Source organism: Thalia democratica, chromosome 2, assembly GCF_965202585.1.
Source record: "Thalia democratica chromosome 2, ktThaDemo2.hap1.1, whole genome shotgun sequence".
Classification (NCBI taxonomy): domain Eukaryota; kingdom Metazoa; phylum Chordata; class Thaliacea; order Salpida; family Salpidae; genus Thalia; species Thalia democratica.
The window spans coordinates 27,705,096-27,766,043 of NC_139166.1; the positions used below are offsets into that span (position 1 = coordinate 27,705,096).

A 60,948-nucleotide genomic window follows, 5' to 3' on the forward strand; every position below is an offset into this window, starting at 1 on the left:
AAGTTTTTGAGTTCGCATTGAATTCAAAAATATTTAAATGGACTTAAAGTGCAATTTATTTTAAAATGTAAAGTATAAATAACCAAAATAACTAATATAAATATTATTCCAAGGTGGTCTTAAAAAACTAAATGAGTTGATATTAGGCGACATTAGAACACATAATAAGTTGCATATTGAAGCCCTGCTTAAACAAAATTTACTTAGCATAAAGTATTGCTTTTTTTCACCCGGTCTTTGCAATTGCGTACTTGACAGCAGTTATAAAACGTTTTCACCTTTCTATCTCATAATAACTTATTTTTCTTGATACTTAGCAACTGCAATCTTGTATTATTTACTTTCTTCATCTCAGCTGTTTTTAACATAGTTTTCGAAATTAGCTAAAATGTTGTCGATTTGCTCTAAGTCAAGGGTTCCCAAAATTAAAGAGGTACGTCGATACATTTATTGAGAAATTTAAAACTTATACTGGATATTTTGAGATTAATATGTCCTTAAAAAGACATTAAAAGGTATCTGTGGTAAGCGAATCGATAACCGAAAGGTCCTCCTAGAACCAAATATTTTGAGCGTCTTTTGTTGTTTTTTGGTTTTCAACAGTTTTAAAATTAAGTCATGCTTTAAGCACATATAGATAAGTATGTATTGTTTATTTAACAATAAAAAGAAAAGCGTAGGTAACTAAACTAATATATAATTAAAATAGAAACAAAACTAAGTAAAATTTAAATTAAGTTATAGCTAAATCTAAATAAACTTTGTTGCATCTAAAAATAAAGGTTTCAAAAACATCATAAAACTTTTCTTTTATATATGACATTTTTTTCACTATTATTTATCTTTGTTTTTTGTTTGATGTCTATTATTTTTTTAATAATAGGTTCCGATTTCTGCACTGTATCATTAGCAGTAAATCACAATGTCAGTTCTACAAGATATGATATTTTAACTTTTCAAGACAATTTTACTGCTGACATCGAAACTTATAGAAATATTGTGTAATTAACTAGTCTTGAAAATCAAAAACATACTTTAATGTTAAAAGCATTTTCAACTTTAAGAAATATTACTCATCTAAAATCTTAATAAAATTGAAACATACAAATAAGTATGACTTTTTTTTAAATTCTTTAATAAAGTTAGTCTTTTTTATAATTTCAATGGAAATATGTTTAACATATACTTTTAATTAATTTTAAGAGTAAAAACCGAATATTTCAACTTGCATCCAAGGAGAAAAATTATAAGTTTAAAGTAAATATATTAAATATTTATCACTTCTATTTTATAAGTTATTTATTTTAATTTATAATCTCATTAGTATCTTTTATTTACTAATGAAACATTGTTTGATGAATGAAGTTGCTAATCACTGAATTTGTAAATCTATTTAAAGATAACACTGATATACATTGAAAATGAAAAGTTAAGTACAAAAATCTACTAAAACGCGATTCGGGGTACACACTCTATTGTAAAATCAAAAAAATGTAAGAATGACTCAAAATATATTTTTCAAAGCTTACTAATTATTCAAAAAAAATTAATCGGTACAAAAGTTTGATTTTTAATTTGCGTTTTTTCGTACGTTGTCTAAAACTGTTACGTTTCTGGTGAGAATATTCATCTTAAATTTTTTTTTTGTTCTTTTTTCGTGTTTGAAAAACTCTCTTAAAACTAAAAAACAGCTATTTACGGTCCTAGTAAAATCAAAACATATATACCTAAAACTTTTTAAGTTTAAGCCTTTAGTTTAAGCTAAATCAAAAAAGCAATATATTATACAATTTCTACTTTTCGTTTTTTTTTTACCAAAATTTTGTTCTAGTTTCATTCAACTGTTATTCCATCATTAACTGTATCTCGTTTTAATTAAGTAATGATTAAACTTTAACACACTTGCTTTGTGGTAATGAAAAAAAACTATAACAAAGCTTCTTAGCATAAAAAAAAAATTTAACATGATGTGTTTGTATATTTAGTTTAGTACTTGGTTAAATACATACATCAGTAGTCATTATTCTCGAATAATTGAACATAAAAGAGGTACATAATAATCTTGGTTAAACTCATGCTCAATAATTTAAATTTTTTTAAGTGTGAAAACTAACACTAGTTACAGATATAAAATAATTTTCAAAAGTTCTATTAGTAGTACATAGTTTTTAGCAACTAAACAACTATTTTGAAAATTTAGTTTCAAGTTGTTCAACGATACACAACTGTGTTTATATAATTTTTTACATAAGCACTCAAAAAATTTGGTCTAAGGTGTAAAAGAAAACCTTTTTGTTATCGAGTCGTACACCACATGCTTTTACAACCTCTAACGAGCTAATAAATTTTTTTATTATTATTATTATAAGTTTTAAACCTTAGAAATAAAACAATCAATAAAATGAAAGAAACGAAAATTTAAATAAAATAATTAAGTACTGTATTAACTAAGAAAAGTTTTATTCATAATGAACTCAAAAATTTGCCTAATATCATAAAAATTAATATAGAGCAGGGTTTTCCAAATTGGGCGATTTTAGTAAGTCTGGTGGCGAATTTTAGTAAAGGGGCAAAAGGGGGGCGATAACTAGAAAGGGGGGCAGTTTTATAATTTTAGACAGTCATAAAATTTTTACTTTTTATCTAGATGTTTTACTAATTTTAGCTTGCCATTAAATATTTAACCCTGAGGTAAAATTTTAACAAATAAAGTTTACGTAAAGTATAGATTTCATTCCGAACATGCAAATAAGAATGTAGAGTCTTTCAAAAAACGTCGAGATGAGAAAACAAAACAGTTTAAAATCACAAACAAGTTCAAAAATTCTACACAAAGTATTGAAGATGGACAATTAGCTTCTTACTATGTGTCTCTTATAGTTGCTACACAAGGACTGCCTCACACCATTGGGAAAAAAACGTTTATTCCTGTCTTAAAATCAGTTCTGGAAAAAGTCATTCATTATAAAAACACCAGTAATGTTTTACGTTCTATTCCTTTAAGCAACAACACTGTGAAAAGATGTATAGATGAAATGTCAGATTGAACAAAAGTTAGTTCGAATGATGTGCAATATTTTTTTTCGATGCAGGTTGACGAGTCCACTTTGCCGGAAAATAAATATCTTTTTCTTGTTTGCGTGCGTTTAATAGTTGGTGATACAACATACGAAGAACTAGCGTTCTCCCAACTAATGGAAACGCATAGCACAGGAAGGTTTGTATTTGAAAAATTAAAAAATATTTTGAAGTAAATGAAACACCTTCAAAACATCTTATAGGAATTGCAATAGATGGTGCTCTGTCTATGATAGGAAAGTATCGTGAATTAATCAGATATTACAAAGAGTTAAACCCTGATATATTTACTATTCATTGCGATATAAATCACCAATATTTAGTTACAAAAAAATTGAGCGTCCGTTTAAATGACCCATTAAACTTGTGATAAAAGCTGTCAACAAAATAAAATGGCATGCTTTACAGAGTCGTCTGTTTAAACAGCTGTGCAATGACAATGATGAGGTTTTTGATAAGTTGATAATGTATACTGAAGTGAAATGGTTATCAAAAGGAAACTATTTAGAAAGTTTTTGGCTGTTTTTAATTCAGTTTTTGATTTTTTTTCTGAAAAGGATAAGGTATTGGCAGACAATTTTGTTAAAAGAAAAATTGACATTGCTTACATGTCAGACTTATATGGTAAGATCAACAATTTGAACAAAACTTTACAAGGTAAAAACTTGAATTTTGTAAAAGTCAAAAGTAAGATAAACAGTTTCAGAAACCAACTTGAACTTTATGGAAAAAGTTTCAAAAATAATCAGTTTTCACAGTTTGAAAGTTTGGAAAACTTAAAATTTCAAATAAGTGAAGGCGAAGTAGAAGTATTTTCATCTCATCTGAAACAGCTTAAATATGATATTGATAAACGGTTTACTGACGTTTTTCAATTAAACGTCCCGAAGTGGATTATGGATCCCTTCGAAGCAGATCTTTTTGAAGTAAACGTTGACTTACAGGAAACTTCCTCAGACTTACAAACTGACCTTGAACTTAAAGTAAATGTTTACAAAGAACCATATGAAAGCTTTTTGACTCAACAAAGACTAAAGCAAAAGTATTTAATCAAATTGAGAGGAAGTTATATTTATAGCTTTTTTTCTAGCTATGTTGTTGAGAAAGCTTTCAGTTCAGTTATCAACATCTTGAGCAAAATATATAATCTAAATATTTTTAAAGGAGGTGACTTGAGGCTTTATTTGACTGATTTAGAACCAGATGTAGAAAAACTTGCAAGCAGTCATGAAGCTCATACTTAACATTAGATTAGACTTCAGTTGCAGACATTACTTTCATTTATAATAGAATTTTAAACTATAAGCACAACTGTTTTTTGTTTTATCTTAATTCAAAATATTTTGACAATTGAAATATGTTGTTTATTTTAATATTTCAACCCTAGCTTTTAATTTTTACTATTTTCCTCTGTTAAATTATTATAGGTTGATAGCTAGCAAACAAATTCATTTTTGAACAGAACTGAATAAGCCATCGAAAAGACTGCTACAGTTACAAAACACAATCTAAATCTAATTAAAAAAAATTAATTGATTACTTTCTGTTCACAAAATTAACTGTAAAACCTTTAATTTTTTTTTTTTTAATTCAAATAAAGAAAATAAAATATTGTTACGATTAAGGTTTAGTTTTTTAAAGGTTATTCCAAGTCAAATACTGTTTCATGGTATTCTACTACGAAGCATATAGTTGGAAAAGTTAAAAATTGTTTTTTTAACTTTACAACTAACTTGCTTATAATATCTTTTGGCATTGAAATTAATAATTTTTCTGCATTAACAGAAGCTATTGAAAAAACCACTTTTCAAGTGAGATAATCGACCAGTCGGTCAAACTTCCTAAAACTAGATCAGCAATGATGTTTTAATATTTATTTCATTATGTGTAAAATAAGCTGTTCATTCTTTTGTAGGTTTTTAATCTATGGTAAAATAATTTTAGAATATGTCTATTTATTTTGCGACTTAAATAAGTTACTTAGCATTCACTTTTAAAAGTCCAAAACTCGTTATATATAAGAGATTATTATAATGTCCAGTTTCAGTTAAGATTTTAGGTTGGTAACGTACGGTCCAGATCTAGTCAAATTTCGGCCCGCTAAGTAACTTAAAAACTACTTATGCAAAACAAATAAAATTTAGCTTTTTGATACTTATTACTTTGAAATACGCTATCAATTTAGTTTTCGGTTCACAATAGTACTTCCTAGATCACAATAATAGTAAATCAATTTATTTCAATTTTGATCGAGTTTTTTAATTTTCTTATATGTTAGTTTTTTAAATTATGCAGCCCGCAAGTATATTTTTTTAACAAGTCGACACTAGAAAGGATTTTTTAGTAAAAATGACTTGCTGACTACAAAAGTTGTCCACAACTAACCTAAAGGTTTCATAAGTATCAAAACAAATCATATTTAAACAGAATTGATTACAGATTACAAAAGGCTTTTTAATTTTTAATTATTTTAATACACTTTACTAACTGTAAATTATTTTTTCAAGCCCTGTAAATTACTTTGAACACAGCCCAAAAGTGCGTGCATAAGTAGTTCCAGACTAAATTACATTTCGAATACAACTTTTTTGGCTAAAAAGTGCGTACTCAAGAAGAAAAAAATACTTTATAAAATCATGGGGGGGGGTGATTTTTGTTCAAAATTCTGAAAAGGGGGCAACTTAGTAAATGAGTTTGGGAAACCCTGATATAGAGTCTAGGCCTAAAACTTTGAAAAAATAAAATGTAGAAGTAGAAAGCATTTTTGGAGCTAAGAAATTATTTAGACTTAACTTTTTAACGAAATAAACAATCCTAATAGCAAACATCAAAAAACTTGAAAGATAGGTTTCAACTTTTTTAAAGAAGGTAACATTTAAATAAGCAGGAATATTTTTACGTTAAATTATATCTGTATTTTATGCTGGTAAACAAACAATTTTTTTTTTTCAATTTTGTTTAAACAGTTAAATAAAGTTAAATTTGAATGATTAAAAAATAAATTATTTTTTTTATTGCTTTTTAAATACGAGAGTTCAACCATAAAATAAACTTATCTTTTTTAAATAAAACAAGTACTGTAATATTTAATCAGTATGCGCTTAATAAGAAAAAATAATAAAATAGAATAAAAATGATAGAAACAAGAAATTTCCTTATCTAAAAAAATACTTTGCATCTTTCAAATACTTTTCTAAGGCTAAAAATGTAAACATAAAAACGCAAACAATATTAGCAAACACAAAAAAAAAACTTTTAGGTTTCCTAAAAAAGCTAGATTAAGCTATCATAATTTTACTTGAAACAGTAATCTCAGCTTACCATTATATACTTAAATCTCTGTAAAAATAAATACATCTATCATTAAATTTTTACATTGCCGTGGTAAAAAAAAAAAGTTTGTAAATATTCTGAAGTTATTTCAAAAATAATAATCTTAATAAATAATTTAAAGAATATAAAAAACGAAATGCTGTAATTTAGACTGAACTACTGTTATTGTATCCAAATAAACCTACTTTTGAACCAAAATTGATGGGTATAAAATAAAAAACTATTATTAACTTCTTAAACAAAAGTGAATAAACGAGTAGGAATACTCACTTATGACCTTGATAATCACTATTTAATGAATAATTTTAAAGCTCATCCGGTAACCTTCAAAAATGATCTAGAATTTTTAAACATAATCCAGCTCAGTCCACAATTTACTTCCTTGGTAGGCTAGCGATTTGTGACCACTTTTGTTGTTAAATCTAGGAAAAAAATTTTGTTTCTGATGACCTCGTATGATACTAATAGATATTTTTTACACTTTTAAAGAAGTTATTAAGTTAGCTTATATCAACTTATTGATAAATTTTAACATAAAAAGACCTAATTCGTATAGATACAGATTTTTTTTTTCTGGTTTTTATTTCCTTACATTAAATATTGGTATCTACTCTTATTTTTTAACTAAGTCTTAGAACTATCCGTGTTTACTTTAGATTTTTTTTTTAAATCTTAGATTGTATTTAAATACTTAAAATAAAAAATGTGTAACAAAAATATTTTTAATTATAAAAGTTATGTTTTACTAAATGCTTAACACGGTGTAGTAATTTGATATAAAATTTAAACTGTTTAATTTCTAAGAAATTTATACGACGTTACAGTATTTTATATAATTCATTTTTCTAATATTGTTCTAAACTAGGTTAAACTTTATAACCCTCAGCTGTTACAGTGTTATCTGAATGCACACTGTGCTGGTCAAAGACTGTATTAAGCTCAGGATTACTTTGTTGGGTGCGTCTACTAGAGCTTGCTGCCTTATCAGCCGAATGTGCACGCTTAGCGTGCTTCGTAACCAGCTTAGTGAGGCTAGTGGCTGAAAGGGTTTTAGGTTTCTTACTGGTAGTACTCATCGCTTACCGAGGTTAAGATCTCGGTTACGGTGTCAACTAAACCGGAGTTAACTTAAAATGTATCCTGACGTAAGCTGAAAGGTAGTTAATTAATCTAGTTCTTAATGATTTTACTATTTATTTGAAATGTGTATTAATGATGACTAGAAGGTAAATAAGTAGCTTAGTTAAACTAATCGTAAAAAACCTTACTATAAGGGTTAAACTACAATATACTAGTACTAATAATCTAATATTTACTTGACTACGTTCTATCGTTTTTAAAACAACTATTTAGCACTCAAAATTTAATCTACAATTAAAACACAAATCGATACTAAAAAGAAACACTCACACACACGTGCAGGTCAGAGCTCGATGGTTTGTTTCTCGGTACTTTTTGCTAGATGTGTTAGTGTCTGACTTTCTTTAAAACTTATAAAAAAACCGGACAACGAAAACGGAAAGCTGTATTGAAAATACGCTTGTCTACGTTTCTTAGCGGCTCTTGAATGCAACACTACAGAAACAGTTCGGTGAACAACGAAAGCTGATCAACAGTCAAAGACTGGATATACCTTTGCTTTGGTTTAACTTGTTTTTAGAGCTTAAATGAAGGTTCAGTGTTTTTTAATTTAGCTTAGATAAAGTTTGTACTTGTTATTCAAATTAGAAGTAAAACTAAAAATTAAATAAATTTATACGACTTTTAAACTTTTTAAAAACACCATTAAGTCCTGAAAAGACCTTTTAAAGTTGCTGTATCCAAATGGTATTCGACTCGATAACCGAAAGTTTCTTCGTGCACCAAATATTTTGAGCGTTAAATTTTTGTCGTTCAATAACCAAATAGTACTAATTAAGTACTACTGGTCTTGCTTAACTTTTTTATAGCTACAACTAGATAAATAAATCAATGTTAAAATGAAAGCACGATGTAAACTTGTTAGTTTGTTTAGTAATTTTTTGGACTAAAATTAAGTTGTGCATATTTTAGTATACATAGGTTAAAATTTTAATTTGTCTCAAATTACTTAAAAAAAAACATGAGTTTGTTTAATGTAGGTGTTTTAGTACCTTAAGTAAAAATTGAAAAGCTAGAATTATATTTCTTTTTAGTTCTAGACAAGACATTAAACTGTATCCGAGGTGCATGACTTGATTTTTTTTAATACACAATGTTCTTTGACCGAACTTTTTGAGCGTTTTTTTTGTCCTTGAATAAGCAATCGTATTTAAAAAAGTCATCTTGTCATAACAGAATGATAAAAAGCTGAAGATTATTTGTATCATTTAAAAAAAGTGTATTAGCTAAAAAATATTTATATCAAACTTAACTACTAATGTTATTTTCAAATCAATCAAACTAGATTAAGTTGTAGAAATATTGGTTTGACACTGTACTACTTTGTAAACTTTACTACTACTACTATGCTTTACTGTATTTAGTACTATGTTCATGTTTACCTATGGCCAACCACTTATCTAAAAAACCATAAGTAATTTAATAAAAGATATAAAAAAAACAACTTATAAGTTTTGAAAAAACTATTAAATTAATCATAAGTCAAAACTTATTTTTCAGCTATCACTGTGATTACTGCTTAAAAATACTATAAGTTATCAAACTCTATCATTATTCTATAGCAATTTATCCAGTTTTGTTGATTCTACGTTAAAGTCAACAACAATTTTTTAATTGGGTTATTTGAATTTTAAATAAAGTTATCAGTTGGTCTATCAAAACTTTAGTATGAATATGTCATTTAAAAAAAGTTCTATAATTTTATAATAGCTTTATATAACATAATTAGTTAGACTATTTTGTTGTACGGGCATTTGCGTATTTATTGTAATTTTTTCAAATTAGAATCCGGCCGGAACCGGACTTTTTTTTCAAATTAGAATCCGGCCGGAACCGGACTTTTTTTTCAAATTAGAATCCGGCCGGATCCGATATCAGACAAAAATGGCAATCTCCGGCCGGACCCAGACAGTGAGTCCGGTACATCACTAATTATAATACAAAGGCTTGAATCTATTAATAATTTTCTAGCCAAGGCAGTTTTTATTTTCTTTACAAGTCAAAATAAACATGCATCTAGGGTAGGGCCCGCTATAAATTTTTTTTTTCAAAAAAAATTTGTAAGTTTCATGTCTTATCTTTAAGTACAATCTATGGTTTAATTTTTATGTCCAAAAAAAGTAGTTAAAAAATGTATGAGCACATTAAAATCGTTCCTTTTTCGACCTGCCGACTTCTGAACAAGGATATAAACCTCGTATTTATATTATGCATAGTAGAGCCAATCTAAAAGTCAGGCTTTGTGGTGGACAAATATTGTAGGAGTTGCTTGATAATTTTGCTAGGATATTAATAGTTTATAGCAAAAAATAACTTATTCTACTTAAATAAAATACAACTATGTACTTCAATTTAGTTTATAAAATTAATAAAATTTAATCCCAGCTAAATATTTAAAAAATAGATTTACTCAAAAATACATATATCAAATGGCTTTATATAATTTTGTTACAACTAGACTAGATAATAGATCTAGAGCTTCAACAAAGACAAATTTATTAAACAGAAAAAAATAACAGTACAAAAAGGTTTGAAAAACGCAGTGTATTCTTTCGGGAGATCTTTTGATTTTACAACTTCTAATTAATTAGAATCGACCAGTTTTATTTTTCATTTTATTGCTATAAGTAAAGATAAATAATGTTTTGAAAAATAATAATTCAACAATTAAGCAATGGATGCCAGATAATCGGCTACTTCAGATGGTTCCAGCCTCTTGAACCCGTCCTTGTTCGCAATACCGATTTCAATATTCTTTGAGTCCATTACACCTTCAAATGATTCCTGTTGAAAAATAGTTTGCCATTAACAAATGCAACCACATGATTTTCGGTACCCAAAATATAAACTTAACACTGATTTAGGTATTACAAAAATCGTAAAAAATTGGCAATTTAACAAGTTTTTTGTAATTGTAATTAAGCTGATTATAACTCATTTGGATTTTCGGCATAAAATTTTGATTAACACATCCCAAATTTGAAGTAATCATAATAAAACACTCTAATTTCTAATAATTTTACTCAGTCATTAAAAAAGTGTTCAATATAATAACAAATCTTACTTTAAGAGTAATTATAGCTGTGTGGACTGCATCTTCTAGTTCTAATTCTTCCGAGTATCTGTGTAAAAAATAAGTTCTACAATTAGAAACAAAGCAACTTTTTAAAACGTTGTATTTTAATTAAAACCCACTAATATAATACAGAATTAGTACTACTGAGACTTTTTATTATTAAGGTCTAAGTTCTAAAACTTAAGTGTTTTAATTTTTTAACTTAGCTTTCATTTATTCAAAACCTATGCACAAGGCTAAACTTTTTTTTCTCTACTATTGACCAAAACAAATACCAATATATAACGAATTTAGCTGTATAAGGATACTTGAAAAAATTATGCAACTGATTAAATTTAGTTTTATTTATTTCTAAATAACTAAATCTCTATAGCACTTTATATGCTTTAAGTTTGCTTGAGTGAAATGATATTTAATAAAAACGTATATATTGAAGTTATTTTACTAAAAAAATACTAAGTTAGGCTAAACGAAAGTTTTAAACAAAAAACGGCATACCGGAAATTTATTTTAGATCTTAGTTTAATTTTAGAAACTTTCTATAAAATCCCTAATATTTTTTGGTCGAAGTGCAGTTTTCGATTACCAATCAGTACAAATAACAAAAAAAATACAAGTTATGTATAAATTTTAAAAATAATTTATAAAATATGTCCATTGTGCTGTTTATAAACATTCTTTCAAATGAAGAAGTTTTCAATCGCACAACCGGTAGACTGATTTAACACATTTTGACTCGTTTTAATGAAACTGTTTCGTCAAGTAAGACGATTCATAAAAACTTGAAGAATGTGTAATTTTTTGAAATGAATCAATATTTAAGTCAAGTTTATATTGCACTATGTTTTTATAAATTATCTAACTTTTATTTACGTTTAACAAAGAAGCTGATGATAACTTAGTTACAACAAAAAATGCAATTTTGTGTACTTAAAAAATTTGATGCAGTTTTAAAAGCGGGAAAATAGTATTTATATTTAAATTACATCGCAATTTAATAATAATACGCGTATAGACAAACAAACAGCATAAATCTTGCAAAACAAACCTTTTTTCAAGGAAAGTTTTTCCATTAAGATGATTTTTACCAAGAGCAGTTGCTTTCCATGCGAAGTAGGCTCCCTGTTTTCATAAATACACGTTTATTTCCATAAGTTAAAAAATTTAATTCACGCTAATCACTAACACAAAATACTAAACACTTCAATAATTTAAAACATTTCAATACTAATTTAAAATATTTCAAATCAATAAAATGTTGGTACTTGTCATAATTACAAAAACATTTAACTAACAGACGGATCGCATTGAAACAAATAGGGCTTTCCATCATCAAATCCACAAATTAACAAGGAAACTCCAAACGGGCGCACTCCTCTAAAATATTGTATTGGAAACTTAAAAAAATTTAATTTCATTAAATATTTAATAACCAAAAATATTTAAGTTGTTGACAACCAACTTGTGGAAGTCCGATTTTTATTTAAAGATGACAAGAGTAATGTCCATTGTGCTGTTTATAAACATTCTTTCAAATGAAGAAGTTTTCAATCGCACAACCGGTAGACTGATTTAACACATTTTGACTCGTTTTAATGAAACTGTTCCGTCAACAAAGACGATTCATAAAAACTTGAAGAATGTGTAAATTTTCAAATACATTCATTGGGAGAAACCATTATAGACAGTTAGCAATAAGTAAAATATACTATTTTAATTATAATTATTAATTATTATTACTAAATTATTTAATTTTTTAATTATATAATATTAAGCAGATAAGTATTCGCATAACAGATAGGATTGATGATATGAATTCTTATTATTTTACAAAAATAATTCAAAAATTCCAAAAAAAAACTTTTAAAATCAATTTTAGCCCAACGAGTTATATCCGGTCTAAAGACTAAATAAATAAAAGTTTAACCCTCAATTTATTTTAAGCCTAGGAAAGCTATTTATTCATTAGTTAGTTAGATAATAGAATAGTAAAAAAATTATAAAAACACACCCTCATTTAATTACAATGTGCAAAAAGTATTTTGTAGTTCCTTTTAAGTTATTTTATTTGATCAAGTTAATGTTTGACTTTATCAAATTCAAGTTGTGTTTAAAGTAAAAAACATTTAGACTTGTAGACAGTGTAACTAAAATTTTTAAAGTCTTCAAGTTTTTTTGTTTGGTTTTGTATTAATAATATAAAAAAATTGTTGCTTAAAAAATATCATTCTAGCACCAGTTGTTATAATATTGTTTTTTAATTTCAAAAGGAAGGTCAAATTTTTAGTCAAAACAAAGACTCATTTAATTTTTGTCTTGAAGTAAACCAGTGTAATGATTCAGAAAGTTTCAAACCCGCTCTGTGTGTATTCCTGCATAACGTTAGCGACCTTTTGAACTAATTGAATGGTGGGAATGCTTTCACCAAACTTTTTTGTGTAAACCTGTGCTATCTTTCTTGCTCTTGTGAGTAGAACTCTGAAAATTGTTTTCTGTGTGTTACAGATAAATATTTAGTTTAATTAAATATAAATTAAAAAATCACAATAAATTTTGAAATTCTTTATAATTATTAAAAATAGCACTAATATAAAATTTGTGTATTTTAATTAGGTACTTGGAGTTAGTAATAAATTTCAAAAATAATTTATAAAATATGTCCATTGTGCTGTTTATAAACATTCCTTCAAATGAAGAAGTTTTCAATCGCACAACCGGTAGACTGATTTAACACATTTTGACTCGTTTTAATGAAACTGTTCCGTCAACAAAGACGATTCATAAAAACTTGAAGAATGTGTTCTAAACTTTTTAGATAATCAATTGTTACAATAAGATGAAGATTTCAAAAATTTATGTTTTAACATGTTAAAATGATACAAAACTAATATAATAAGTAGTTAAAATATCTCATTTTTATTGCAGATGGAACATTCAAATATAAAAACAAAATATATACACACCATTTATAATATTTTAACTATTATACATCATTCTTTTTAAGCACCTTAGTGTACTAAATTAAATTTCTAGTTCCAAAAACTTTATACCTAGAATGTAAATCTTAAACTTGGAACTTATTTCAAACATTTGTTAGACTAAAAATTAGCTGACTTGGTTATAAATACACAGAAAATAGTCAGGGTTGCAAAATGTATTTGGAAAATTTTTTTCCAGGTTTTCAAAATTTCCTCCAGGTTTTTAAAAGTACACATTTTTGGGTCAATTTTTAGTAATAAGTTACGTTTAAGGTAAGAAACTGTGTTAAATAGTATAAAAACATTAAAAAGATACTATTAAGCTACTTTAAATGTGTATTTAACTAAAAAAATTGTTGATGATGACAAAAATATTTCATCTATATGATAGATTTTTTGAGTCAAATAAAAATTTTACTACTCAAGTTGTTAAAAATTCCAGGATTTTTTAGTAATTTCGTTCAAAATTTCATGTTTTTTAGCCTAAATTGTCAAATTCAAGGTTTCCAGGTTTTTTGACAACCCTAAATAGTGAATAGCCAAGAGAAATTAAAACACAAAACAAGTTCTAAAACATTTTACCTATAATCAGGTCCCATTCCACTGTATATCATGCCAATGTTGTCAGTAATCATTTCAACTTTGTGAATGGAGTCTTCATCGTACAGTACAGATTTTTGCTTTTTCTCTGCCGCAATGACAACTCCATTGGTGGCTTTGATACCCACTGAAGGAGCTCCTGACGTGACAGCATTCAATGCATACTCAATCTGCACCAATTTACCACTTGGACTGTTTAATTGAACTAAAACTTATTATTCATACAGTAGTTTTTATTTATTATTTTTATTACGAAAGAGAACTGATACAATGGTATTTAACTTATTTTTACAAATAAACAGAAATGGTGCGTTTTTTATCCATAATCAAAATTTCTTATCATTAATTATATTTCAAAAGCTGTCTAAAATATTATTTATTCAGATGTATTTTCAAGTTAAAAAAAATTTTGAATAATTTGTTTTTGTTTGTTATAACCACAAAAAAGTTCTTTTATAAATATAGTTTTATATACAATTTTAGATGTAAGAATTTTTCCTTTAAACTTTTTTTAAAACACAAACAAAGATGTATAGATACAAAGGTGTTCATTTTTTACTTAATGAACACCAGGGATATATTCTATCAAATTAAAATATCTATCATAACTTTGACTTAAAATAACTTTCGTAATTTTGTCAATCTTATTTATACTCCTAACATTAATAGTAATTCGTAGAGCAGGGGTCGGCAGGTCAAAAAGGAACGTTTTTCTTTGTGATTTAAAGAACATATTTAAAGACAATTTTTTTGAACAAAAAAAAATTAGGCGATAGAATATCCTTTAAATATAACACTAAAATTTTATTTTTGTGTTTTCGAAAATATTACTATATTAAACTAGCTGAACAAAATTTTTAATGTGGCCCGTGGGCCACAGTTGGCCGATCCCTGTCGTTGAGTATTTATACTTAAGCAAAACTAAAATATATTAAAAACAATTTGAATAGAAAGTTACTATGTCATTAACGCATTTCTATTTAGTATATAGACAGAATCATACAACATAATATTTGGCATACATTTATCTTTTCATTGAAAAATCATTAATGATATAAAAGATAAAATAAACTGGATAAAGTATTCAATACATAACTGGGATATGAATCTAATCTTATGTGGATGTTAACTATATTTGATGCATAAATTTTAAGCAATACATTAACGACTACACTCACTTATATAAAAATATTTTTTTTTTTTTTTTGCAACTTAAATCTTTTAATTCAGACTTAAATTTTGTTTAGGTTTATCATAATACTAAATTTAAAATATAGTTACCTATAACAGTTGAACTAACCTAAAGGTTGTAAGAGAAAAGCTATACCTTTCACTCATTATTTAAATCTGTTGAAAACTATTATTTACTAAACACTAATGGGCGTTTATATATAAACTTCATCAAATTTCCTATACAATTTTAATTTATTCTATGAAATTGCGCAAACATCATTGTATTACACAAAATAAACCTAATTAAAGTTACAGGGTCTTCAAAACTTTATCACTTCTTAAAAAGTTTAACATTTATTAAGATCAAAAATATCATACCAAAAACTCAAAATTTAAGCAATTTAAATCTTAAACAAAGAGAATTAAAAGACCCTAGTATTTAACAACTATAATTGAGTGTTAGTATGTAGCAGCAGTTCTTAAATGAGAAGCTTTTCAATGGAACCAACGATCTGCTCAAGTTGTCCGTCCAATCCGCTTCCATCCTTCTGGAGAATGGAACAAGCAACAACTTGCCTTGAAACTTGGCAGGCACGTCCAAGAGCTTCCTTTGAAGACACAAAGATGTAAGGTACATTCTTGTCTTCACACAACAAAGGAAGATGCAACAAAATCTCAAGTGGGTTAGCATCAGCTGCCATGATGATGAGCTTTGACTGTCCTCTGTTTAAGGTCTTGGTAGCTTCATTAGCTCCCTTCCTCAATTGTTTAGCATTGCTGGCAGATTCAACAATATCAAATATTTTCTTGGTGAGACTGTTGTCTGCAAGTGGGTAGGCACGGGGATCAGCTGACATTTTGATTTTGTTTATTAATAATCCTATAAAATATTATTAAAATTAAACATAATCAGAAAAAATTTAACATTTTTGTTACAATAAATGTAGAAAACAAAGTTTAATAAATATTTAAAAAATTTAACTAAACATCTCAGAAATCCCCCCTTGGTTTTATGAAAAATTTTGTTAGACAGGGCCATAGCTTTAATTTTTATAATGGGCCTATGAAAAAAAAATTTGGGAAATCCTGCTCTAAATTATAAAATTAATTTTCTTTTGAAACCTATTTACTTTCATCTACTTTAAGAAAAAAATATTGTTTTCTTTTGTTGCCCAGTGTTGCATGCTTGTGGTTAGCATTTAACCTATGCATTAAATAGACCAGTGGTTTTTTCAGTGTGCACAAAATTTACTTTTGTATACATGAATGTTTAAGGTGCACAAACTTCATGCTTAAACCTACACTAAACATCCTGCAATTTTTATGGAGCAAATAAAAGATGTTATGCATATTATTGGGAAGTATTGACCATGGGTGCATAGTATTTTTATTCAAGTTTAGTGTGCACAAAAGCAGAGGAGATTTAAAATACAATTTTGTATACAAACTAAACATCATTAAATTTTAACTAATACAAATAGATTAAATACTGAACATTTATTTACTATACAACCTTTTCAAATTCATCTAAATTAGCAGTTGAACAGAATACCCTAAAAACTAACCCTTAAATTAAATGACTTTTATTCATACTATTTTTTCTTAAGGCCAATGGGGTTTTTTTACCTATTAAAGTAATTTTTAAAACCTTTTACCTAGCTAGCAGTTGTTTTTAGTGTTATCTAAAACTCAAACTAGTTTTTGGGATATAAGGGTAAAAATTCAGGAGAGTTCAATAGGTTCCTTAAAGAAGGTCAAATTAAACAGTAAAAAGAAAAACTTGTGCCTTAAAGATATACCTTTGCTTACCAAGCATTTATACTCAAACATTTAGAGTTTAATATTAACTTAATAATAAACAATGTTATTAACTATATCTCAAGTTATTTAGAGTTTCAAAAATCTGTAAACAAAGTATGTAACACTAAGTACTTTTAAGTGGTTAATGTTAGAACTTTTTTCAAGAGTTATATTTTTAATACACTTTGGTAATACATACTTTGAGTATAAAATTAACGGCATAGGGGGGTAATTGATTTTTTCACAATTTAGTCTTAATTTATTAAGTTTACTCAGATACAAGTTGCTTTTTACAGATTTTTGAAACTAAATAATTTTTGAGATATAGCTGGTCAAAGTTGGAGACTACAATAAGCTCCTTATGGGATGCAAGCTAAAAAGGCAAAACTTTCTCTATAAGTCTATCTCATGCGCTTTTAGAGATAATTATCCCAAACTTCCAGGATGTTTTCTTGCAATATTTAGAAAATTTTGTTAGATGAAAAATTAAAGTTTAAAAATAAAATTTATACCACTAAAAAACAAAAAAAAAATTTTTAAACTTTCTTTATTTTTTTTGTGTTAATCATTTATAAGAAAACTTTAACAAAACAACATGCTTAATTAATTAACAAGTGCACACTTATAAAAACAGCTTTTTTTTTATCCACATTTTGCAGAATATCTTACCTAAGTGATCATAAAACTAAACCTAATTTTGAGAAAATAGTATTTAATTTCAGTAATTCTAAATCTAGGTTAAGAGTATATTAGTATTTAAACATCAGCGTTAATGAACATATCTTTTAAATAAGAAAAAACAAAGTTAAAAATTTTGCCAAAAAACTGGTGTTATTTTAAAGTCTTTTAAAATTTTAATTCAGTAACTTAGTGGCCTGCTTAAACCAAGGGAGTGATAACCTTATTTTTTATACTGTTGACTTAAATAAAAAAATTATTACAATAAACTTTATTTGATTTTTTAGTAATTTTTGTTTAAAATTCCAGATTTCTTTAAAATTTCTCAATCTTTTTTGAGTCTAATTTGTCATATTCCAAGTTTTGTGGCAACCCTGCATATTGTATGCTAAAATAAATTTGACTTCTTTCTGTTTCAGTATATGATAAAACAATTTACTCTTTACTAGAATTGTTTCAGGTAGTTAAGTAAACATTTATTTATTTGAGTTTGTAAATGATAATGGATTGCTATTCTTTTGGAGTTGAAGAATTTTTTTCATTATCAAATAATTCATCTAACTTATGGTTAAAATTTTCTTTAAATTTTAACTGAAGAAAAATTTTAAAATAATTCAATGGCACCAATGACTCAAGTTTAATTTAAGGTCCTACATAGTTCAGTCAACTATTTTAATATTAACTCATAATTTGTAGATTTCAATATTTTCAAGACTTTATCAAAATAGACAAATCTTTTTTTTGCAAAATATAAGGGATCAAACTAAGGTTTGATAAAAACTATAAAAAACAGCTTTTATAAATATGTGGCTTTCAGGATTTTAATTATCTATTTTGCTTAGATTTTCAGTTTATTTTCAGAATAGTTATCAACCATTTAAATTTGTTTGTCAAAATGAAAACTTCTTTTTATACCTAGGGGTAACTAGCTATTTATATCAGGAAGTTAAATTTGTCAGGTATTAATATATTTTTTAAATTTACCGAAGTTGAGAGTGTAGAGGTCCTTCAACTTTTACAATTTTTACTATTCAAACAAGTTTTAAGTAATTTTTGAGATATATAAACAACTAAAGTTAGTAAGTTCAATATTCTTTATGGAAGGCACAAACTTTATAAGTGAATAAAAGACTGTTTCATTCCTATATTATTTATTCATTTCCATCTAAAGTGCTACATTTTGTCTTATCTATTTATTAATTTTCATTACAACTTTGCTTTGACCTCCATAGTTTTACTTTTTGTTTAATATTTTTTAACTTCTTTTTTTAATTACTTAAGGCATATGGGAAGTCTACCTTGATTTTTACAAGTTCATCTTATTTTATAGTTTTATCTGAGCTATTAGACATTTTTAACCCCTTAAAAAAACTAAGTAGATTTAGAGATATGAGCAGTCTAAGTTGGTGACCTCAATAAGTTTCTTATGGAAGGCACAAACCAAAAACGTCAAAAAAGTTTATTTCATTACTAATTTATCTTCTCCTTTATTTTTTAATCTATCTTCTTTAAGTTTTCACAGAAAGTCCATTATTAAATTTAAAAAAGATTGGGTGCAGGATTTTTTTTATTTTTAAAAATAAAATTTTAATTAAAAACAGGGTTGCCACTTGTTTTTTCAAAAAAAAATTTCAGGTTTTCAGAATTACCTCCAGGTTTTTTAAATTATTCATTTTAGGGTCTATTTTTAGTCTTAATGTGAGTTTTAGGTAAAAGCTGTGTTAAATAGTATAAAAACATTTAAAAGATACTGTTAAGTTACATTAAATATGTTTTTTAATAAAAATGATGATGACAAAAATGTTCATCTATATGGTAGATTTTTTGAGTCAAATCAAAATTTTTCTACTTAACATGTAAAAATTGTTTAAAACTCCAGGTTTTACCAGGTTTTTTTATTGATTTTTCTTCAAAACTTTTTCCTGGTTTTTTTTTTCGTCTAAATTGTCAAATTCCAGGTTTTTTCCAGGTCAAGTGGCAACCCTGTATGAAGTTCATCACATTTTCAAAAACAATTAACATTATTAGGAATTTATACCTCAATAATAATATAAGTTATAAGAAAAATATTAATTTAATTCATAAAACATAAGAGTTGGCCCAACTGTGAGGCAACCCCATCAGCTTTCACACAAAAAATTATTAGCTAGAGTTAAGTCTAAAACTTTTTCCATATTTGGCTTGAGTCAGACTAAAACAGGTAGTGTTTTACTAATATATCATAACTATCTCAAGTTAATTATTAGTATTAAGTGGCATAAACAGAACTTTTATTAAACAAGCTAATATTAATTGAAGTTTTTGGCTGTATTAAAGCAAATGCCTACAAACATATAATTTTGATCTTTAAAAAATATTTTTTTTAATTAAACTTACTCTTAAATGTTCACTAAGAACATGATAATGTCATTATAACATTAATTACTAAATTAGTTAATTATCAAATATTTAAGAAAATTGGTGTTTGTTAGACTCATCATAAAGGTTGCCACTGGATTTTAGGAAATTTGTGTTAAGGGCATAGGGGGGGTAAACACCCTTTTTTGGTTTTTTATCTTATTTTATATAGTTTTTACTAAGCTACAAGATGCTTTTTACAGATTTTACAAATTCAAAATAATTTTTGAGATATAGCCTGTCAAAGTCAGAGGCAGCAATAGGAACCTTATGGGAGGGGCAAACTAAAACGTCAAAAATAGACTATTTTACTAAAAATCTATCTTCTCCTATGTTTTTTGAGATAACTACCTCAAATTTTCAGGAAATGTTCCTTGATATATTTAGAAAATTCTGTCGGAAGGAATTTTTTAAAAATTAAAAAATAAAAAAATTATATAAAAAATAAACAAAAAAAAACATTTTTTTTTAGTTTTTTTGTTATAAAATTTTTGTTTTTTATTTTTTTTTAATTCTGTTCCGACAGAATTTTCTAAATATTGCAAGGAACATTTCCTGAAAGTTTGAGGTAGTTATCTCAAAAAACGTAGGAGGAGATAGATTTTTAGTGATTTCTAGTTATTTGCCATTTTAGTTTGCGCCTCCCATAAGGTTCCTATTGTTGCCTCCGACTTTGACCGGCTATATCTCATAAGTTATTTTGAATTTGTAAAATCTGTAAAAAGCATCTTGTAGCTTAGCAAAAACTATACAAAATAAAGTAAAAAACCAAAAAAGGGTGTTTACCCCCCCCTATGCCCTTAAATAGTATAACAACATTGAAAAGATACTGTAAAGCTACTAGAAATGTGTTTTTAATGTTGAGTAATTTTATTTATTATAAAAAAAAATTCTATATGATAGATTCTTTGTCAAAACAAAATTTTACTACTTATGTAAAAATTGTTTAAAACTTCAGGTTTTTTTATGGGTTTCCTGGTGATTTTGTTCAAAATTCCAGGTCTTTACAAGTTTTTTAGCCTAAATTGTCTAATTCTAGGTTTTTTCAGTTTTCCAGGCAACCCTATTATATGAGAAAATTCTTACAAAAATGACTCATCAAAAAATTAATTTATCTATTAAAACTAACTCATAGTTCTGACTATGTAATAAGGTTTCATTTTAAACTATGATTAATTTTCAAATTCAAAAAATTTTAGACTTCCTTTTTGGACTTAACATGGCCAGTTTTTAGTGAACATTTAAGATTGACAACTAGCATTTATCTTGTTGAAATATACAAGATGATATGTAGTATGATATATACATGGTTGCCACTGATCAAGCTGAGAAAAATTTCCCGACTTTTCCTGACTTTTTACCAAAATTTTCCTGACTTTTCTAAATCATACTCTTAAATTAAACTTATTCTAAAATACATAATCTTACACTTGAAACTATATTAAGCTTTCAATCTAATTTTGATACAGGTTAAAAACAACAGTTTTTTGCTACTTCTATCATCAAACTTCCAGTACATCACTTAAACCATCTGTGTATGATTGATGTTTGTAATAAACAGCTCTATCAGCAAAATACTTGTATTATCACCTTATAAACACAGCTTTTCTGAAAAAAGACACAATTTTTTTAGGATTTCCTAGTATAAATGTATTTAGATAAACAAATGACATATAAGGAACTTTTACAATTTTTGTGTATATATCACAGTTTCACTATGAAAGTGTCCTTTCTACAGATCATCAATACTAAAAAGCTTACAAAATATGCTTGTTCAAGTAGGGAACTTGTTCAATATGTAATAAAAAAATTTTGCACTTTTATAAAGGATATTTTACTAATTTATACCAGGTGAAGGCATTGGATATAAAATTAAATATTTTTGTAAATTTTCAGGAAAATTTTGGAATTTTTTACTGACTTTAAAGGACTTTTAATCAATTTTTACCATTTGAAGGCTTTGAAAAACAAGGAATTTTGTAAATTTAAACTGATAAAATCTGTTTTTTTTTTTTTTTATAAAATTTCCTGACTTTTACTGACTTTATTTCAAAACCCCCCATTTTTTCCTGACTTTTCCTGACTTTTGTCATTTTTTTAAATATTTCCTGACTTTTCCTGATTTCCTGACCGAGTGGCAACCCTGTATATAGAAATAGATGATATGTAGAAATAAGTATGTAGGAATATGTCTTATTTTCACAAAGGCATTACTGGTTTTTAATAATAATAATGATGGTGTGTTCAAATCAAGCTCTGCTTCAAAAATCATTAAAATCATAGTTGCTGCTAAAACTTTAGCAATATATATATTGCAAAACATATAATAGTAAAACTTCTATTAAATTTAGATTATTTGGTTAGGTAGAAAAAATCTAAAACTTTTGACTAATTAAATTTGAGTACATAAGAAGAATTATAAATGGTCATTTAGAAAAGAATATTCAAAAATAAAAATGTAATAATTGTTATTTAATTTCTAGGCTAAAAAAGGCCTTAATAAAATTAATCTTAAATGTACACTGATAAAAAAAAAATTTAACATCTTGAATTTAATTGACTTTTTAACTTTTTTAGAAACTAATATTAAATACTGATGTGAAAAACTTCTATCTACTAATTAAATATTAGAATATATAAAATTTAACAATGTACACATAAGTTAGACATGATTCAAATGTTTGTATTTTCATGGTAAAAACTAAAAAGTTTAAAATAAAGTACTAGATATATTACCAGAAATAATTATCATTTAATGACGCACAAAAAATTTACAGTGCAAATAATAATATAGTTTTAAATATTTCTTCAATAACAATTAATACAACAACAATATAACCTCACATTTGAAATAGAAACTTAATTCACAGGTACATGCTCCAGCTAATTAATCATTAAAAATTGCATTGCTATACTGATTAAATTTTCAAGCTATGAGAAGGCAATTTGAACACTGGGCTGTTAATCCTAAATTGGCTTTCTGATATATTTTTCTGAATATAGCATTAAAGACATTTTAGTAAAAATAAAACAACTCAGGGACTAACAAAGTTAAACTAGTTGCCAGATTTCTATGAGCAGTAGGCCACCTAATTATTCGAGCATGGAATTTTTACTTAAAATAAACAAAACTTTATCCAGTATCTAGAACTTTTTAATTTTTTTTTTTTTTAACTTTTAACAACAATTATCAAAAAAAGATTGAATTATAAAAGTTACAACTAAAATTTGTTTACAATAATGTAATATTAACAAAAATTTGCATAGATCTTTTCTCTATTCAACTATCATATGGTTCTCTGTGTTAGATAACTTAACACAGTTCCAAGAAGTATTAAATGTTGAAGTGTGTTTAAAATAGAGAATCGTTTCTTAGTTGAAAGTACTGTGCTAACTGTTTTTATTATGATTTATTCCAACGAACTTGTTTCGGTAGGAGCTTTTTTAAAAGACTTTTAGCTAATAAAACTTTAATGCTCTAAAAACTCTTTAAATTCAACTTTTAATGCTAATTAATAAAAGTAAAAAGACTTTTTATTAGTTTGAATCTTGTGTATAAAAAGTAAAAGTAAAATAGTTGTAATAGTTATTATAAACTATATGTGTAATAAGGTAAAACCATCCCTACCTAAGAAGGTTATAAAATTTATAAACTTATGTGTAAATGTTGCCGTGCAAAAACTTCGCTGTGCAAATGTATCAATGTAATGCCGTGCATAAGTGTTGCCGTGCAAAAGTAACACCGTGCACAAGTGACTCTGCGTGCAAAAGTGTCCCTTTGTACAATAGTGACGCCGTGCAAAATTATCCACTCATGCAAAAGTGACCCTGCGTGCAAAAGTGATGCCGTAAAAAAGTGTCCTCTAGTGCTAAAGTGACGCTCGTTCAAAAAAGACGCCGTGCAAAAATGTCCACTCGTGCGAAAGGAACCCTTTGTGCTAGAGTGTCCTCGTGCACAAGTGACCTGTTCCCTGTTTAAAAAATTCTATAAAGCTTTTACAAAGTTTTCAATTTAATGATGACTATAAAAATTGTAAACAAAATATTGAATAATTTTTAAAGATATATTGTTTAGTTCTAATTGCCTAAAAATAAAATTTTTCATTGCTTATCTTTTTGTATATCAAACTTCAAAGATTTCATTTTTTATTAATACTTTTTTAGATTTTATCATTTAGTATAAATATAATAATAAACATACTCCATAAAAAGTAAAAAATGCAACAACTATTTTTAAGATGAAGTTTAAATATTTTTGGTATACTAGAAATTTTTTAAGAGTTTTTCGATATCGGTACTCTGTTACTAACATGATTAGTGTTGTAGCGGCGAGTGTATCACTATAAATTACTCGAGCATGAAATTTTAAGTTAAAGCAAACAAACTTTTATTAAGGTTTTAAAATTCTTTGTCTCTGTCATTTTGGTAACCTTTTTTTAAATTTTACTTAAAAAAAATGTTTATACTTAAATTAACATTTTAAATTGTTTAACTGTATAAGAAAATTTTAACTAACATCATGTTATGTTTTTAAGTACTATAAGTAGCTAGAATTTTTTTTCTACCTTGACAGTTAAATTATTAACTTAATTTGGTTCAAGAGTTATACCATATAAAACTGAAAGTACAGTAACCTCTCGCATCTTTACGCACTCGTGACATTACGTACTCTCGTTTAGTTACACATTTTTAAATTCTAAAAAATTCAAAAAATAAAAATTTTAATTTTTTCTAAATATTGCACAAATTAGGTTTAATGTATATTTTAAATTTAAAATATTTTTTAAATACTAATTCACCTCTCAATATTTTTAGACTTTGTAAACTTATGTTCAGTGACTAATTGATAAACATTTAGTTATACCTCAGTATATCAGAAATTTGTTATCAATAAGAGATAATATTAAGATTCTGAAAGATACATGACTGTGTTAAATAATAAAAGTATAATGAAATAATGAAATTTTAAAACAACTTTTATTAAACATTTTTCTTATATTTCATATATTTTTGTTCAAAAGAAGAAATCCATTACATCACCAAATGCACATTTTTGTAAAAGGCTATAGAAACAAATTTTAATATAGACACCACACCATTTCTTAATTGTAAAGAAATGCTTAGTTATAAATTGAATTTGCTAAGTAGTTCAGAATATAAATATTAAGTATTAAATAAGTCACATATAAATAAAGATAAAGATAAAAACTTCTTATTATTAAAATTTTAAATTTTTATTACAAGTACAGTAACCTCTCGCTTATTTACGCACATTGTGTCAACAGAAAAAGTGCGTAAATATATGAGAGATCGTAAAGAAACGAGAGGTACCAAATATACTCACTAAAATGGCTGTTTTTTAATATTGCTTCTAGTTGAAATCAGACTGGGCACTTTCCCACTTTTAATTATTTGTTTACTTTATTTATGAATATGAAAACAACAGATAAAACTATACATATATTAAAAAAAAGGATTTAAATTTCTATAAAATAATAATACGAGTAGAAATAATTTTACTAATTTAATAATAAGTAGAAATTATCTTTATCTTTATATATATGTGACATTTATATTCAATTTATAATTAAGCATTTCTTTACAATTATAAAATGGTGTTTATTAATATATAATGCAAGACTGCTGTATTATTTCTTTGTGTTTTAAACTCTCATTACTCATTATACTTTCATTATTAAAAACAGTCATGTTTATTTCAGAATTTCGAATTAATCTCTTATTGTTTACAAAATTTCTGATGTACTGAGGTATAACTAAATGTTTATCAATTAGTCAAGGAACATAAATTTACAAAGTCTAAAGATATAGAGAGGTGTGTTAGCATTCAAAAACATATTTTAATTTAAAAATATACATTAAACCTAATTTGTGCAATATTAAAAAAAAAATTATTTTTATTTTCTGAATTTTATAGAATTCTGAAATGCGTAACTAAACGAGAGTGCGTAACGTCACGAGTGCGTAAAGATCCGAGAGGTTACTGTATTATTATTTTATATAAATTTGAATCCTTTTTTTTAATATATGTTTATCTTTATGTTTGTAAATAAATTAAACAAATTGTTAAAAGTGGGAAAGTCCTCAGTCTGCTTTTAACTAGAAGCAATATCAAAAAACAGCCATTATAGTAAGTATATTTGGTACCTCTCGTATCTTTACGATCTCTCGTGTCTTTACGCAGTTTTTCTGGGGACACAATGTGCGTAAAAAACGTTAAACTTTCCTACAAACAGTCAGCTACTTAAAAACTCTAACCAAAAGAATAAACAACAGAAAAGGGTTGTCCAGAAAAGAGAGAAAAACTGTACCAGGTTTGAGGTGGCAAGTATAAGCCTTAGTTCGGGTAAATAGTGACATATGCATGTGTTATTTTCAGTTAAATTTGGGATTTTTATTTCTATGCAGTACTTTCACTTTCAAGCCTATAACAACACAGTGTCTAAGGTTTATAATTAGTACTGCTTTAGTTTAATTCTATAAAAAGTAGTTTGAAATTCTTGCGTATTACGTTTTTCGGGTAGCGAAAAACGTAGTAGGAGTACCTTTTGTTTTACATTTTAGTCCGTATAAACTAAACACTGTTGTTGAAACCCGTAAAATCAAAATAAAGATCAAACAACATTAAAAAATATAAACTGGTAAAAAGGCAGAACTCGATCAATGTTTTTATTTTACAACTATCTACAGAGGAAATTATTTGTTAAGATTTTAATAAAGAATAAGAACTGTTTTTAAATCTTATACTTTAACTTATAATGATTAAATATGAGCAAATTTTTAAGTTTTAAAACATTTTTTTTTGTAAAGAAAAAAAAACTTAAAAGGTAATTATATATACATTAATAAAAAAAAGTTTAAGTCTAAAAATATTAAGCACCCTTTTTAACCCATTACTGCCAATATTGACCATGGAAACCATAGTCTACCACTGGCTCCACACCGTCTCTTCCCCAAGTTTTCAATTTTTATGATCAATTACCTTCACATTTCTGTGTTGCCCTTTCTACAAGAGCAATCACAAAAAAATGCAATAATCATCTCAAAACTTAACAAGAGGGAAGAATTGTTAATGTCACAAAAAATATTTAGTATAATCATAATACTGTAAGAGCACTATGTATTTTTAAATGGTTTCTATAAATTTTATAGTATATGTGCTTGTATGTAGGTAAAAATTTGAAACTATTAAATATTTTTTAACTGTATTATTGATTTGTAAACAATTCAGTTTTAATCAACTAAATCTAGCATTTGATAAAATTTGTTTCAACTATATAAAGTAAAATCACTCCTAATACTGAACAGCTAAAATTAGAAAATAATAAAAAATAAAATAATAAAACTTAACAAATATTCTAAAAAAAAAAATAAAAAATATAATTTTAAGTGAGTTATTTAAACTGTACGTAAACATAAAACTAAATTAAAAGAAAAAAATTAAACGACCGAAATAGCTAAAACACATTAAGTTTATACACCTAAATTTAGAATCTCTATCTTCTGAAATAGATATAACACTTAAAGTCTAGTAAAATAAAACATAATAAATAATACACATGCTTGCTTAATAACACTGTCAAAGAGGATGAAACAACTCCATTAAATTTTAGATACAAGAAACAGAAAAATACTAAAAAACAAATAAAATCAACTTATACCAATCCAGCTCTAGTTACCCTCAGTTTATGAGACCAACAGCAATCAGCCCAAAAAAAGAAAGTACAAACACCAATAACAGAAGTATAAATTTAACTAATGGTATGTAAAGATTAAGCTTGATATTTTTCTGATTGTCTTTTAAGTAAACTATCTTTCAGTCCAAATTGAAATGCTTCAAGATAGCTCTAATCTTTTAAGTTTCTAGGCAATTCTTCCCATAGTTTACAACCAAGATAGGATAATGACTTAAGACCATAAAGACTATTTACTCTGGGAGAAAAGTAGTTAGTTTCTGAAAGTCTTGTTAGATGATTATGTTTTTTATTAACGTTTGTTTAGTAAGGCTTAAACTAACTGGCAATATATCTCTTTTGAACTTGTGAATAAAAATTCCTAAGTCATATTTGAACATATTTTCATTATCTAATACTTTCTTTGTTATTTTTATTTTTCTAACATTTTCTTTCCAATTTTTAAAATAGATGTACCTTTTTGCTCTGTTTATAAGTCTGTTAATATCATTAATTTTACCTTTATTGGTCTTACCCCAGCATAGCAAACCATAAATTACGTTGCTTATTAAAAGTGAATTGAAGATATAATACAAAGCGTTTTTATCTAAACAATATCTTGTTTTATACAGAATAGCTATTGATTTCGGGTGAGTGTTGCTTTTGCACGGCATCACTTTTGCACAAGGCGACTATTTTGAACAAGCGTCACTTTAGCACGAGGGGACACTTTTGCACGGCGTTATCTTTGCATAGAGGGTTACTTTCACGAAGACACTTTTGCACAGGTTGAAAAATATTTAAATTTTTTGTTATTAACTTAATTTTTTTTTTGCTATCACTATTACCTTAAACCTTAGCCTCCGTCGGAAAATTAACTATTTAATTATGTTTGTTTTAAAAATTAAATTCTTATAATTGTTTATATTTTCCTTTTTTTTAGTAATAATTTTCATTAGGTAAATTTATTTTTTTATAGCAGTGTTACCTAAAACCTTTACCCTCGGTCGGTAATTTTTTATTTTTTCTATTGATTAATGTTTATAATTTTTAATCTTTTTTTTTTACAATTTTTTTCATTTTATTTTATATACTTTTATTACTCTCGTGCAAAAATGACCCTTTGTGAAAAAGTGATGCCGTGCAAAAAGTCCCCTCGTGCTAAAGTGATGCTCGTGCAAAAGAGTCATCGTGCAAAAGAGTCACCGTGCAAAATTGTCCTTTCTTGCAAAGGTGACTCTGCGTGCAAAAGGCCTTGCTCAGATCTAATAAAATAGCATAAACTGCATTTCCCTTATCAAAGGAGGACAATGTACTTTCGACAAACTCTGACAGAGCTAAGGTAGTAGAGTGTCCCTCCCTGAATCGAAACTGAGAAGAATTCAAGATATTAAACTTAGTCAAAAAATTGTATAAACGACTATGTATGGCTCTTTCTATAATTTTGTTAATTTTTGACAAAATTTGACATAAGCGTTTTGTTTTTACGGAAAATATGCAAATTTAATTCCTGCTTATCATAGAACAAAAAAAATACCCAAGCTCAACTAACTGAAACTTCAATAAAGTTAATACATCAAGATTACTTAAAAAATCATTAAATATCAAATACTACAAAAAATAAGTTTGTATTAATTCAAGAAATGTTAGTGCTCGACGATTAAAATTCTGAAGTTTTATTATTCAGATTTTTTATGAAAAGTTTGAGATAATAACAGAATAATCGAAATATATAAAAAATACTCAGATGCTATTGTTATACGTTTTAATATATTTTCACTGCATATCTTTAGAAACATTACTGCAGAATAACAATACTATTATGAAAAAAAGTTTTATAAAATTGATGAAAATAGCTACAAGCAATGTCCAATTTAGCTTTAGCAATGTAATTTACAGTCTAATAGACGGGGTAGCCATCTTTGGCGAATACATTCATTGGATATCTGAAATTTAAAGTTGGTGAGAATTTGTCTTCACAAGTTCTTAACATTAGGTATATGAATGATTGTCTGGTTTTTTTATCAAACAGAGGAGAAAAACGAAACTTTATTTTGCAAGCTAAACTCCTTGCATGAAAAAAATACTTTCACCACGGAAAAAGAACAAGATAATCAAATTTCTTTTTTGGATATACTAATCACCAGGGGTACAGAAAAATATCTCACTACTGTCTACGGAAAACCATCATTCTCGGGGAAATAATTGCATTATCAGTCATTTTGTATTAAAAAACGAAAAGTTAACTTAATTAAAACGTTAAACCATCGAGCTTTCATGATTTGTTCTCCTGAGTTACTTCATTCTGTAATAGAGAAAATTAAAGATATTTTGGTGAAAAATGGTTATCCATTGGAATTGATCAAGAGAGTTATTAAGTTATATAATGAAAACTGTTGGAAAGCTATGTTGTTTGGACCAGATAAATTTCCTGCGGTTCTTAAATTACCATATTTGGGTAAAATATCACATTTACTTAAAAAAAATTACAACATCTCAGACAATTAGCTTACAATCAGACAAACCCAGAGTAGTATTTGTTTCAAACCCAGTTTTAAGATTGGAGCTCAAGGACCCAATACGTAGTCTAGATAAAGTTGTGTCGTATATAGATTTAACTGCTTCTGTGAAAAAAGTTATATTGGTCAGACTTCCAGGCATCTTAAAACAAGAGTTAAAGAACAATTTCCTAAATGCGTATTGAATTTCATGAAATAAAAGACTAAAATAAAGACAAAAACAGTTACCAGTGCTGCAAAATGATCATTGATAGCGGAACATTTAATTGATAACACATATTGTGCAAATAATATATGTTATCAAAATTTAGAGTTGTTAGCCATTGCAATAATGTAACTTAACTAGTGAGATTAGAGGCTATATCAACATTTTTAAACAAACCGGAAAAAGTAAAGAAAAAGATTTAAAGAACATGTACAGAAAAATATTTTGATTATAAAGCGTCTTTGTTTGTTTAAACTACTGACCATTTTGTTTTGTATGTATCATAGTTAGTTCAATAATTGTTTTTGCGTTAATAATTTTTCTACTTTTGTTAATCACATTAATGGCTAGATAGCATAAAGATATTCTTTGTTGTTTTTAGTTAAAAACTGTGTAATAAACCTTGTTATTCTGCAGTAACGTTTCTGAAGATATGCAGTGAAAGTATATTAAAACGTTTAACAATAGCATCTGAATATTTTAAAAATATCTTGACCAATTACAATAGACTGATGTTTGTGTTATCAAAGAATAATGATAATATTTTTTTTACCTTCATAGTTTTATTAATTAAACCTTTTAGTAGGTTTTAAAATTTTCAAATTTAAATTGTTTGTTGAGATATAAATAAAAGCAATTTCTAAAACAAATTTTAACATAGTTATTTTAAATACTTTCTTCTTTAAATATATACTTTTGTTACGCTTGGTTTTACCACAAACATACTTATTAATAAGATGTTTAGTTTTTTAAAAGTTATCTTTTGTATAATCTTCAAAAGTTTGAGTTGTTTTATTTTGAAATGTAATGTAACTAAGAAACGTATACAAAAATGTTACCGGCTAGTTTAGTGTTTAGTTAAAAATCTTCGTATGATGTGTTTTGTTAGTTAAGAATTTTTACTAAGTTTAAAATTATCGTTTCCAAAAATAAAGCAAACTTTTGATAATGTTTAAAAAATTATACTATGCACATAAAGCACATAAAATTACATTTTTTGCAAGGAATAAAGACTTTGATTGAATCTGTTAAACCTTCTATCATCTTTAAATATTTCCAAATAAAAAGTTTACAAAAGAAGTAGCATGTATTTTAAAAATATATAAACTATAGAACACTTTTAACCAAGTAAAAATCAAAACAACATATCATTTTAATACATACGTATTTTCAAATATAGTCATATATGTTTCATTAGCATATTAGTGCGTATTTTGCAAATCTTGTGTTTGTTTCTAAAAGCAGAACAATACTTATTGACAACTCTTTGTGTATGCGCAATTATCTAATGTTGTGAAAAGTCTTAGGGACTTTTTCTAAAGTGAATAGTACAACTGACGAATGTTTTTGGGTCAACAAACGAACCTAAGCACTTCTCACGCATGCGTTTTGTAGTTTTGTCAATATCGCTTCTCTGGGGATTATGTATGCGGGTTAAGAAACTTATATTATTTTATATAGTGTAAAAATTCCTTTTTCAAATTACTCCAAATAAATTTTGAAAACTCTAAATTCTTTAGAAAGGGTAAACATGTCGAGTTATGGGTGATATAACTTATACATGCAGAATTAAAGTTTAAAAAAATTTTCAGTAAAAACTAGACATGTAAAATGTTTTGGTTAAAGTTCTAACTTTTTAGTTGACAATTTTTGTAGAAATTTAGTTCCTAAACGTAGAGAAGTTAATGTAAGCGATGTTTTACTTGCTCTGACAGCCATAAAACTTTTAAGCGTTTTAAATGGTGTATTGCCAGCTTGATTCGTTGTAGTTTTTAAAAGTGTATAATAAGCATATAAATTATTTTTTATAAGTTTATTATCAGTTTATACTAAATACAATGTATACTTTAAATACTTGTAAAACACTAAAGGATGCACTTTATTTGTAATTACTTTTAAATTCGTATTCAATACTGACTGTAGTTTACTAAAGCAAAAAAAAAAGTTTTAAGTTTTATCTTGGTTAAGACTAAGTAAGATTTCAGGCTAATACTTTTAGCTTAATTTTTTTTTCTGTCTTTGATAATTTTATACCTTATGTTTTAACTTTTTCTCTTATATTAGGACTCCTTTATATTGTACGACATGTAAATATATATTGTTTATTGAACGATAAAAAAAGCGCTTAAAAAGTTTGGTCTAAGGATCTGGTGTAAGAATAAACCTTTCGGTTATCGAAATTGGCAAACGTGTATACAGTTGTACGAAGTTTAAATCGGCAAATAACATCTATTGCAACTTAAATATTTTACATTATGGAAATTTAGCAAGGAAAGGAAATATTAAATTTACAGTCCTTACTTTAAGTCTTTAATACGAATCTCGTAAAGTATCAAATTGTTAATTATTTTTAGTAAGTTTTTATTCAAAATGTGTTTTTGTAACGAAACAAAACCAATTTAAATTTATTTTATGAAACAACGCTAAAATTAAAAAAAAGTACCACAATAATATAGTTATAAAAAAAGCTTTATGATACCGCATATTAAGAAAAATTTATCGGTGCAACAATATAGTTTATTGAACAACAAAAAAAGCGCTCAAAGTATTTGGTCCTAGGACCCGGTGTACGAAAAAACTTTTCGGTTATCGAGTCGTACACCATTTTAACCTTTTAAAAAATAAGTTTTAACCTTTATTCTAACGGCGTAATAACAGTTTAATACTTAGAATTTTTTATCTTAGTTTTACTATTTTTTTAAATCGGAATATCTTTCTGAATTAATTTTATCATTTTTCAATTCGTATAAGTTGATTGTGTAAATAAACCTTTTATTTTTTACAAAATATACTATTTTATTTTAATAAAAAAAAATATCAAGGAAAACCAAGCACTCTAGTTAACTTAAAAAGTTTCATTAGTCAGTCTTTGAAAGTCTCAAAGCAAGTTGTGACTAGCCACTAAATCTCGTCGGAAAATATTTACGAAATTTGTTTTAAAAGTTATTTTAAGCTATTTTATAAAACTAGTAAAACATTTTAAGCAAAACTATAGTAATCAAAGAAATAAGGCTAAACCTTTAAAATTTTTATAGGTTTATTAAAATTTAGACGCCTTACATAGAAACAGTCTGAATTTATTTCATTTTAAACCGTTGAACCAAAAACTTAAAATTACCTTTTAACTATTGTGAAAGCTATTTATAGAAAAAAAGCTGCTAACTTTCAAATAATTTTTATAATACTGACCAAGTAAGTAAAATATACTATGAAAAAAGGTTTAAAAAACATTAAAAAATATTTTAAGTTGTCATCGCATTCATATAAAACCTTTAAAGTATCTTTCGAAAACTTTTTTTTAAAGGTAATTAGAGTATATAATAGTTGTTAGCTTAAACTAAATAGTATTAACTTTCTTCAGCATATGTATCTTTCTAAAATATACTTTTTCGATTAATTTTTTTCAATTATAATGGTAACTCAGAGAAACTCTGAATAAATTATTTTACGCATTTTTTAGCTATGTGATTTTTTTCTATAATCAATGTAAAAGTAAAAAAATACAGTGTTTGTACTTTTACAAGTTAATTACCCAAAGTGTTAATTAAAAGTTTTTTGTGCCTTTATATTAATATTAATATACTACAACTTACAAAATTAGAAAATTAAAATATTTCACAAAACAAGAATTGTTAATTAAGATATAAAGCGTTTTAAGTCTGTTAGCCAAGTATAACATTTGTAATTAGTATTTCTATCTATCACAAAAGTTAATTTAGATATACTGAACTAAAAAACAAAGTACTTTAAGGAGTGGCAACTATCAGTCAAATGAACGAGCTAATCTACTCGTTTTTATTACAATTAAGATATTCGTGAAATGGTTTTTAATGCAAAACCATTTACTTACATGTTTTTTATTTTACAGGCTGTTATTACAGTAGCGAAATATTTGGGCGTGGCAGTAAAATTGTGCTGTTAACAAACGCAGCGTATTGTAAGTTATTTTGTTTTTAACCACATCAAAACTTCAACGATTTAAAACACTAAAAGTTAAAAATGCACGTTTCGTAATTAATACAGACAAAATTTAATTAAAGTTTTTAGTTTTTTTCTCTTTTTTACAGTAAAGTAGTATGTAATAGTTTTCTCTTCTTAAGTCAAATGATAAAGTTTATTTTAAATTAATAAATCAAAACTTAGTGTTTTTTAACTAGAACTACTATTACCATAAAATAAACCAGAAATAACTCTAAAAAATTTGTAGTTTTTATAAACTTTTAAATTTTCATAAAGCTTATAATTTTTTTAATAATAATTTTGTTACAAACTTTTTCAACATTCACTTGGTTTAGCTGTTTTTAATTATGATTTGATATGAAATAACTCCAAGTATTTGGATCAAAAGCTATTTATTAATCTCATTTTAATAGTAGTTCTTTGAAACAATATACCTATAACTTAGTGTATGGCTTCAATATAAAGTTTTATACTGCAAATTTTATATCGAACTATTTTAAATGTCTTTAATTTAAACTACCAAAAACTTTTCGTATGAAAATTTTCAGAATTTTTTTTCTTTATTAAACAGCTTTTATACTGTTTTAATTTTATAACTTAGTTACAGTAAAATACTTTTGTTTCAAAATTTATTGTAAACAATCTAATCACAAGCAAAGTTTAAATGAAGTAAAACTGGTACAACAATACTATTTTTGTAGTTTTTATATGTAATTTTTAAAAGCAGAAGTTTCAAAATTAAAACTAGAATCCACAATTTTTTTTTGCTCTATGCGACCTAATTAATTCCTACATCAAAGTGGTAAAACAAAACGATAACAAAAAACACTCACACTTAATAGGGAATTATAAAAATGCAAAAAGGCCTTTATGCTTAATCATAAAAACAAAGAACATAAAACGGGGCCCCTTGGAAAGGAAAAAAAAAGCACAAGTTCTTTAAAAAAAGTAATTTTTAAACCTGAGAAAGAGCAGTAAAAACTATGATGAACAAAAGCAAAACATATACCATAATTTTGCTAAAAGGCCCTTTGTGTTGTAAGCTACACTTTGGTAAATAAATATGTAGTTGAATTTATTAATATTTTAGACTTTTTTAGTAATATTTAGCAAGATATTTTGAGGTTTTGTGTTGAAATGATGTCTATCCTCCCTAATAAACGCACATAAAAACGGAAGAAAATAAAACTGAATGTTCGTTCATACTAGCACCATCTCTTCAGATGGGGGAAATAACCTTGCCGTGTCGTCATCATTATTTCATGCCTAATCATCCCTTACGTAGATGTCCACGAGCAGGTCGAAGTCTTGTCTGATTGCCTCTTCTATCTTATCACTGTTGAATGAGCTCTTTTTGATGCTTTCGTCGCTCAAAGTGTTTCTACCTTTCAGTTTCATCTTGTAGACTCCCGCGGGAACGTCACCGTTTTCTTCAATGTGCCTCTGTGAAGAGTGAAGAGAACTGAACCTGCTTCTTCTGTGGAGTTTGAACCATTTGTCTTGGTTTCCGTCGACGATGAAGTACTTGAAGTTGTTCCTCAGCTGCTTCAACGACGGTCTGAGCTCCAACAAGTTCAGAGATCCGTCTTTAAGATCTTTGCTGTTGATGTGCACTTCAACTGGAACACTCATGTTGATGTAGCCCATTTTTTGGTCGTTAACGTACAAGAATCTACCTCCTTCTTCTGCTGCCCTCTTCTGTCTTCTGTTGGTGTCGCCACCTGGCATGCACTTGTAGCAGACAGTGTCAGTCTGTGGTGGGTATCCACCGAAACCTCCGTATCCGCCTCCGTATCCACCAAAGCTGGGAATTCTCTGCTGGAATCCGAATCTTCCTCCGACGCAATGGCTGGTTGTAAAACTTTGTGTTAGGTATTGTTTTTATAATAAAAAACAAAGTGTTTTGGTTGCACAAAAAGTTTCTAACTTTATTTTGTGCTATAAAAAATAAGTACTTTTTAATGTATACACTTACCCATTTCCGGCTCTGAAAGCACCGTTGGGACAACCGCAAGCGAAACCTCCATATTGATTTTGACATCCAAAGCTACAGCTACCTCTTCCCAAAGAGCACTCATCGACATCTCCGCATCCTCCTCGGGTCTTCATCAAACCACTGTTATGATATATAAAACAAAATAAAGGACATTGTCTGACTTTTTTTTTTGGTTTATAAAAGCCTAGATAATATAGTTTTTGAAAAGTAATTTGTAATTTTATTAAATCTTTTTTAACAAACCTTGAACAACCGCACTCGTAAGCACCGGCAGTGTTTGAGCAGCTCTGTCCCATGGAGCAAGGGCTTCTTACGCACTCATTAACATCTTGACAACCTCTTCCATACAAGTTAGGTCTGTACCCTTGTCCGCAAGTACACCTGAACGATCCTGGTACGTTCTGGCAGCCTCCTGTGCAGCTGCTGAGTCTGCCACCGCATTCATCGATGTCTGAGCATCCTCTTCCTTCGTCCATTCTGTATCCACGAGGACATTCGCAGTGGTAACCACCTGGATCGTTTTTGCAAATTCCACGTCCTCCGCAGATTCCGGGTGTGTCCATGCATTCATTCCTGTCCACGCACTGTTGACCCTGTAGTTGTAGATTATGTTTAAATATTTTATAACAAATATTTTTATGAAATGTGCGTTTTTACATTCGTTCTAATATGTATAATTTTTCAAAACTAGATTAGTTGTGTATTTTACGTAGTTAAATTAAAATCATTAATCAACTTATTTTTTTTTAAACAAGTATATATAAAACTTACTTCTTGAACAAATCCGTGTGGGCACTCACACTTGAATGAACCAACAGTGTTGATACACAAGTATTGACAGTTATGTTGCTTGGTGGCGCACTCGTCAAGATCTTAAAGATTAAGGTGTACTTTTATGAAAATTACTAGAATTTTTTTATTTTCTGTTAAAGCTTAAATTAAAATATTTTGTTAGAGACTAATTTCTGATATTAAAACATTAAGCTTTAAAGTGCACTACCTACAAAGTATATACTTACGTAGTTTAAAAATATAATACTCTATAGAAATTACAACTAAAAAAAGGTGAAAACAGTACTGACCAACGCAAGCGCTGCCATCTCTGTCGAGCTGATATCCTGCGGGACAGACGCATTGGTATCCTCCCATTGTGTTCCTACAGTCGAAGCTGCAAGGGCTTGGTGTCCTTACGCACTCGTTGACATCTAAGCAAGCTTGTTTTGACCTGCTCGGCTCATATCCGTGGTCGCAAGCACATCTGAAGCTTCCCAAAGTGTTGATGCAGGTTCCGTGAGAGCACAAGCCTGGAATGACCTTGCAATCGTCGACATCTTCACCAACGGGGTCGAAACCAGGTCCGTGAGGGCACAGCTCCATAAAGTCGGCTGTAATAAAATTTTAAAATCAAGTAAAAAACCATCTCAACATATAAGTTAACTTGTCTTAAGCGTATTGTCTTTTGTTATAATTTAAAACAAAAAACTGTTGTTATATGTTTTAATTATCATTTAACGAAAGAAAAAAATAACGGGTGTCTATTTAATTTTTTTCACTAAATGTTAAAAAAAAGTTTTGATCGAAAATAAAACTTTTGTTCCTAACCGGTTCCTGGATGTGGACATTCTTCGCACTGCTCTCCCCAGCCTTTTCCTCTGTTACAACAACATTCAGCCTTAGTGAACATTAGTCCAGTAGTTGAGGTGACCTCGCAGTGCCTCTGGTGAACCGCTGCGTAGCACAAGCCTTGTCTGGTGTCTAAAAAAGAAATTCAAAATAGATTTAAAGTTATTTGAAAGTATATTTTGAACTTTTTTTATCAGTTTTTTGAAAATTATTCAAAAAATATTTAAAAAAAATAACCTTTAGTGACTTGAAAAACAAACTTATTTATTTTAAAAAACAGACAATAAGAGTAGTCTTACCAAGACACAGTTTGTTTTCTTCATCGTAGATGTAACCATCATTACAAATACATCTGAATGTGCCGTCCAAGTTCTCACAAACTCCGTTCGTACAAACTCTGCTTTCGTCGCATTCGTTTTTGTCTGAGATATTTTCTCAAAGTTAATGTTAAACAACTCCTTTTAAGTCATTTCCTCTTTTAGGTAGAGAGTTACCAAAACAAATATGGGGTTATATTTAGAATAGTGTAAATTTCTTTATTTCTTTTTTGTTTATAAATAAAAACAGTAGATGTAATAAAAAACGAGCTGTATGAAATATTTTAGCCAGAGTAAAAAAAGAAATACTAACCGACACAGGTCATGCTCTTTCCGAGACGTCTGTATCCTGGTGGGCATAAACATTTGTAAGAGCCAATCATATTTCTGCAAGTCATACCAGCTTCATCACAGTCATTCAAATCGTCACTGGCACATTCGTCAATATCTAGTAAAATTGTTCGTTAATATTACCTTCCTACGAACTTTAGTCTGCTATATATATTTGTGTAAATTTAGTTTTGACATTTTCGTTTGTATTTTTGTTTTAAAAGCGAACCTTCACACATTTTTCCATCGTCCTTAAGTTTGTAGCCGTCGGGGCAAGTACATTCAAATCCACCAGGAGTGTTTTTACACCTGAAACCGCAATCTGAGAGTCCAAGATTCTTCTGACACTCATCGATGTCTTGGCAAGTCATATCGTTGCCATTGTAAAATCCTTCATCACACTTACATTCAAATCCTCCATCTGTGTTTGTGCAAATACCACTTCCACATGGATTATTTTCTGCGGCACAATCATCGATATCTAAAAAAAAATCAAACGAAAATATTTTTTTATTAATTCGTATAAAAACTTTTTTTTTTTTCAGGTAAAGTTTTGTTTGACTTACCTTGACATATAAGACCAGTTTCATCAAGTTGATAGCCTGGTGGGCAAATACATATAAAGCTTCCAGGAGTGTTCATACATTTGCCTCCGACACAAGGGTTGTTCAAACACTCGTTAAGATCTAATTAATAAAAGCATTTATATATAATGTTTTGAAGTTTTGTAATATTTTATTACTACAGAAAATTACAAACCAATTCCAGTAGGAGACATACCACATCCATTAGGACAATACCTCTTAAACTCGTCGGTACCTTCTTCTGGACATGCTGTACATTCATCACCAATGCTCCAACTCTTCACAGTCGAACAATCACAGCAACACATGCTTCTTGTGGATTGGCTATTAACCAGCGCATCCTCAGCACAAATGTCATTTTTGTAGCAACCACCCAATCTTGTGTCAACGCAGAATCGTTTGCTGCCGGACAACTCGAAGCCATCTGGACAGATGCATTTGAAACCTCCTGGAGTGTTGACACAGGTTCCTTCAGCACACATATCTGGTTCTTGACACTCATCAATGTCTATAATGTTAAAAAATGTTGAAAAGAGCAAAAAATATATAACAGTATAAAAGTGAGCTAATAAATTAGTTTAATGCTTTTGTATATAGCCAAGAAACCACTGGTTTCAAAAGAAGCAAATTACCTTCGCACGATTTATCATTGGGGCTTGCGTATCCGTCTGGACAGAAACATTTGTAGCTTCCTGCCATGTTCTGGCAAGTTCCAGGTCCGCAAACTTCGGCATCTGCTTGGCACTCATTGATATCTAGAATTTTGAAGTAGCTTTAGGAAAAACAATTAAAACAAGTTAAGTAACTTATTTTGAACTTAACTTACAAAAATTTAATTAAGTAAGTAATTTTTCATTCAATTGTATGGACTTTAACTTAATAATTTAAATCTTTTACACAATTAAGCTTTATTCAAAATACTGACCGATGCAGGATCTGCCATCAGGAGCAACGAAGTATCCGTCATTACATTCGCAAATGAATCCTCCATCGAAGTTAACGCATTTTCCGTTAACGCACTGTCCTGGTTCTTTGCATTCATCAATATCGACGCAATCGCCGTTGTCACCAACCTCGTAGCCATTGTCGCAGGCGCAAGTGAACCCTCCGTACGTGTTCATGCATTGACCGGGACCGCATGGGTTGTTTTCACATTCGTCAATGTCTTCGCAAGCCTTGCCGTCGTTTACGGGAACGAATCCCTGTTCACAGTCGCAAACAAAGCCTCCGTTGCTGTTGCTGCAGAATCCGTTGGCACATGCTGTCTCCTCATCGCACTCATTGATGTCCACGCAAGTTTCAGTTTCTTCGTCGAGAACGAATCCTTCTTTGCAAGCGCACCTGTAGCTTCCAGGCAAGTTCTGGCATTCGGAATCGGCCATACATTGGTTGGCTTCCAAGCACTCGTTGATATCTAAATTTAATGCATTTTAGAAGAATCTTATAAAAGATAAACAACAAAAAAGTTAATTTTAGATCTAGTTTAAACAAAATACTTAAAAAGCATCATAAACTTTGCTTGTCTTCTGATTTTATTATTATTAATATATAATTGCAAGGTTAGTTTAATACTTATAGGTATCCATTTTTTATGAATCGTTGTTAATATTCAAAATATGTGAACAAAGTTCAACTTTAAAATAAAAACTCTTAGCTTTTGATAGGTAAACCAGTAGCTAGAATTACCTTCGCATACAAGCAAGTCATCATTGAAAACGTATCCCTCGGCGCATTCACATTTGTGCGTGTCTCCAACGTCCATACAGATACCGTTCTTGCAAAGGTCGGGGAACTCACTACACACACCAGTTGGAGGTTTGATGTAAGTTTCGCTGCCGCACACTTCTAAGAACTCTTCTGTTTTCTCAGCTGGACATGCCTAAATTAAAATCAAGTTTTGTTTTCTATCAGAATTAAGTGCTTTGAAAAAGTTGAAATCTTTAGGTAAAAGATTAAAAAATCAAAAAAAAAAATTACCTCACAAGGGTTGTTCCAAGCTTCTCCAATGTTTTCGAAACAGCAGCACTTCTTCTTTGTAACCTCGAACATTTGGTCGCTGCATTCACCATTGGAAGCGTTGTAGTGCCTGTGGCAAGCTGCTACTCTCACGTCCTCGCAAGCCTTACCGCCCATAATTGACTTGTATCCTTCTGGGCATTTACATTGGAAGCCTCCGACAGTGTTAATACACTCACCAGCGTTACAGCTATCGTCCAAGTCACACTCGTCGAAATCTTTAAAATAATATAAAAGCGTTCGAAAAATAATCTTATGTGTCTTAAGGTATAAAAGTTTATATTCGGTATAAATTTTGATAAATACACGTTTAAAGATCTTTATTTAGATTGTTCTTCCTTTCAAATACATAAACTAAAACAAAAAATTATAATCACCTTCACAAGCCCTGGTGACTTCGTTGAGTTCATAACCTTCGGGGCATTGACATACGTAAGAACCGAACAAGTTCAGGCATTGACCACCCTTGCACAGACCTGGAAGCTGCACGCACTCGTCTATATCCTTCAGTACGACACTGATGGGGTTCAAGTAGAACCCGATACCGCCTGGGCAGAGAGTGTTGTACTCATCAGTGTTGTTTCCTGGGCACGCCTCGCAAGGATTACCCCAGCCTGCAGTCGGAGATGCGCAGCAGCAATGAGCCTTCTTTACTCTGATACCGACAGGGTTTGTGCACACAGGAGCGCTTTCGTCACCTTCGATAGTTCTGAAGCAGTCGCCGATTCTGTTGTCGACGCAACCGTTTTCTGAGGGGTTCTTTTCGAAACCTTCGGGACACTGGCACTCGTAACCACCTGCGGTGTTGACACACATTCCGTTGACACACTTCTCAACTTGGTCACACTCGTTCACATCGGTACAGTTGGCGCCTTGCTCGTCTTTCTCGAAGCTGTTAAATAGCAAAACTATTATCGAAAGAACTACTTTACACATTAATGTTTAAGCTCGTATTGGTTACTAAATAAATATTTCTGCATTGAAACGTATATACTGTAACATATGTATTAAAATTGTTTAGCTAGTTTTGTCTATCTTTACAAAAAAACTAACCCAGGTAGACAATCGCATCTGAAAGATCCTGGAATGTTGTGACACCTTCCGTTGACGCAAATGTGTTCGAAAGCGCACTCATCGATGTCTAAACGTTTATTCAAATGTAAGCTTTCTACAGTTAATACAAAAAAAAAACACAAACAAATTTGCTGTTCTAACCTTTACATGCTTTTCTGTCTTCAGTGGTTGCGTATCCTTGAGGACAGTCGCACTCGAAGCTTCCTTCGACGTTGACGCACTGTCCGGGTGCGCAGAGGCTGTCATCTTCCAAACAATCGTCATTGTCGGAACAGCTGAAACCGTCGCCGTGGTAGCCCTCGTTACAGTTGCACTCGTAAGTTCCGAGTTTGTTGGAGCAAGTAGCGAACTCGTGGCACATGTGGGTTCCGAGCTCGCACTCATCGTCGTCATGACACATGAAACCGTCACCGTGGAAACCAGCGATGCACTTGCACTCGTAGCCTCCTTCCGTGTTCGAACAGTCGGCGTTGACGTGGCAGTTGTGCTTGGACATCTCACATTCGTCCTCGTCTGGTAGATGAAAATAGAAAATTAGTGATATAGGAGAACTAGTATAAACATTTGAAAGGTTGTGATTATGTTAATATGTTATTTTTTAGTTAGACTAAGTTTTTATTATGTGGAATACAGTTAGAAAAGTACTGTTTAAAAAACACTGCTCAAAGTTTAAATGAAACTTTTTACTTACCGACACAGATCATTTGCCCTTGAGGGACGCAGTATCCTGGGTCACAGTTGCAAGTGTAAGATCCCCTGGTGTTGTGACATTTTCCGTGCATGCACACATGTGGGTTCATTGCACACTCGTCAATGTCTTCACAGAACCTAAAAATTATTTTGTTAAGTAATTATTTGAATAAAAAACAGCTTACTGCTGCACTATTTAGTATTACAAAGTTTCTACGCAAGTCTCAATAACTAATAACTTTTTTTCTGCAGTTAATAAAAACTAATAGGTATTGACTAACTGAAGGTCGTTGGTTGACATGAAACCGTCGAAGCAGATGCATCTGAAGCTTCCTTCAATGTTCTCACACCTTCCACCGTCGCATCTGTTCATTTCCTCCATACATTCGTCGCGGTCTAGTTTTATTTATTATATCGAGTCTTGTTACTTTTTTGACTCTACTTCTTGTCATACTTAAAACTAATAAAAATAAAACGTTTTTTAGGACTGCAACAATACTAATTTGTTAACACTAACTTGAAGACTTAATTTTTCATTGTTACAAAAAACTAATAGTTTAAATTTAAACAAAAAAAAGAACTTGATTTATATAGAAATTTAAATTTAGAAACAAGTCTATAAACTTAAATAAACCAATGACTGTTTTAACGTACCAGCACAAGTGTGTCCATCATAAGACAGAACGTATCCGTCGTTACATGAGCACTCGTACGATCCGATCAAGTTTCGGCAATTGTGCATGCAACCACCATTGTTGACCAAGCATTCATCCACATCAATGCAGTCCCTTGCGTTTGGTGTTGGGGCGTAACCAACGTCGCAGATGCACATGTAGTAACCGAGCATGTTCTCGCATCTTCCGTTGGGTTTGCACAAGTTTGGCTCGAGAGCACACTCGTCAACGTCTAAAATTGAAAGTCAGTCAAAACTCTTCTTATTGTAAGCTTTTATTGTGTGTTTGTAACTAGTTCAAACTATCCTTAAAAAGTAGACTATGTTTTCCTTTTCAAATTATTTCAAAGAAAACTCTAGAAAATGAAAGTATTTTAAAGAAGAAAGCTCAAATTTCATAGGAAGATTAAACTTGTACTTACCAACGCAAGCGGTTTTGTCTTCATTGAGAGACCTTCCATCTGGGCACACGCATTCGTAAGCACCTTCAGTATTGATGCAAGTGCCTCCTGTGCAGTGGCCTGCTTGAGCACACTCGTTGATATCTGTTTATATTTGTTTTTTTTTAGCTGTTTTCAGAAACTTAAATTAAAAAAAGTTTTAAATGATAAATTAAAATAGAAACAACTATTATAAGTTTATTTCTGTTTAACAAACTTTTGATATCAGAAATTACGAGTGATGTATTATAAAAAACTATAAAGTAATTTCAAAATAACAAAACTAATATTTCATTCCAAGTTACTTACCAACACAAACTTTAGTGATCTTTGAAGGAGCAAATCCGCTGTCGCAGTTGCATTGGAATCCACCTGGTACGTTTACGCAATCTCCGTTGCCGCACATTCCTGGCGAAATGGAGCATTCATCCACGTCTTCGCACTGCTTTCCTGTCTCATCAACGGTGTAACCTTGGTTGCAGTCACACTTGAATCCTCCGTTTACGTTTTCGCATTTACCGTTAGAACACAAGTTGGGGTACAAAAGACACTCGTTGATATTTTTGGTTTTGATTCCGGCAGGTGGACACAGCTCTTCGTATTCGTCACCGGTTTCATCGGGGCAAACCTCACAAGTACCTTCAAAGTCCCATGATTGTCCAATTCCACAGCAGCAGTCTTTTTTGGGAATCATGGAAGATGATTGAGGTCCGCTGCAGTCTTCTCCTTCGAAGAAGCACGATCCAATTCTCTTGTCTGCATAAAAGTTTTTTTTTATTAAAAATTTGCTACAAAACAGAACGCAGAGTAGTTACTTAATCAAAATCTACTTTCCTCGACTTATTTTTTTCTACAAAATTACATTAGCTCGTTTCTTATAAATAAAAGGTATAGTTATACTTTTTAAATAAAAGTTTGTAAGACAAAATTAAAAACACCTTTTTTACAAAACACATCAACAAAATTCAAATATTTATCTGACGAATAAAAACTATACTTTTAGTATACTTCATCAAAAATTAATGAAAAAAGAGTTCTAAGAGTATTATATTACTTAGATCACTAAACAAACTCACCTTCACAGTTCAAGCCCTTGTCATCAAGAGTTTTTCCGTCTTTACATACGCACATGAAAGATCCAACAGTGTCTTTGCATTCGGCATCTTTTCCGCACAAGTTAGCATCACACTCGTTGATGTTTTCACACTGTCCGGTTTTTGGGTTTGCTGTGAATCCCTTTTTGCACATACGTTCTAAAAAGGTTTGTATTTTTATTGTTTTCACGTATTTTGTTTTTAATCATCATATAAAGCATGTGGTGTACGACTCGATAACCGAAAGGTTCCTTTGTTCACCAGGTCCTTAGACCAAACTTTTTGAGCGCTTTTTTTGTCGTTCAATAAACAATATATAGACATATACTAAACTCAAACCTTTAAATAGATTAAACGAGCTAAAATAAAGAGTTTTTTGTTAAGATTAAATGTTTTTAGCTCATTAGTATGACAATATTAATAAAAAGAAAATATTTAAGCGATCACTTTGGAATATTTAAAACAAAGATTTTGCACCAGTTTGGTTTAAGATTTAAATATAGTAAAGAATATGTAACGCAGTTAAGAATATGTAAAAGTATTTTTTTTTATAATTTGTTAATTATGGAAGGTAATATAACAAAAAGAAAGTAGTTAAACATGTATTTGTATATACTAATTTAAAAAATGTTAATTGAACTTTAAATGAAATTTGATAAAAATAAAGTACTTAACTATACTTTTGCATATTTATGGATAGTCTAACAAAACTTTTGTACTTTAGTTAGTCAAATTAGGTCTGTTATTGTAAATAAAGGAAATTTAAATTTTTACTAATTAATTTTTTTACGGGAACTTAAATCTAAGCACACATATCGCTTTGTATTAGTTTAAGTTCTAATTTAAATATAAATTAATTTAAATATTATAAGTTTTAGTTTCTAAATTAATCTTTTTAGAGTAAATAAATTTATAGCAAATCTTATGAGCAAGATTAATGTTAATAGCAAACTTTTACTTATTTATCTTGGTTTAAGACGTTCGTATCTTTGTCATGACAACAAAAAACGTTGCCTGGGGCCGTTTGTAATTAATTACCTACTTGCCTAGCAACAAACAGTGAGTAATACCCAGTAAAAGATAGTTAATGAGTTATAAAGTTCAAGTAAGTTACAAAATAATCTTTACGCTGGTGATTAGTCTACTTTGATTTAAAAAACTTGACTGTTAAAATAAAACACAAACGATTTAGTAAACTTAGTCATATTGCATAATGAAAAATAATAAAATTTTGTCTATTATTAACTCAATTCACAAAGTATTAACATTAAGAAAAAACTTGCTAATTAATTGATATACAATTTAGTTGTACTAAATGATATAGTTTTTAGAGTTAAAACTATAGTACTTGAAACATACCGATATCGTCACAATGGGTACATACTCCATTACCCCAGGCTACTCCCAAGGTGTTACAGCACATTTCAGCAGTCATTGCTTTGTCGCCAATGGGTTCCGAACATTCACCATCAACGTATTTGCCCCAACAACGAGCAGTGATGCCTGTGTCTGTGATAAAAAATATAAAATTTAATTACAATCGTAACTAGTCTATGAGTTTTACTTAACGATAAGTTTTTAACAACTAGCTTTACTATTGAAGCTAGTTGTTAATTTATACGTATAAAAGTTAAAAGTTAAAAACTTTTATTTTACAAATAATAGTTGTCAAATTACTTAAAAAATTGTTCTGACTAAAAATTAAAAATACATAATGATAACTATCAACGAACCATAACAAGTGTGCCCGTCAGCACCGAGCTCCTGCCCCTCAGCACATTTGCATTTGTAACCTCCTGGGATGTTGACACACTCTCCCCTGATGCAAGGGTTAGAATCGCATTCATTAATATCTGCGTTTTGATAAGTTGTTTATTATTTTTATTCATTTTACTTGATTTTAAAGTACAAGTTAAGTATAAAATCTTCACTATTAGAGTTGTTCAAAAGGAAATGTGTTTTATTAATTTTACTAGTTTTTGTTCGTATAAAAGTAATGATTTTTTTTTATCAACAAAAGATATGACACAAAAAATACTAAAAAATACCAACTCAACTAGTATATTGATAATTTACAAAAATTTTAATGGTGCTTTAAGTAGGTGTTACCTTCGCAAACATCTCCGTTAAGAGTAAATCCGTCGTCACATTCGCAGCTGAATGATCCGGGAGTGTTTCTGCAGATTCCGTTGCTACACACGCTCTTATCACACTCGTTGTAATCTATTGTACATTTTTAAGTTTTACAACAGTTAATATTGAAAAAGAAATACTTTAACAAGTGAATTAAAAATGTGCAAACATATACTAAGTTTCAAAACTATTGAAGCTTCAACTAAAAACATAAGTAATGTAATATTTGTTTATGTTCTTATACTTCTTACGATGAAAAAAAAAGTTGAAATAATTAGCCAAAAACATCAGTTGTTGTTACATAGTTGCTTTTAATTAACACCTGGTATACACAGCTGTTTTGCGAAATTAAGTTTAGCCTCAGTTGTTGAGTAGATGCCAAAGTTAAATTAACTCAAATTTTTTAGATAGCTTGCTAATTATATTTGGATTTAGTTAACGGTTTAAAAAGTAAAATTAACTTCAAGCAAATATATTATACTACTACTTTTTACACTAGTGTGTTTGCAAATAACTTATATGAGCCAATGGTTACTTTACTATGCATATTGGCTACAAGATAAGTATTTAACCATTATACTTTTAGGTTGTTTAAATAAAATTAAATTAAGTAAAAAAAATAACTTTTTGCTTTTATATTAAAAAAAAGGTTTTTTTTAAGTTAGATAGAAAAAATTACAACTGCTCACCGATGCAAGACTTTTGGTCGGGAGCAACGAGGAAACCTTTGTTGCAAATGCATCTGTAGTCGTTACCCATGTTGACGCAGTATCCGTTTTCACAAGGGTTGATTAGCAAGTCACACTTGTTGATCAATTTTGCATCCTTGCACAATATCGCAAATCCCTCTGTTTAAACGATATGATGAAATTGATTTAAAAAAAAAGCAGTGCGAAAACCATTTTGTTGATAAAAACTCAGAAGTTGTTTTAAAGCCTGTAAATTAAAATAACCTAACAAGCTTTGAACAGAATAAACAACTAACCATCGCTCGTTTCGGGGCAAGGTTCGCAATCTTCACCAAAGGCAGAAGAGGCACCAGGGGCAGCACAGCAACATTCGTCCCTGGTTACCAATTGGTCTAATGAAGGAGCCGCATAACATTGTCCATTTCTGACGTTCCTAAAGCATTGGCCGACTGTTGGGTCTGTTGAAAAAAATGATGACGTGAATAAGCTTTACTCAAACTGGTATAGATATATAGTTGCATAGAATGACTATGAAAAGTTAACAAATTTAATTGGTTAACTTTATGTCTTAGTAACTAAAAACTATCGCGTAAAATAGTAAGTGGATTACTAAAATTGAGTACAATTAATTATCTCAAAGTTTCAAGACTCACCGAGAATGCAGTTAACGCCAGAATCATCAAGTACTTCGTAATCATGACACTGGCACTCGAATGATCCGTCTTTGTTGACGCATTTTCCGTTCTTGCATGGGTTTTTGTCACACTCGTTTTCGTCTTCACATCCTGATCCGTCAGCCTGTTCATAAGTTTGTTGAAGTTAATTATATTTTAAAGTTTTTGAGTAAAACGTTTATTAAAAAAAAAGTTCGTTTTGTAATTAATAAATATTTACAGAACTTATGATTTAAAGAAATAGCAAAACTAATCTTGTATTAGAGCTAACCTTGAGTTTGAAGCCTGGGTCACACACACATTTGTGCATACCGGCCAAGTTGACACATTTTCCATTTGGACAAATATCTGGGTTTTCGCATTCGTCCTTGTCTGTTTTCAATATTAGTTTGTTTTAAATTTTCTCCATAAAACTATCAAAAAAAAGTTAACTTAAAAATAATTACTTATCGAATATTTGTAGTTGTACTTTTAATCTAGCTTTTGTTTATACTATTTTTTACTCGAATATATAGAATTTTTACTTAATTTAATAAAAATTTAATTTAATATCTTATTTTGCTTGAGTGAACTAAGAAAAATAACTGAAAAGACTTTAAACTATAGTCGTTGAAAAACTTTTTGATGAAAAGGCAACCCAGCTAGCTACTAATTCATTATACAAACACTCTAATATTCACCTTCACATTTAGTACCGTCAGGAGAGACCATGAAACCGGCGTTACAAATACACTGGTAGCTTCCACCGTTGTTCACACACCTTCCGTTGGGGCACAGTCCCAATTGTTCACTGCACTCATTGATGTCTTCGCAACCTTGGTTGGTGGCAGTTGCCCTGTATCCTTCGTTACATTGGCATTTGAAGGATCCTCTTGTGTTCCTGCAAATTCCGTTTGCGCACATACCGTCAGCTGCACACTCGTCAATATCTGAAAAAAAAATTGTTGCAGTTAAAATTGAACAACTTGAAAAGTTTTAGTTTCAGTATATTTTTTTGAAGAAATTAAAGCACCAAACAGTTTCAATTGTTTATTCGAAAAGTACTAGAAAACGGACTTACCAACACAAGAAGTCATGCTTTCAGGAGTGTTAGCGAATCCTGAGTCGCAGTGACAAACATAAGATCCATCAGTGTTCATGCAGGTACCGTGAGCACCACAGATTTCGTTTAGTTGACCGTTGGGGTGTCTGCACTCGTCTTTATCTGTTTAAAGTTTTTTTTGGTAAGCTTTTATACGAAAAGGTTAAAATATAACTCATAAAACCTTACAAACTTAGTATAAAGTAGTCATAAACATCAAAATATTTTTTTTACCGTAAGAACTTAGAAAATTGGAAAATTTAAAGTTTGACTTTATAAAGTATACTTACTTATAGTAGTACATATTTTAATTATGTTTTAGTTGATAAAAAGTTGTTTTTGTTTACAAATGTCTTAAGTTTAAAACTTTTCTTTTTCAAAAGACATATTTAAAACGTTTTTACTAACCTTGACACTTTCTTCTGTCTTCAGAAGGAACGTAGCCGTCATCGCAGTCGCAGTAGAAAGACTCCCTCTCAGGAATGGCAACGCAGGTACCGTGAACACAGGCGTTGTTGCCCATGATATTACAAATATCTTGACCTGGGTTGGGGCCTTTAGCTGGACCGTATCCGTCGCATTGTTTTCTATATTCGGCTGTGTAAAAATTGTTTAATAAAGTACAAGTAGTCTTAAATTTTATAGTTATAACACTAATGGAATACGAATTAAGTTTCAAATTCAAGAAAGCGTTAGTAAAATTAAAAGATAATAGCCTTATTTTTTAGAAAAACTTTACTAGAGTAATTAAAGTAAATTGTTTTTTTTTTGGAATTTTTGCATTATTTACAATAATTAACAAAAGTTTCTAATATAAAAACAATGTTATTTTAAGCTTTTGTTGTTCTAATAACGTACTCTACTTAATATTTACATCTAATCATTACTTTTTTGTTACATATACATACTGATTTTGTAAAACTTGAAAACTATTGAGTTTTAGTATAAGATCTAATAATTTTATAACTAAATAGCTAAAAAAAAACAACTATTAACCAGGTAGAGGTTTTATTTTCAACGCATCTTGAATAAAGCAAATTTTTTTATTTATTGAAACACAGGAAAATAAACAAACGGTTGTTTTCAACTTACGTGAATCGACAGCTGCGCACCTAACTGCTTCCTTGCCAATGGCAGCAAAGCATTTTCCGAGAGTCTCTTGTCCACCTTCGACCTTGGGGCAGCAGCACTGGGACTTGGTTCTGAGTGCGGCGAGTGGGGCGGAGCACATTTGGTTTTCAATCTGGGTGTAGCACCTTCCGGGAGCATCAGCTGTTGTTAAATAACAGTTTTTACTATTGTGTTTTTAAGTATTCTTGAAGACTTTTTGCTTTGTACAAGATTTTTTTGTACTTGAACTATCAAAAAGCTTTACATATTTACATAAATCAAAAAGTTTTAATTTAAAAAACTACAACTTACAAATGCAGTAAGTTCCATCAGTTGAAAGTCTCCAATCGGGAGGACACTCGCACTGGAAGCCTCCATCTGTGTTTACGCATTTTCCTCCGGCACAAACTTCACTATCGGCACATTCGTCAACATCTGCAGAATAATTAAGCATTTTTGAATAACTTATAATGTTTCATGAATTCTTATATCTTTTTAAACTTGCAAGTACTAAATTCAAGTTGTTTTTATAACATAAAACTAAGTTTAAAGTACTTGCTTATTTTTTTAGTATCTAATATAACAAAGTAGTTTAAAGAAAATATTGTAACATAAAAATACAACTTTAAATGTATCCGAAAAAAGTATTAAAAATTGAAAGTATCAGATTCAGCAACTTACCAACGCACTGATGAGTCTCGTCGTTGTAGGTGAATCCTTCCGGGCACTCGCACCTGAAACTGCCGTCGGTGTTCACGCAGGTTCCTCCCTCGCACAATCCTCTCATGATATCGCACTCGTTGATATCGGTGCAGTGGGGTGGAAGCCTTCCCTTGGTGCAGTTGCCGACTCTGGCCGGGCACTCCTCGCAAGGGGTGCCCCATCCTTGTCCGACGGTGGCGCAGCAGTAGAGCTTGGTGCACATCACGGTGGCAATCTCGTTTGTGCAGGTGTTGTTGGCCCTTGTGAGGAAGCATGGTCCTTTGCGGTAATCTGAAATTTTTATTGATAGATTAATTTCCAAGTTGATTTAGATGTCGAAGCAATACTTTTAGGTAACTTTTTTTTCTATTTAAAACTATATCAACTATAATTCTTAAGAATGTAAGTTAAAAAAACGTATTGGAATATATTAAAAATACTTCTTGCTCTAAACCTTTAATAGACATTTAATCTATTTATTTTTACTTTATTTATAGTATGTCTTACCTCTTTCGCATCTCATGCCTGTGAATCCGTAGACACAAGCGCATCTTCCTGGAGTTATGCATCTCCCTCCATTAAGACATCCAGGTCCACAGATAGCTGTTGTTATAGATTTAAACATAAAACTTTGGTTATGCATACAGATTATTTTATAGAAACGAAGTATAATTTTAACGCTTTTTAACTTAATAACTTTATAAAAAAAATAAGAACTAAGACTTTTCTTCAATTGTGTTTCGGATACCTTTTTAAAGTTTATCACGAATGAATTATTGTTTAGCGTAAAGTGCTTACTTAACAAACAAAAAACACAAACGTTGTCCGCAATGGGGTCCAGTGTACCCGTACGTGCACTGGCACTGGTTGTTGACGCACTTGCCACCGTGCATGCACCTCACCGTGCACTTCTGCTCGGCACTCTCCATGTTGCAAGCCGGCTTCAGTTTGCCGTCCTCGCACAAACACGTGTTGGGAGCCTTGCAGAGGCCGCTTCCACACCTGCCCTCGTCACATACCGCTGTTTTTATTTGCAAGTTTTTACACAACCAAGTTTCATTTAGTTGAATTTGTACATAAAAAAATAAAAAGAAATTTGTACGTAAAATAAACATCTATAAGTTTCGTTGATATTTGTTAAAATGAAACAGTTAATGGAATGTGTATAATTAAACTAACAAAAGTTAACTATTAGTAAGCTATACCCAATGACGGAAACTATATATAACTAAAAGCTAACGTAAGACTGCAGTTTATACTCAATGATTTTTGTTTTTGTATGAACAAAAATCAAAAATTTCAAATATCATTCACCAAATACTTTGGTCAAGCATAATGTGTGAGCAGCATTGACCGCCGTTAATCGAATAAAGCCACAAGTATGCCGCTTGTTTCCGGAACACATAGCAAATTTCCATTAATGGTGTGCAATACAGCAAACACAACATGCCTGTGGATTGCGCGGATTAATTGGAAACGTGCGGTCGTAATTTTTACGCGATTATGGAAAATTGAATAGAAGTTATTAAACAATGCGTTCTTTATTCTTACTTGAAATTGTTTTCCGCTCAAGTATTTTAAATTTATTGCAGTCTTTTTAAAAATTATGTTAGAAAATGTTCAAGTACAAAACTTACGTCTGAGGCACATTTTTCCGGTGTGGGATACGGCCCATCCTGGACAGCAAAATGAGGAGCCTTTCTCACGGCACACGTTGGGACCAGTAAGGCTGTAATTTGTTTTGTTATTTAGAATTTATTAAAATAATGAAATTTATCAAAACAAACTTTATAAAAAAACTAAATTTTACAATTTGAGTACCGTTTAAATAAAAAACACTATTAGATTATACTGAAGTCGTTAAGGACAAAAATAAAAATATCAAAAACAATTTTTGCAGCAAATAGAATGCTGATGTTTAATATATGTTCAATTGTCCGATACTTCAAAATAGAATAATAATTATTTGGTAAACACGGTTAACAATAGTACTAATTCAAAAGTGGTAGAGCGTTCAAGATGTGATTTCAAGTCTGTTTTGCGATGACAAAAGGCAAACAATAGAGCCTTAAGACGGCATTAAAATTTTTGTGTTTACACAGGGAAAAATATGGAATTAAAAGGCACACTTTTCCGATGACATATGCAAAAGCAAAGTCTACAAAAAAAAAACTGATTGCAGCAAACTAAATCCAGCAAAAATGCGAACCTATTGTATGCTTGATATTTTATCGAGCTTAAAATATGCTAGGTTTTGTGAAAATATGTAGCAGTAATCTATATATGTCTTTTTTAAGTCTGATATTCATGCTCTGTGAAGCATGTAAGAGAACACAATCACATTTGAAAACCTTTTTATTCAAATAACAACAAAATAATTCATTAGATTTTTGTATTAAAAAGTTAATAAAAGGAATATTATATCACATCTTTTTCTATTAATAAACATAAAAAAATATCAGATAATAGACCTAAAGTATTTAAGTCATATAAGAACTTTTTCACACAGTTCTAGCTGCGAAGTTTTTTCAATTTACATCAATTTTAAATACATAACAAAAATTTTTAAAATCACGAAACGTGCAGGTAAATTAGCAATTTAGTGAAAATTGCGCAGGTGCGAACTTGATTTGAATTAAGATTGGATTATCACGGTGTTTAAGGCTTGAAAAATTCAAAATGCTACACGTGTTGGTTTATAATATCAAGTAATTGCTGTACATAAGTAAAAAATGTTTTGAAGTTGAATATTTTGAAATTTGAATTGGCAAAACGAGAAATACTTTAAACTGCGCATAAAAATATTTAACTTCTAATCGATTATTAACTATATAAAAAAAAACCTTCAGTATTTTCGTAAGAACTTTAAAGCGTTTTTCTTACTTATTAAGTCCTTTATTTTCATTACAAACTTTTGCTACTTAAATATCAGGAAATACAAGCCTGTTTAAGTAAAAGTCATTAACATTATTATAAAGTCATATAAGTGTTTACAAATTATTTACGCTTGCTTATCTAGGCGCCTCACGTTTAAGGGCAACACGGATAAAAAATTGCCGATAAAAATAGTTTGATAACAAAGTTTTATAAAGGCTTTGCTTAAAGTTTGATGAATAGATTATATCAAAGGCTTTAACCTTTAGAAAGTTAAACACAATATCACTAAGCTAAATAATAAAATTAAAACATTATTTGTATGCAAAAAATTAAATATTGTTTTAAATATTTCAACAAAAGAACCAATACTTGGAAAAATATTTTAAACATTTTGTGTATAAATAAGGGTTAAATAAAAAATAACTTGGTGTTTTGAATCGTTTGATTTCGTTGATGTACTTTAGTCTATAACAAAAGTAAAAATATGTTTTACCATATAAACAATTAAATAACAGAGTTTTATAGAGTTATTTTTCTTGTTTTGTACTCTTAGATTTTAAACAAACAAATGTTTATAATAAAACATTATTAATAATAAAAACTTAGATGTAATAAAAAATAAACGGATTTTCGTTACTTATTAAGACTGCTAATGCTATTTTTGAAAAAGTGAATTAATTGTTAAAGAAAAAAAAGCTCAGCCTAAAAAGTTATGAATGTTATGTAAGAACTAAAAAAAAAAACTGTAAAAAATATTAGAAAAGTTTTGTAATTTTCTAGTTTTTTAAATTTCGCTACTTTAACTTCAATATGTTTATATATTTTTATTGTTGTTAAAAAAGGTTCCTACCTCACTCCCATCCTTCTTTGCCTATTCCTACCGTGTCCACCATGGTGTCCGTGGTGTCTCAGCCCAGCAATGTCGTGCCATTTGCCGAATGATTGTCTAAGCTGTCCCTGGGTAGCCACTACAGCTAAAACCAGAACTAATAGTGACGTTGCGTATGACGTCATAATGCTTATGTTTCGTGGTAAAAGGCTTGCGTGTTGCACCCTTTCTACCCACTTAAAGTTTTGTTAATAAATATAATTTGGCGGATAAGGCCAATTAAAAGAGTACCTAAAATTTCGGCTGTTTTAGATTATTATGAAAAATATCCAAAAAAAAAACAGGAAGCATTTAATTTATAATTAATTTAGTTTAATTTATTTTAAAACTAAACTACAATTGTGTTAAGTTTATTTTGTTTTTATGCAAAACTTTCTGCTTAATATAAAATAAAATTGTTCAGAACAAACAAGCCGAAACTTTTTTTTCTTCCATGCAACTAGCCTTAAAACTCCTATGTTCAATAAATATGAAAAAAAAAACATTTAACATGAGAGTTGTTTACAGATTAAAGTTTTATCTGCTACTTGCCATCTCTCTGTGCATTAAATCCAAATAGTAGATTGCCGCTCCCTTCATTTATCAGAGGGGAATTTTTTTTTTCTAGCCTCTCTGCCCGTTTGAGAGAGAGAGATTTTTGAGGTTGAGCGCGCATGGCTTTGGTGTTGCGGCGTCGATGAATTAACGCGATTTTCGTTGTTACCGTCGCGTTTGTTTATTGTTGTCCGTCGGATGACTCAGTGTGACAATAGTTAAAGCTGCGAAGTTTGTCATCCGAGCTAATGCGAATTGTGTGCAAACAAAAACATGTTGCTCACGGCGGTATTTTGTACGAGCTGGTTGCGCAACTTGAGGAAAACAATGCGTCTAGACGTTTTCAGATACCAAGGTCCGAAGACAATGTCGATGAGATAGTTGTAGAGGTTCGTTGTGTGAAAAAAAGTTATAACACAAGAGTGTTTCAAAATAAAACTCTGTTTTAAAGTATAGATTTTTTTAAAAGAAAATTAATTTATTTTGAGCTGTTTATAATTTACTGGCGCAACGAGATTATTTTTACTAATAAACTTTGATCAGAAAACGAACAAGATTTAAATAAAAAATATAAAAATAGATTAAATTAGCATCATAATTGTTTTGACTGCTAAAGTTCAAAGTACACTCCTAAATTATTTTGAAAAATGATAAATTATCAGCATATTTAGAATTGCCCAAATTTTAAACAAATCATCAGATTGAACAAAAAACCACTAAAAATTGACAAGATTAGCTACAAAAGTATTTAAGACTCTTATTCCCATCAAGTTTAATTGTCCTGTTTCAGTATATTTTTTGTTTTACAGCTAAATACTTGTTAAAGCTACTAAACCTCACACTACCATCACATTTAAGTTATAAACTGCATTCACAACTTAAAATAACAAACTCAAATTTCGGATTAATCTAATTCCTAAATTGTAAGTTGCCTCAGCAGCACTGGCAACAAGTGTTTAGGGTTTGGTCTTGAGCTTCGGTTTGGTTATTCATCGTTGCTTCTCTCGCAGCTTTTTCTTTGCGCTTTTCAGACAAAAATGTTCAAAGTTCGAGGTGGAAGGAAACCAACGCTGAAACCCAACCTCGTTATGAATTATCAATAAATATTTCTACCAATACCTCTCGCAAGTGCTTAATTAAATTAAAACTGTTAATCACTTTCCGTGCTTTTTTGAACTTCGATTTTAAAAGCATTTTGTTTTTAGAAAATTGGTGTAATTATCGCCTTAATAGGATACTATACCTGTGATCTAAACTCTCGCAAGTAATTTTTCTCTTATTAGACATGTGTTGATGCTTAATATAGTAAATATATTTTTTTTTGACTCAGATTAGATGTTTTCTATACTTTTTGTAAAATCTTGATATTTTTACTTGTCTTCTTTCGACACACCGCATTTAATTTGGTTACAATCGGTGCCGGTTATTGTTAAGGTAATTAAAACAGACGTGTGAAATTCATACTGTAAAGCATTCATAATTTTTTATAACTTTTTATTCTAAACTATTTTTTTATTGTTTTGTCTTTGAAACTGATAAAAATAAACAAGTACTTCTAAAACAAAACCAGTTGCAAACATATTAAGTTGAAACTTATTTTAATTTAATTTATAATTATATAATACTTACAGCATCCTTTCATAACACTTTATAGACTAGATTGATTTATATAAAATACAAAAACTCTCTAATAAGGCTCTAAAAATTTTTAATGACATATTAATTAAAAAACAAAAAACATTTTTTTTATAAAATCAGTTAACTATAACTTATCTTTATAAATAAAAAAACTTAAACTGAATTCTTCGTCTTAATAACAAACCTCGTACAACTTAAAAAAGTACCTAGTTGATGTAAAACGAAAGTGTTTACAGCAAAATAAAGCTGAAGCTAAAAAATAAAGTTTAGCATTAACTTAAAACACGTTTTGCAGTAAGCACAGCCTTGTGACAGTTTAACATTATTAAACACAAGGAAACAAAGACCAGAGGAGATAACTTTTTGTAACGTGATCACATCGCTTGCTATCAGCACCTTTTATAGAAAAAATTGTTTGTACCAAGGGCAAAAAAAAAAAAGAAAAAAGAAATCTCTAGACTGAAGATGCTGCATATTTTTGTGAAGTATCAAAGTAAATATTTAATTTAAATTTACGATGAGAATTAAACCATTGAATTGATTTTACAAAAGGCTTTGCACTTTTGCTACTGTGTCAATCCAGATAAAACTTTTGTATTTAAACCTTTTAGTTGAATAATATAATTAAAAATAGTGTTTTTAATTGTTTAAGCAGTAATATTGCCAGCGTAAATTAAATTCGGTAAATAAAAAAATTATGTTTACAGTAATAGTAAATGAGTGATGCTTTGTATCAAAACAAGTTAACCGAATAATACATTTAATTAATCAACTAAACAAAACTGTAAAACAAAAAAAGATTAGCCATACTTATACTTAGGTACCAAAAACTTTATTTTATTTTAATTATACTGTTTTACTAAACAATAGTATATTATTATAACAAACTTTGTTTTTAGTTATTAGTTATTCAAGAGAACTCCAAATTAACAAAATAAATGTAGTAGACTTTTATTTATATTTTATAAAAGATAGAAAAAAAGAAAGAATTTCAGCTGTGATTTGTTACAGCTGCCTTAGTAAACGTTTTGCATAAACGAGTAAATACACAACTAATTTCCAGTTTTAATTAATTTTTGCTTCATTTAACATCAAAACACAACTACATTGAATACATAAAACCATCTTTCATTTTACTGTACAAACAAAGTTCTTTTTATCTTTTAAAGAAAAGAGCTGTTTAAAAATAAATAAAAAATCAGACAACTTTTATCATTTGGTATAAAACTAAAATACCATTTAAGCGGAAATTTTAGTATAAAGAGTTTTGAATAAACCATGTAAATAAAAAAAAAACTTTTGTATAAATCTGGTTATTTTTAACTTAAACTATCTACTTTAGTTTTGTTAATAAATCTTTATAAACTTGAAAACTTTAATGTTTGAAAAAAAGTTTAATGTTTCTTTCTTTCTGAAACGTTAAAGTTTGTTTTTGATACAATATTGTTTTCATGATAAACTTGATTAATGACTGCTTTTGCTATCAATAGTTTTTTGTACGAAAGCTGTATAAATAAGTTACTCTAATGATGATTTATCTAATATTTGATAAGTATAACATTTGTAAGTTTTAAAATTGATCAGAAATTAATTGAAGTCACGCAGGAAAGTTATATAAGCGTAATGATAGTATTATTTAAAAAACTAAAACTAAATATAAGTTTAAAAGTTTGTTTTAATCCAACTAAAAAACATGCAAGACTAAAAAAAACATATTAAACTAAAGCTTTCAAAAAAACTAAAATAATTTGACCTGTACTATTTTTTTAATGAATATAATTGTTATAGAAAAATCTTTTCTTGACAACTTTGCGTTTGAAGTTTTGTAAAAGTTCATTGCCGTTAAATGTTTTAGCAATAGTGCGCTGAAGAATTGCACTTTTTTCTGGCGTTTTAAGTTTCATTTTGATTTTTAAACACATAATCTTTGTGTCTTAACTAAAAAACATTGCTCAGTTTAACCGAATGTGAAGAGCTAATTTAAACAACAATTTTAGTGAAAGTTAAATACTTTATTCACTACCATGTTACGGTGGCAAAAAAAAAAACGACCTTGTCAAGTATAATAAAATATTAAACTACTTTTAACAACTTTTCTTATCTATAATGTTATTTAAAATCTTACTAATGCATGAAAATTTAAACAAAATTACTAAATATTCAAAAAATTCAAGCTTATAATTGTATAATTGGGTAAAATAAGTAATAATCATAAATCAAATTAAATTAAACTAATGTAATGAGTCAAATTTTAAATGGAATTAATAATCATCTAATAAATTAAAGAAAATTATCTAAAAGCCTTATCTAAATGAAATTTAAAACTACATAAAAGTTGTAATTTAAATCAAGTATTGACAAAAGCATTAAAAAAAGTCAAAAATCAATGAAAAAGTCAAAACCTTTCGTTTATTAAATTAATATAAAAGTCAAAATTTAAATGGAATTAGGAACTATCTAAAAATTTCAGTTTAAACTGAGTATCAAAAAATCTCAACGAAAAAGTCAAAACCTATTTTGTACTAGTATTGTATCCTTATTTAACTCTTATCTTTATATTAAAAAATTAATAATAAAAAAGAATCTTATAAGTTTTGTGTTATAATTTGATTGTTTATACTTGAACTTTATAAAAAGCAAAAAAGGTTACTGAGAAAGAGTTTATTATAAAATAAAATATTTTGTGATTTTTCCAGCCGTAATTTTTTTAAATTAAAGTTATTTAAAGCTTTAGTAAGCTATAATGTATACTTATTATAGCTTTGTAGGATATCATGAAAGACGCTACTATAAAAACAAACAAAACAAACTAAGTTTTTAAATTTGCAGATGATTACCTGAATCTAAAAATTAAAAAAAGTTGATGACTTACTTAAAATTGCATATAAGAAATTAAAGTTCAAAATTAGGTAAATAAAAATGTGTATGATTAAAAAAACTAAAAAAAAAACTAGTTTTCTTAATTTCAACTAACCAGATCTAAAAAGTTTTTTAAAACACGATTTTTCTAATTGACATTTATTTTGTTATTTTTAATACTAAGTACATTTTTTTTTTCACAAATAGAAAACTATACAATGTAAAACGAAGCCTAGTTTTTCAGTAATATAGTATCAAACAGAAATATTTTGTTGTAAAAAATAATAAAAATTTGTT

At 28.9% G+C, this 60,948-nt stretch overlaps 3 protein-coding genes across 3 annotated transcripts; all 3 read right to left on the reverse strand.

The window, feature by feature from the left end:
* Positions 1 to 10,030: 10,030 nt before the first annotated feature.
* Positions 10,031 to 15,680, reverse strand: LOC145829208 (proteasome subunit alpha type-2-like). The gene is made up of 7 exons (XM_082936941.1): positions 15,506 to 15,680; positions 14,188 to 14,397; positions 12,983 to 13,105; positions 11,923 to 12,004; positions 11,676 to 11,749; positions 10,616 to 10,673; positions 10,031 to 10,335 (listed from the first exon to the last, which is right to left on the reverse strand). Exons 1-7 carry the CDS (start codon positions 15,541 to 15,543, stop codon positions 10,219 to 10,221), a joined length of 702 nt encoding a protein of 233 aa, XP_082793067.1. The 5' UTR covers positions 15,544 to 15,680; the 3' UTR covers positions 10,031 to 10,218.
* Positions 15,681 to 15,840: 160 nt separating this feature from the next.
* LOC145829209 (NHP2-like protein 1) lies at positions 15,841 to 16,254 on the reverse strand. The gene has a single exon (XM_082936942.1). The coding sequence runs from the start codon at positions 16,233 to 16,235 to the stop codon at positions 15,858 to 15,860; it is 378 nt and encodes a 125-aa protein (XP_082793068.1). The 5' UTR covers positions 16,236 to 16,254; the 3' UTR covers positions 15,841 to 15,857.
* Positions 16,255 to 35,240: 18,986 nt separating this feature from the next.
* Positions 35,241 to 55,858, reverse strand: LOC145849938 (fibrillin-1-like). Its single transcript, XM_082955059.1, has 41 exons — positions 55,582 to 55,858; positions 53,492 to 53,583; positions 52,675 to 52,875; positions 52,362 to 52,457; positions 51,834 to 52,145; positions 51,465 to 51,587; positions 51,135 to 51,314; positions 50,451 to 50,639; positions 50,022 to 50,165; positions 49,642 to 49,890; positions 49,233 to 49,333; positions 48,941 to 49,085; positions 48,584 to 48,745; positions 48,288 to 48,446; positions 47,575 to 47,688; positions 47,199 to 47,318; positions 46,825 to 46,974; positions 45,448 to 45,624; positions 44,681 to 45,127; positions 44,354 to 44,476; positions 43,913 to 44,164; positions 43,540 to 43,654; positions 43,260 to 43,396; positions 42,710 to 43,081; positions 42,548 to 42,635; positions 41,872 to 42,386; positions 41,456 to 41,712; positions 41,165 to 41,357; positions 40,404 to 40,892; positions 40,111 to 40,233; positions 39,654 to 39,986; positions 39,461 to 39,580; positions 39,124 to 39,375; positions 38,878 to 39,012; positions 38,547 to 38,669; positions 38,227 to 38,379; positions 37,707 to 38,009; positions 37,396 to 37,496; positions 36,868 to 37,217; positions 36,604 to 36,744; positions 35,241 to 36,477 (listed from the first exon to the last, which is right to left on the reverse strand). Exons 1-41 carry the CDS (start codon positions 55,743 to 55,745, stop codon positions 35,895 to 35,897), a joined length of 8,583 nt encoding a protein of 2,860 aa, XP_082811185.1. The 5' UTR covers positions 55,746 to 55,858; the 3' UTR covers positions 35,241 to 35,894.
* Positions 55,859 to 60,948: the final 5,090 nt, after the last annotated feature.

What these genes read in the sequence shown, in the direction of transcription:
- LOC145829208 (XM_082936941.1), bottom strand. Translation starts at nt 15,543, where the DNA reads ATGAGTGAAAGGTATAGCTTTTCTCTTACAACCTTTAG. An exon ending in GGAATGGGACCTGATTATAG is followed by an intron (nt 13,106 to 14,187) that starts GTAAAATGTTTT and finishes AACAATTTTCAG; the next exon opens with AGTTCTACTCACAAGAGCAA. An exon ending in TGTTTCAATGCGATCCGTCT is followed by an intron (nt 11,750 to 11,922) that starts GTTAGTTAAATG and finishes TTATGAAAACAG; the next exon opens with GGAGCCTACTTCGCATGGAA.
- LOC145829209 (XM_082936942.1), bottom strand. Translation starts at nt 16,235, where the DNA reads ATGTCAGCTGATCCCCGTGCCTACCCACTTGCAGACAACAGTCTCACC.
- LOC145849938 (XM_082955059.1), bottom strand. Translation starts at nt 55,745, where the DNA reads ATGACGTCATACGCAACGTCACTATTAGTTCTGGTTTTAGCTGTAGTG. An exon ending in AAGCATGACTTCTTGTGTTG is followed by an intron (nt 49,891 to 50,021) that starts GTAAGTCCGTTT and finishes TTTTTTTTTCAG; the next exon opens with ATATTGACGAGTGTGCAGCT. An exon ending in CGATGGAAAAATGTGTGAAG is followed by an intron (nt 39,013 to 39,123) that starts GTTCGCTTTTAA and finishes CAATTTTACTAG; the next exon opens with ATATTGACGAATGTGCCAGT.